This window comes from Cetorhinus maximus, chromosome 9 (genome assembly GCF_964194155.1).
Source record: "Cetorhinus maximus chromosome 9, sCetMax3.hap1.1, whole genome shotgun sequence".
NCBI lineage: Eukaryota > Metazoa > Chordata > Chondrichthyes > Lamniformes > Cetorhinidae > Cetorhinus > Cetorhinus maximus.
Window position 1 is genome coordinate 132032492 of NC_135887.1, and position 72089 is coordinate 132104580.

Below are 72089 nucleotides of genomic sequence, written 5' to 3' on the forward strand. Positions count from 1 at the left end.
CTCTCTATATTTATATATATATTATAGGTATTATATATATATGGATGCCTTTAATAAGTTGTCAGCTATTTTGGGAAATTAATGCATGTTAATGCTCACGTGTGTTTTGAACAGGTCCAAAAACACAAAAATTAATGCAGGCATAATTTCTGTAAACACCTGTACTAAATTCCAATGAGACACTTAGTAAAGGCTAAGGTGAAATGTTTTCAAGTTACAATGCCTATTTAAATCTTCACCATATTAAGTGTTAAAAGAACAGCGACATATAAAAAGTAATTATCATATATAGAATTCCTTGGCAGCGGGCTTACTGCTTAACAGTAATGGTGCCTATTCCCTGCACCTCTCCCCCACCCCTCAAGTCTTGAAAGAGGTTCTCCTCCCAATTGTCAGTTTAGCCTCCAACCCCTCTTAGGCCAGCAGCATCAAGGGAACTGTATGATTATATGGATAACTATACACTTAAGAAAATTGTTCTGTTAAACTTTCCTGTTACCAAGAGTAATGTCAGCAGATTTGAAAGATGAAACATGCTGAGCAGCCAATCAGTAGTTTAGTTCTAGATGGACTTTTTCTTATTCTTCAAGGGGTATTAGTGTCACTGGCTAGGCTAGCATTTGCTGCCCATCCCTAATTACCCTTGAGAAGGTAATTGTGAGCCACCTTCTTGAATCTTTTGTGATCCAACTCGTGCACGTACACCCATAGTGCTGTTAGGAAGAGAGTTCCTGGACTCTGATCCAGCCACAGTGAAAGACCGGCAATGTAGTTCCAAGTCACGACAGTGTGTGGCTTGGAGGGGAACTTGCAGTTGGTGGTGTTCCCGTGCATCTGCTGCCCTTGTCCTTCTAGGTGGTAGAGGTCGCAGGTTTGGAAGGTGCTGTCGAAGGAGCCTTGGTGAGTTGCTGTAGTGCATCTTGCAGATGGTACACACTGCTGTCACTGCCTGTTGGTTGTGGAGGGAGTGAATGTCTAGTGTGGTGAATGGAGTGCTGCTCAACTAGGCTGCTTTGTGCTGGATGGTATTGAGCTTCTTGAGTGTTGTTGGAGCTGCACTCATCCAGGCAAGTGTAGAATTTTCCATCAGAATCCTGACTTGAGCCTTGTAGAGCTGGGGAGATGATGGCATAGTAGTGTTATTGCTGTACTAGTAATCCAGAGACCCAGGGGAATGCCCTGGGGAACCGGGTTCGAATCCCATCACGGCAGATGGTGGAAAATCTGAAATTAAAAGTCTAATGATGACCATGAAACCATTGTTGTAAAAACCCATCTGGTGCACTAATCCCCTTGAGGGAAGAAAATCTGTTGTCATTGTCTGGTCTGGTCTGGCCTACACATGACTCTTAAATACCCACTGAAATGGCCCAGCAAGCCACTCAGTTGTTATGAAGTCGCAAAAAAGGAATGAAACTGGATGGACCACCTGGCATCGACCTGGGCACCGGAAGCGACAACTACAATCTTGGCCCTGTTGACCCTGCAAAGTCTTAGTAACACCTGGAGTCTTGTGCCAAAACTGGGAGAGCTGTCTCACAGACTAGTCAAGCAACAGCCTGATGTAGTCATCCTCATGGAATCAGACCTTACAGATAATGACTAGACACCACTATCACTTGTCCTGTCCCACCGGCAGCAGAGATGGCAGCACAGTGGCATACAGTCAGGGGGATGTTGCTCTGGGAGTCCTCCGCATCGATTCCAGACCCCATGAAGTCTCATGGCAACAGGACAAACATGGGCAAGGAAATCTCCTGCTGATTACCACGTACTGCCCTCCCTCAGCTGATGGATCAGTGCTCCTCCATGCTGAACATCACTTGGAGGAAGCACTAAGGGTGGAAAGGGCACAGAATGTACTCTGGGTGAGGGACTTCAAAGTCCATCACCAAGAGTAGCTCGGTAGCACCACCGCTGGCCGAGTCCTAAAGGACACAGCTGCTAGACTGGGTCTGCGGGTGGTGAGGGAACCAACAATACTTGACCACACTAACCTGCCTGCTGCAGATGCATCTGCCCAGGGCAGTACCAGTAGGAGTGACCGCCACACAGTCACTGTGGAGATGAAGACTGGCCTTCACATTGAGGATACCCTCTATCATGCTGCCAGGAGCAGCACCAGGCACACATAAAAATGAGGTGTCAACCTGGTGAAGCTATAACACAGGACTTCTTGCATGCCAAACAGCAAGTGATGGACAGGGCCAAGCGATCTCACAACCAATGGATCACATCTAAGCTCTGCAGTCCTGCCACATCCAGTCATGAATGGTTGTGGGCAATCAAATAACTCACTGGAGGAGGAGGCTCCACAAATATCCCCATCCTCAATGATGGAGGAACCCAAAACATCAGTGCAAAACATAAGCATTCGCAACTATCTTCAGCCAGAAGTGCCGAAAGGATGATCCATCTCGGCCTCCTCCGGAGGTCCCCAGCATCACAGATGCCAGTCTTCATCCAATTAGGTTCACTCCACGTGATATCAAGAAACAACTGAAGGCACTGAATACTGCAAAGGCTATGGGTCCTGATAATATTCCGGCAATAGTACTGAAGAATTGTGCTCCAGAACTTGCCGCGCCCTAGCCAAGCTGTTCCAGTACAGCTACAACACTGGCATCTACCCGGCTATGTGGAAAATTGCCCAGGTATGTCCCGCACACAAAAAGCCGGACAAATCCAACCAGGCCAATTACCGCCACATCAGTCTACTCTATATCATCAGTAAAGTGATGGAAGGGGTGATCAATAGTGCTATCAATTGGAATTTGCTTAGCAATAACCTGCTCACTGATGCCCAGTTTCTCAGGGTGGTGTCCTAGGCCCAACCATCTTCAGCTGCTTCATCAATTATCTTTCTTCAATCATAAGGTCAGGAGTGAGGATGTTCACTGATGATTGCACAATGTTCAGCACCATCCTCAACTTCTCAGATGCTGAAGCAGTCCATGTCCAAATGCAGCAAGACATGGACAATATCCAGGCTTGGGCTGAGAAGTGGCAAGTAACATTCGCGCCACACAAGTGCCAGGCAATGACCATCCCCAACAGGAGAGAATCTAACCATCATTCCTTGATGTTCAATGGCATTACCGTCACCTGGGGGTTACCATTGACCAGAAACTGAACTGGACTAGCTATGTAAATGCTGTGGCTACAAGAGCAGGTCAGAGGCCAGGGGTCATTTGACAAGTTACTCACCTCCTGGCTCTCCAAAGCCTGTCCACCATCTACAAGGCACAAGTGAGATGGAATACTCCCCACTTTCCTGGATGTGTGCTGTTCCCACAACACTTAAGGAGCTTGACACCGTCCAGGACAAAGCAGTCCACTTGATTGGCACCAGATCCACAAACATTCACTCCCTCCACCACTGACGCACTGTAGCAGCAGTGTGTACCATGTACAAGATGCACTACACGAATTCACCAAGGCTCCTTATACAGCGCCTTTCAAACCCACGATCACTACCGTCTAGAAGGACAAGGGCTGTAGATAGATGGGAACACCACCACCTGGAAGTTCTCCTCCAAGTCATTTGCCATCCTGACTTGGAAATATATCGCCGTTCCTTCACTGTCGCTGGGTCAAAATGCTGGGACTCCCTTCCGAACAGCACTGTGGGTGTACCTACAGCACAAGGTCTGCAGTGGTTCAAGAAGGCAGCTCACCACCACCTTCTCAAGGGCAACTAGGGATGGGCAATAAATGCTGGCCCAGCCAGCGAAGCCCACACCCTGTGAATGGATCAAAAAAAAGATGGTGGACAGGGTTTGGGCAGTCAGGATGTGAGTAATTCAGTGCAGAATTCTTATCTCCTGAACTGCTCATGTAGGTTTCGTATTTATATGGCTGGGCAAATTCAGTTTCTGGTCAATGGTAACCCCCAGAGTGTTGATAGTGGGGGATTCAGTGATGATAAATGCTGTTAAATATCCATGGAAGATGTTTAAATTCTCTCTTGTTGGAGATGGCTATTGGCAGTAGTGAAGTTATGGTATAGTGGCATTGTCACTGGACTGGTAATCCAGATACCCAGGGTAATGCTCGGGGGACTTGGGGTTGAATCCCACCATGGCAGATGGTGGAATTTGTATTCAACCCAAACCTGGAATGAAAAGTCTGATGATAACCATGAAACTGCTGCTGATTGTCCTGAAAACCCATCCGGTTCACAAATGCCTTTTAGGGAAGAAAATCTGCCACCCTTACCTGGCCTGGCTCACTTGTGACTCCAGACCCACAGGAAGGTGGTAGACTCTCAAATGCCCTCTGAACAAGGGAAATAAATACTGGCTCATCCAGCAACGTCCACATCCCATGAATGAATTTTTTAAAAACTGATTGAACCAACAGTTTGATAGGACATCAAACATGGTCAACTTTAACTGTTTTTAATAATAGCTTCATGGCTGATGCTGCATTTTACAACAAGACTCATTGCTACAATGACCCTTAAATCGAATATGGAAGTAATGCTATGACTTGGCAGATGATGTGTGCCAGGCAGGCCAAATCCACAAGGGAAATTTGACTGCACTAGCACAACGGTTTTGCAATTTGATTTTATTATAAGAGGTATGCACTGAATTGAGAAGTAATGAGCCCACCAAGACCTTTCGAGATCTTTAAAAAATTTAATTAAAATATTTATTAACAAAATGAAAGATTTCAAGCACATAAGTAAGACTACAATTACTACCATAATAATTCCTAAAATTCCGAATTAACCTGACCCCCAGTTACAGTCCCTTTAAGGCAACGGTCCAAAATAGATTTTGGATTTAAAACAGAAACAGCAAGTTAACACAGCACCCAGTGATAGTGGAATTCCAAATGGATTGCCCCCAACTTCATTTTCATTACATAGCAGACTCATGCACACATGGCTGGAGGCTTCATAAAGGCTATTTCACACACTCCTGTTAAATCTTACATGGCCTTCTTTCACATTTGTCTTTCATTATCCTTTATATATGTTTCTTTCTTTTTAATATGTAAATTCTACTGTTCCATACTTTGAAACTGTATCTTTCTCATAATGTAAAAACTTTCATGTTGCCAATATTGTTAGTAACCTTTGGGAGAAAAATAAACACACTCCTTAGCCTTGCTTATCTGAATATTTGTAAACAAACTAATATCCCTTTGAAATCCAAATCTCGTCATTTACATAGCAATGCAAATTCCCTCCACATCCATGTTCATCCATTAGCATGTCAAGTACCTGACTTCTTTTGATGATTTCAAGCGTGCAGTCCACTTGACTCCAAATATAATTAAATCACACAGACAGACACAACTATAACCCCATCCATAAACCTACTCCACAAGAAACCAGAAAAATATTACGAAAATTATTATACTTTTGTCACACTAACAAGTTTGGAAATCTTGAGCATCATTCTGAATGGGCCCATAATCAATCCCTTGCGAGAATAAAACAACATCAGTTTGCCATGTAAATTAGTCGTGCTCATTGTCCATTATTGACAGTAAGATCTTTAATATGCTACTTTTGTGAGCTATAACACACTATTTTTTGAAGGTGCATAGCTTCTGAGAGATCAGAGAAGAGTTGCGGTTGTATTAGTCACATAGGGGATAATTCTGACTTCAAACAAATAGTGTAATGGTCAATATCAGATCAGCCGCCCATTGTACATCTCTTCTATTTCTCATATCCATTTTACATTATCATTTGAAGTCAAAATTACACCCACTGATGAGGTTACTGCCTCTCTATCTCAGGAGATTTTTTTCAGGTTCAGATCCATTTTCCAGAGCTGGTATAAAATAGATAGCGAATGACCAGAGAAACAATCATTCAGCTGCATTCCAAGCTGGTTCGATTACTCAAAGATATACTTCAACTATTATTTGTCAGAATCCATCTGTAATTCGGGTATCAGCACTAAGCCGATTAAAAAATCACTCTTGTTTTCTGCTTTCCTTTGGAGCCTGTGCTTCAATGTAGGAAACATTGTGGATTTTTATTTCTGACTCTCCGGGAGTTGTTACTGCGAAGGTTTGAGAGGTTGTTGGCAGTGTTACACGTGAGACCAGAGCAAATTCCCAAATTAATTTTTGTTCCTTGCAGGCAAATTGTGACTGCATACAGAAATGCAAATAGTTTGTTTGCAGGTGATCATTGTTGCAATGATTTCCATTTCTGAGTGATGTTCCTTCTGCATTAATTTGCTTAATCGTATGCAGGTGGTGGGCATTAACCAGTCAACCACTTGAGTCCATATAAATAGCCAAAGACAAAGCCTGTGATAGTTGGGTTAGGAGCTGTACACATGTAATATGTTACACTGTTATGTAAATATGTGTCTAATTGGATGCAGTTCTATCCTTCACCAACTGGCTTTCTAGAATTGAACACAAGATTTATTTTTTAAATACATTAGTACCTTCAGCTGTGAATCATTTTCATAAATTTCTCATTACAATGTGTAATCATTATTAGTGCATCCTCTTTTCTATTCCACATCGTTGTTAGGTCTCGCTTTATAACTCTGGTCTCTTGAGTATCCCCAATTATAATCGCCCCACCACGGGTGACTGTATCTTCACTGCCTATCTCTGGAATTGCCTCCCTCAGCCTCTCTGCCTCGCTCTCCTTTGAGACACCATTTGAAGCCTACCTCTTTGACCAGGTTTCTGATCAACTCTCTTAATAGCTCCTTCTGCGGATTGGTGTTAAATTTTGTTTGATAATGTGGCTATGAAGCACTTTTAGACATGTAATTATGTCAAAGATACTATATAAATGCAAGTTTTTGCTGTTGTTATGTACACAGCTGCTTTGATTCGTCTTGCCTCAGCTTTCAATGGATTGTGATGCCATTTATGGCCAAACATAAATACATACAACTTTGAGAAGTGGGCAGACCTTGATAAGTTTGTTGACTATGAAAGCTAATCGATGTGAGGAACAGCAAATGTACTGAACGATCCTGAATTCCGGCAGCAACAAAGATTTCAGACCCTTGAACTTTGCTTGCATGTTTCCTTCACCATCCAGGTTCTGTCCAACAATTCTATTCAGGTTGAGTGCTGGCTGCATCACCTTCCTGACTTCTATCTTTATATTTTCTTCACTTGTGCCACAACATGTAAGTGCCTCAATTAAGCATTTCACTGGCAGAACAGCATGTTGATCTGATCTATCAACAGAACAAATGAGGCAAAGTCATTAACTCTTTCTTACTGCAAGCTTAGAATCTAAGATCTTTGAAAATCTGCTCATTGTTTTTTTCTCTTGACAATGGTTTTAGACTGCACAAATTCTGTCATACTTTTGGTCAACATAGAAATGTCCCTGGTGCTTAAAAAGTCCGAAGTTTGCCCTTCTCCAGGTTCCCGATCGGCGTCCCTGGTTGGGGGCGCGCCGCCATTTTACGTGGACGGGCTAATTAAGGCCTGCCCAGTGTGATGTCCACTCGGAAGCGCTGTGCGCTCCTGAAAGAGCGCGCGGATCTCCCTGAGGCTAAGTGCCGCCTCAGGGAGATCATTGGAATTTTTAAAAATTCGTGGAAGTGTGGGAAAAAAAATTCCCTGACATGTCCCCTCATGTGGCACTGTCACATGAGCTGGGACATGTCAATTTCTTCTATTTCAACATTTCATAAACATTTTAAAGCCCTCATGAAACCTCATCCCGCCCGTGGATGAGGTTTCATGTTTTTTTCTAAAGGTCGCCTGGCCTCCTCGCCTGCCCGCCAACCTTAAAGTTGGACGGGCAGGTCCTTTAATTAGCTTAATTACTTTTTTAAAGGCTTTAAGTGGCCATTGACAGTTCGGCGGGCGTGCAGCCGATTCGGCCGTGCGCCCGCTGAACTGAAAATCTAAATGACACGGGGTGACATCAGGACACACGCCCAACATCACCCCTTATCATTTTACGCATCGGCGAGAGGGCCCCGACCCCCACTCGCTGACCGGAAGATGCAGCCCCCCTGATGTCAGGAAGCACTTCTTCAAACAAAGGGCAATAGGGGTCTAGAATTCAAAAAAAACTGTTGAGGCTGGGTCAATTGAAATGTTCAAAGCTGAGAATGATAGAGTTTTGTTAGCTAAGGTTATTAGGAAAGGTGGAACTAAGGAAGGGTAAATGAAGTTGCGATACAGATCAGCCAAGATCTAACCGATAGGTAGCACAGGATCAAAGGAGCATATTCCATATATTCTTACCTCTACTTGAATTTGTGCTGACATGTATCGCCATTCCTTCAGTATCACTCTGTCAAAATCCTGGAACTTCCAGACTAGTAGTATTGTGGGGGTATCTTCATGATATGGAAGCAGCAGTTTACAAAGAAGGTCCATTGCCACCTTCACAGGATAAGCAGGGATAGGCAAGAAATGCTGCCATTGATGGCAATACATCCTGAGAATGAATATCTCTAAAATAATTACCAAACTGTAGCTTGAGTTGTCAAGGTTAACACCCTACATGGTGAGAAAAGGAGAATGCTCTTACCTTCACTGTAGGATAACAACCTCCTTCCGTTCTGAATTCCAAGTTCAGGGGTCTTATAAAAACAATACTCGCTACCAGGTTTACACTGAAAAATTTTTTTTTTAGCCAAATTGCTCTGTTGAATTTTTGAGGGTAGGTTGATTTCACCAGCTTCTTCTTAGCATTTTTAGTCGTATATAGGATGTGGGCGTCACTGGTAAGGCTAGCATTTATTGACCACCCATATTGGTCTTGAGAAGGCAGTGGTGAGCCACCTTTCCAAATATAACTGAGTGCCTTGCTAAAGAGCCATTTCAGAGGGCACTTAAAATTCAGCCACATCTCTGTGGGCCTGAAGGCCCATGTAGGCCAGGCTGGGTAAGAACAGCAGATTTCCTTCTGTGAAAGACGTTAGTGAGCTAGGTGATTTTTTATGACAATCCTGGACAGTAAAGTTCGCGGGGGTTCCGTTGCCGTGAAATCTCGTGAAGCGTGAAACCGCGATGCGCAGAGACGGCACACGCTCAGTGCGCGCTTTCTACATGGGAAAGGCGAGAAGCTTAACATCCTAAATCGTGGGATGAGCAAAGTTTTGGGGCTGCGAACTGCGATTGGGCGTACAACACATTTGCACGGGTAAACAAATTTGCGATAGAGGGGGTTTCAAACGGCAGGAGTTGACTGCAGTTTCATGGTTGCCATTGGGGGAGGGGGGCGGGGTTGGCTTTTTATTCCAAGTTTCTTCAGTTAACTGAACTGGAATTTTCCAGCTGCTATAGTAGAATTTAAATTCACGCCTCTGGGGCATGAGCCCAGGTCTCTAGATTACTAGTCCAGTAACATCACTACTAATCTACCAAACCAATCTAATACAAACTGTTTCATAGACTTGTGATGTAATGTATCTTATCGACAGTAGCCTGACTCAGGTAGTTGCTTCAAACTGGTTTATTTACACTACGCACAATATATACAAGGTGGGCCACTGAGTAGGCACATCTCTCCTGAGTGCTGTCTGCTTGGTCTACTGTACAGAGTCTCTAGCACATGGCTGCTGATGTCACTGATACATCATAGTCTACATCAATCATTAGCATATCTATTCTATTAACCCATTGCGCTACACAGACAACCAGGGAACTGTTTCCATCAGAAAACTAAAGGAAAGAGAAATTAGATTTACATATTTGTAAAATAAATAACATGCACATTCAAAAAATTGCTTGAACTGAAATTCGAATTGTTAATTTCTATATACAGAAGTTAGACTCTCTTAGTGATAATAGTTTCACCGTTTACCAGGAACATTCTTAACTCTATCTATTAATAAATAACAAGAGGATACCCTGGAGTTTAATGGCTGCAGACAGCTTGCTCCCATCAGGTAGTCCTCTGGTATTCATTAGCAATATCCAAGTATCGTACAAAAATAGAGGGCGTGGCAGGGTAATGAGATGGGTGGCAGGGCATGGGGAGGTGAGAGTCACCCACAATACAGCACCATGGAACCATTCATGGGAGAATTCCTGATTTGCCATTTCGCCATTCTGTGCTGTCACAAATGACGGTCAATAAAACAAAAAACATCATCCCCCCTCCTCCCAAGAATTCAGTGAGAAACCTCTCTCCCTTCTCACTCCTCATGAGCAATGCTGATGCTTGCAATGTGACACTGATCATTCAGAAAACTCCTCCTTGCGGAGAACATCAGTGAACCACAGCTGAATCCCTCTAGCTAGTATATACACCAGCCAGCCAGATAACTTATTAGTTTTGCAGTGATAGCGACACTCAACAAGGGTTGATTTAAAAAGAAGCAGGAAGATCCCAAATGCCATGAACATAAAACGAATGCAGAACTCAATGGAAAGTTGCAGACTGGCTTCGGGAAAATTCTCCGGCCTGGCATCGGTTGAGCATGGCCACTTAAATGGGACAGTAAACGGAACAGCTGTAGCGTCCTTAAGTGGATTATTTCAGAGAGTAGGAATGGGTTTTTAAACTAACACTGTGGAATATCAAAAGTGGATAAGTATCTTAACAATCAGTGTACTTTAGCCTACAAGTTGGGTTGCTTGCTCCCTGATTAGACACTCTAAACAATAAAGCACCTGTCCTCTCGTTCCACCTTGGCCTTTTCGCTGCTAGAAATGAAAACGTGTCGGGCAGAAATTTTCGCTCGGCGGGCGGGAGTGCGCCTAGCCCGCTCGGGAGTGCGCCTAGCCCGCTCGAGGGTGTGTCGACATCGGCCGAGCATGCTGACGTCAACGCACGGTCATGTAATCGTTCAGTCGGTGGGCACACACCAGAGTCAGCAGCCCGCCCGCCAACAATGAGAAGGCCTGTTAAGACCGTTAAATAATCAATTAACCTAAATTTTTCGCTGCCTGTCCAACCTAACGATTGGGGGGCAGGCGAAAAGGCCAAGCGGCCTTTGTTGTTTCTTTTTTTTGGAAACCTCATCCACGGGCGGGATGAGTTTTCCCAAAAGAAAATAAAACTAAAATGAAAGTTTTACAATTGAATTCGTAACACGTCCCAGCTCATGTGACAGAGGCACACGAGGGGACATGTTTTGTTGCATTTTTATTTTTATTTTTAACGAGGCTTCATCTCCCCGAGGCAGCTCTGTGCCTCAGGGATATTAGGAAGCGCTCACTCGCGCGCATGTGCAAGGTTCACGCTCAGCCTGCTTGCCCTCCTCCCCACCCCGCCCGCAGAGGTGGCGCTGAGCGCTGCTGCTCGCGTTTCACACCGGGCGGGCTTTAATTGGCCAGCCAGCGTGAAATCACGGTCCGATGTCAATCGCGGGCAGCGGGCAGCTTCCCGACTGCCCCCGCCAAGCCTGCCTGCCAAGGGCAAAATTCTGCCCATAGATACATCAAGGTCGAGTGAGAACAGCACAAAAATAAAATAGCTTTCTTGCCATTAAATTAGCCTAACCTGTTGATTGTCTATTTTCAATATGTTCTATACGTAGAGAAATTTAAGTTCATAAACATTTTTCACGGGTTTTTGTGCATGGGCAGGATCAGCAATTTAGAAATGCTTGAAAGAAGGAACTTGCTTTTATAGAGCACCTTCCGTGACCTCAAGACATCCGAAAACACTTCACAGCCAATGAGGTACTTTTGAATTGTCTTCACAGTTGGAATATAAGAAAGGCGGTAGCCAATTTGATCACAGGAAGTTCTTACAGACAGCAATGTGGCAATGATCAGGTAATCTGTTTTCGTCATGTTGGCTGAGGGGGTAAATACTAGGCCAGGATGCCGGGGAGACTTCCCCTGCTCTTCTTCACAATAGTGGCATGGGATATTTTATGTCCACCTGAGAGGATAAATAAGCCTTGGCTGAATGCGTCATCTGAAAAACGCCATTCCTGATAGTGCAAGTACTCCCTTATAGTGCTGCACTGGGGATTTAAGTCTCGATTACATCCTGAAGCCTATGGAGAGAGAATTGAATCCATGGCATTTTAAATCAGTGACAAGCATGTTCCCATTGAGCCAAGGCTGACAATTAACTTAATTTTTGGCTCTGGTGCTGACGTAAGGCATCTAACAACCTGTATGTCAACCAAGCTCTTATTTCCTTACAGCAGACAAAAGCATTAAGGTATCTAGTTGAAAAAAAAAAGATCTTGATGCTGAAAAGAATTCTGTGCGGGTTTCAGTCAGGGGTAGGCAAGACCGTGTGGTTGAAGTTATAATCAGATCGGCTGTGATCTTATTGAATGCCGGAGCAGGCTCGAGGGGCCGAGTGGCCTACTCCTGCTCCTAATTCATACGTTCATATGTTTGGTAATCTCTCCAGCCGCCTTGACCAGCCATATATGGGGATATGGCCAGTTTCATGCCTGCACAGCGCTACATGCCAATTTGAATAATTTTTACATTACTGAGAGTAAATAAATGCAAATTGAACCTTACTGCATCAATATTCCTGAATGAAATTGAATTAATTAGGCTCAGATGTTCTTCCTCCCTTTGCATTTTCTCCCATCAAAGTAGATGCATCTTAAACAGCCAATCTGCGTTTAAAAAAAATCAAGCCGTCATCTATTTTTAACTCAATTTTTAAGATAATCCGGGGGGTTTTTTTTTTATTGTTCTGCAAAAAAGAGGTGGTAAGAAGAGGAAAGGTTGTGAGAAACCAAAGAGCAAACAATCACACTCATTCCTGCACTATGTCTTCTATCTGCCATTCTACCTCGTAATTATTATTTTTTTTTGCGCTTAATTTAATTTCCAAAGTTTTTTTTTTGCTGTAAAAATGACTGGTGAAGTAATTGGAGTAGGTTTTCTAATGATTAATGGGAACTGTTAGAAAAAAGCAATTAATGTGTGTAATTTTCTAATTTGCAGGTGATAACTGTCAGCCCAGACTGTCGCTGCTAATTTAAGCATCAGCTGCAATGCATTCGCACATTCACTTCCATCCTCATACGTAATAGTCTTTAACTTAATTCCAAAACTTTCCCTATATAAACAGAGGAAAGACAATTTTAGAAACTTAATTAGTACAGCCACCTACACCGCTGATTTGATTTTGACTTTTATCATGCTCATTTTCATAAGTTCTACCTCAGTGTATTTTTTTTAAATGGCATGAGCTAAGTGGATGATTTAATATGCTGAATCCTGGCTCCTTAATCTCACCTCACCTCCTTGTGGTGCCTTGCATGTCATTCTGCTGGCTAATTAATTAGACATTGACAGCCATTTAATAAAAGAATGAAGACCTCCCTCTATGCAGGGCACTTGCATCATCTGATAAACTATGAAAAGTTAACGCAACCTCAAGCCAACCTGAAGTAGCCATTGTCATGCAGATGTTTTCAATTCTAACGCAGGCATTTGTATTTTTTTTTTCACTTCGAAGGAAAGAAACATTTGTTTTTGTCGAAAATTTACATAATTGGGGACTTGCATGACTTCAAATCAAGACTTAACCACAACTTGATAAACAACCAATCGCGTGCCCACAACCATCCATTAATGTTCTCAAACAGTGAATGAGGCATTCGATCAGTAAAATGTCAGAACGTTTGTTAATCCAAAACAAAAACAGAAACAGAAATAGCTGGAAAAACTCAGCAGGTCTGGCTGCATCGGCGGAGAAGAGCACAGTTGACGTTTCGAGTCCTCATGACCCTTCAACAGAACTAAGTAAAAATAGGAAAGGGGTGAAATATCAGTTGTGAAGCACACAATTTTGGGGGTGAAAATAGGTGAATTCCAATAATAAAAAAAACTGCTGGCCATCTTAAAACAAAATATGGAGATTTGGCATAAATATCATTGCATGTGTACTTGAGCCTCAAGAACTCCTACATCTGAGCAGTGTTTACGTTTCTAACCCTCCCTGGTTATGTTAAATTACCAAGCCGTCAGTTGTGATTCAGTTGATAGCACTACTTGCCTCAGTAGGTTGTAAGTTCAAGTCCCACTCCACGAAGTACAGAACCATGAGATGCATCGTCTTCTAGGTGAAGAATTAAAATCTGATCCCATCTAACTTCTCAGGTAGATATAACACATCTCCCGTTACACTAGTTTGAAGAAGAGCAGGGGATTTGTTCCCGGTATCCTCAACAATATTTGCCCCTCAACCAACATCATTGCCTGATCATTAATGCATTGTTTTTGTCTGCTCAAAATTGGTTATCACGGGGAGAATTTTCTCTCCGTCGGACGGGCCAGTTGGGAGCGGGCGCAGGCTGGCGGAGGGGGCCAATCACCGCCTGCAATAGGCTGTGTGCCGCCATTTAATGTGGGCGGGCCAATTAAGGCCCGCCCAGCATGACGCACGCCCGGTAGCGCTCAGCGCTCCCTGTGCGGGCGGGGGGAAGAGGGAGACTCAGACCCTGCGCTCTTTCACGCGCAAGCGCTCGAAAGAGCGCAGAAATCTTTCTGAGGCACAGAGCTGCCTCAGGGAGATTAACTTAAGTTTTAAACGTGGAAAGAATAAAAAAATTAAATTATTCAGACATGTCCCCTCATGTGACAGTGGCACATGAGTTGGGACATGTTTACGAATTTTCATAAAAATTTATATTTAGTTAATGAAGCCTTCATGAAACCTCATCCCGCCCGTGGATGAGGTTTCATGAAAAATGCGAAGGCCGCCTGGCCTCTTCGCCTGCCCCCCCCCCGGCCAACCAAAATGGGCTTAATTAGTTCATTAATGGCCTTAACAGGCCTTTGACAGTTCAGCAGGCGCACAGCTGACTCCGCTGCGGACCTGCCGAACAGAAGATCAGGATGACGCATTGTGACACCAGGACGCACGCCTGACGTCACCGCGCATCATTTTACACGTCAGCGTGCCGGGCCCGCCCCCACACGCTGAACAGAAAATTCTTCCCCACGTTTCCGACATCACATTAACAACTACACTCCCGAAGTATTTCATCGATTGCGAAGCATGTTGACACATCCTGTGAACACACAGGTCTTTGGTTTTGTTTTTTCTTTCTCGATTGATAATTCAATGGCAATTTGTGCTGTATTTAAAAATCATAAATAATTTTGTTCCTTTGTACGATATAGACTTTCCACGTTCACTACTGCCGTCACCGTTTACAATCGGTACAAACAGTTCTGAACAGAATTATCTTTAAAGCTGAAATAAAAACTGAACATGCTTGAAAAATTCAGAAGGTCTGACAATGTTCGAGGAGAGAGAAACAGGGGCAGGAATTTTCCGGCCCCTACACAGGTGGGAATTGTCATGGGTGGGGTGGGAAAATCTGGAGAGCCTTTGACTTTTGATGGCTCTCCAGATTTTCACATTCCGTACGTGACAAGGTCTGCCAATGTCGGGGGCTGGAAAATCCCACCCAGAGTTTTACAAGAGCCAATATGACTCGTCTTCGGAACTGGTGCCGGGTCCAAAGAAGAGTTGGACTCAAAACATTAACTTTGTTTCCCTCTCCACAGATGGTTTTTTTTCTTTGTTGAGTTTTTACAGCATTTTCTATTTTTATTCCAGATTTCAAGCATCTGCAGTGTTTTACTTTTATCTTGAAAGCCCACTTGGATGGTGAAAGACCCAAGTTCATGTTTATGGTATACAATGAAAAACCCATTCAAATATCTTATTGATGGGCATATATTTGCACCAGACTCCTTAATATTTATGCGAAGAGAGATTTTAATATGCTATGCTGTGAGGAAGTAATCTGAGCTAATTATCCATTGTAAAATACGTCAATAAGGGAAAACAATGAGTGGCCTAAATGTATTAGTGCCCCAGAACAGCACAATTCTGATGTCAAGCAGTAACAAGGGGTTCCAGGAACTAAACTAAATTTGCCTTTGGTTCTCTTCCTCATAATGAACATGAATCATGGGCATCAATTAGGTGCCCGACGCAACTTACCATTTGGAGCTTGACCAATTTTGGCCAACTTGCATGCCAGCATTGGCCTACAGATGTAATTGGAAGAAGGGGCGGAGAGGTGCTGAGGTGGGCTAGCAGCTGTTTTGACAAGTCAAAAGAATCAGCCCACACGACTGTTGATAGCAAGCGTACAGCAAGGGGAGAAACACTGAACATTTGCGCCAAAGCAAATGTGTTCCAAAAAAGGTGATGAGCAGGAGGACAAGGACAGGTTGCCAGAACAAGCACAAAGGTGGCAGGCGCAGTCTAATGCAGAGAATTGTGACTTAATACATTTTGGGAAGAGAAACAGGGAATGGGAGTATACACTCAATGGAATGATGGTGAAGGGTGTGGAGGAACAGAAGGACCTAGGAGTGCAAAACATAGGGCAGAATTTTCTGCCTGTCGGGCGGGCTGGCCTGACCCAATCTCCGGCGGGCGGGGAGCCGATCCCCGCCAGCGAAGCGGGCCGCACCGCCATTTTACGTGGGCGAGCCAGTTAAGGCCTGCCCAGTGTGACATCCGCCGGGAAGTGCTATGCACTCCCTGTGCGGGCGGGGGGGAAATCCCTAAAAGCGAGAGTCCGCTCTTTCGCGCATGCGCATGAAAGAGCGCACATCTCCCTGAGGCTAAGTGCTGCCTCAGGGAGATCGCTTCGACTTTTAAAACTATTAAAAATAGAGAAAATAAAAATCCTTTACATGTCCCCTCAAGTGACAATGTCACATGAGTTGGGACATGTTCATAATTTACAGAACAACTTTATTACAATTTTTAAAACCCTGCATGAAACCTCATCCCGCCGCTGGACGAGGTTTCATGTTTTCTCTATTTGCCACCGGGGCTCCTGGCCGACCCACCAACCTTAAGGTTGGACGGGCAGGTCCTTTAATTGGTTAAATGATCCTGTCAATGGCCTCAATTGGCCATTGACAGGTCGGCAGGCCCGCAGCTGATTTTCCTGCGCCCCCGCCTTCCTGAAAATTTAAATAGGGTGGGATGACGTCGGGGGTTTCACCCGATATCATCCCGCATCATTTTATGCATCAGCGAGCAGGCCCCACCCCCTGCTCGCCGACGGCAAAATTCTGCCCATAATTTCAAATAGATAAATCCATTAAAATGTCAGCTAGTTTCCAGTATTATGGATATAATAAAGATGTAAGAGTAAAAAGGTATTGATAAATTTGGGCAAACAATTCTTAGGCCATAGTTGCAGTACTACATAGAGGTTTGATCAGCCAATTATAGAATGGGTATTAAAGTCATTGAGGCTTTACATCATAGAATGATGCCAGAAGTGAGGAACTATAGCTGTGTGGAAGGAATAGATACTGGGGCTATTTCCACTGAAGCAGAAAAGACCAAGAGAAGAACTAATAAAGCTATTGTTAGAATGCGTAAGATTTTGTCTCTCTCTATGTATTGTCCTTATTATCCAAGGGCTGCTAATCATTGCTCTTGCCCTGATATCACTATGGGCTATGGGCTATGGGACAAGGTGAGAAGATGGGCCCCAAGAACTACCTCAGCCTCTACAGGGATTGAACTTTCACTGTCGAAGCCAAAGAGATCTTCCGTAACCCAAGATTGCCATTTCTTACATAATTTGCAATGTCACTCTGACTAACCTTCCTCTCTAACCAATATCAACAAAAACAGATAAATGGAACCAGTGCTAAATGACATTCGTGCCACACAAGTGCCAAACAATGACCATCTCCAACAAGAGAAAATCTAGCCAACTTCCCCTGAAATTCAAGTGTATTACCATTGCTGAATCCCCCACTGTCAGCATCCTAGGGGTTTCCATTGACCAGAAACTGAACTGGACCAGCCATATAAATACTGTGGCTACAAGAGCAGGACAGAGGCTGGGAATTCTGAGGTGAGTAACCCACCTCCTGACTCCCCAAAACCTGTCCATCATCTATAAGGCACAAGGCAGGAGTGTGATGGAATACTCTCTCTGAATGAGTGCAGCTCCAACAACACTCAAGAAGCTCAACACCATCCAGGACAAAGCATTCCAATTGATTGGCCAACTTACACATTCACTCCCTCAACCAATGCTGCACAGTGGCAGCAGCGTATACCATACACAAGATATAATACAGCAACTCACCAATTCCTTTGACAGCAACTTCCAAATCTGTGATCTCAACCGCCTAGAAAGACAATGGTAGCAGATGTATGGGGACACCACCACCTGCAATTGCCCCTCCAAACCACTCACCATCCTGACTTGGAACCATATCTCCATTCCTCCACTGTCGGAGGGTCAAAATCCTGGAACTGCCTTCCTAACAGCACAGTGTGTGCACCTACACCATATGGTCTATGGTGGTTCAAGAAGGCAGCTCACCAGCATCTTTTTAAGGGAATTTAGGACAACAAATGCTGGCCTTGCCAGCGATGACCACATACCATGGAGTATTTTTTTTTAAAAAGCCTTTGGCTGGAATTTTCCAGCCCGCCCCCTTTGGTGGGCTCCCCTGCGGTGGACGAGGTGGATCATTCAAACTTCCGTTCACTTTGGCGGGACCGGAAGACCCCACTGGTGGGAGGGGCTGCAAAATCCCGCCCTTTGAGCTCATTGTCTGCTAATCCTGCTATGCCACACAGCCAAATGGCCTAGAGAACTGCTACTCAAGGTTATAGAAGATCAACAAGTCGAGCAGCTATCTTCCTATGCCGTTTTTTCTTTTCCCCTGGCAAAAAGAGGTGAGAAGTTCAAAGTTGCAGGGCGATGTGTACAATAATACGAAGTGTCATTGCACCATCCATTCTGGATAGTATTACATGCTCATCCATCATACATCTCCATCCAGCTGGAATGATTTGAGTGCAAAATTGTGTCACATTATTTTAAAGGAAGCTTCATTAAACCCTGAAACTCAATTTGCAACAAAGTTAAGCGCCAGCCTACAGCTGAAGTTTGACCTGTTCTGATTTTTGGGTCGACACTGATTCAGGTAATCCCTGTCCCCGTCAGCTCTTTCCTTTAATTATGCTCAAGGTGAAAGCTATGGTTGTGGGTTGACCTCATCGGTTACAGCATCACCTGCTCCTCTCTTCAGATGCTGCACCTTATGCGCTGCTGGGACTGAAAGAGAACTAGAGACGAAAGGGCATCATGATATTATCTAAGTTTTTGTGTTACTGCAAAGGAACATAATATACACAAGTTATCAGACCACATTATAAAAAAATGAGTCGCAGGCCTTGTGGTTGGAGCTCGTGCTGGAGAAGCTGGCAGATGTCAGCAACCACATCCCGGGACACTTGAAGGCACCTCTGGCATTGCCTTTCCTCACTTCTAGATAAGGACATCACCTGCGATACACCCATGGTGGACCAATGCTTGATCACCATGGCAGCGGACCCTATTCATCCGCTGCCTCTTGCTGCTCAGGCTCTTGCTCCTCCTGGCCCTGTGCCAACCCGTGATGGACCCTCCTTCTCCTCATGTGGATGAGAGCCATTACCAAGGCAGAGCTGACTTCAGCCTACATCATCAACATCCCACTGGATCTGTGAACAAATTAAAGTGATACATTCAGTGAGCATGGCTTTTACAGGTTTCTCTCCATCTCAAAGCCAGCAAGCCAGTGTAGAGCCCTTTGCCTGGCCTCTATCTAGGCATGGCACCCCCGCCCCTTCCATATGAAGGAGATCCTGGAGGAACAGAGATGGGTGCGTGGAAACATTGCTTTTGACTAGGGTGGAGAGTACCGTGTGCAAGGAGCCTCCCTCGGACATAAATCTGTTTGTCTCCACTATCCTTGAGACTCTACAGAGAGACCATTGCCTTGGCAGCATAGTAAGACTAACCACATGTCATGGAGTTGTGAGTTGGCTAGCCCACTAGCTGGAGCTGTTTTTCCCTCCACAGATACTGCCTGACCTGCCATTTTCTGTTTTTCACTGAGCATTCAGGGCAGAATTAGCCTTTTGTGTGCAGCCATTTAACTCCACTGTGGGATGCACGCTGTGCATTGGTGCAGTCCTACGCCTTTCTCAAATAAAGATGCCACCTGAAGAGTGCTCTGGGGATTGGGTGCTGCTCCATTAATAACATGTAGCTGATCTGATGGGCTCTCCACTTCTGTGGGCCTTGAGCTGCTGCGGAAGCCAGTTACACAACCCCTACAGTATATCCCACACATAAACTGTGCCCTTGTTGGTTCCTGTTGGTGTTTGGTGCACCCAGCACAACCCTTCCATATCTGGTTCATTTTGCTGCAAAAGCATTTTGTCTCCTTTCTCTTCCTCTTCACAGCCCTGGGATCCTTCTCCTTCTCCTCTCTCTTTTCTCATTCTATCTTCCTTTCCAAGGTACTTCAACCCCCATCTTAACTTCTTAGTGGCTTTCAGTATTCTGTTGTTTACTTTCTGTACAACTTTTTTATTTCTTGTGTGCTGACTGTGTTTTTATTTGCATTGTGGTTTTTTTACCATTGCTGCTTTGATGTTGCCTCCATTGCCCATGCTCAGCTCAACCATCTACAGTTGGCATCTTACCATTTTTTGCCCAACTGGCAAATCTATTGATCATTCCCACCACTTTTAGCCCACTCAGATCCCAGGAGGTATCCTCCCCCTACGTCTGTCCCAGCTTAAAATCACCTCAAGCAGCACTTATCATTCACTCCCATGAATAAAATTGCTTAAGAGGTCATCATGAAGATTAGAAAAGATTACTTCAACGCCTCCTTGTTGTCAGGCTGCTTGTCTGATATCCAGCCCTGAATCCAGTCAAGTATCGTGAAGACTTAAGCTAATGTATTCAGCCTCTGCCAAATTCCATCCTTGTCCCTAGGCAATCCCTCAGGCTAAACCAGGCAGGTAACCTCAGAATCCTCTTTGCTCACCTGAAGGCGTAACTTCTCCAACACAACAACTGTTATTTTTTTAATCCTTTTGTGGGATGTGAGTGTCGCTGGCAGGGCCAGCATTCATTGCCCATCCCTAATTACCACTGAGAAGGTGATGGTGAGCTACTATCTTGAACTGCTGCAGTCCAGCTGGTGTACTTTGGCACAAGCCTCCAGATGTTAGTGAGGGGGGCATTGGAAAGTTTCCTAGGTCAATGCCAGGTGCTTCGGTTTTATCCTGCAGCTGTTTGGTACAACTGAGTTGGCTTTCTAGGCTATTTAAGGGTCACCAAACATTCTGTAGTTCTGGAGTCACATATGGGTCAGATAGTCCTTAAAGAGCATTAATGAACCAGATGAGTTTTTAGGACAGTCCAATAGTTTCATAGTCAGCCATTACTAAGACTAGCTTTTCATTCAGATTTATTTATTAATTGAATTTTAATTTCACCAGTGGCCAATTTGAATTCATGACCCCAGAGCATTAGCCTGGGCCTCTGGATTACTTGTCCAGTAACACCACCGTTCATTTTACCTGCATCACATTGCCAATGTCCATCCTTGCTTGGGGCCAAACAGTTGCTGAAGTTCTCTTCTATACTTTTATTACCCCCAGACTCAGCAATTCCAATGCTGCCATGGCCAGATTCCCATCTTCCATCTCCCATAAATTTTAGCTCATCCAAATCTCTCCTGCCTAAATCCTAACTCATATCAAAGTCCTGTTTACCTGTCACCCCTGTTCTTGCTAACCAACATTGGTTCCAGGTCTGATTTTAAAATTCTTAAATTCCTGCAGGGCTTTTCCCCTTTCTATCTTTACAACCTCCTCAATGCCACAACTCTCCAAGGCCTCTCGGTAGCTCCAATCCTGCCACTCATGCTTGCCTGGTTTCTTCAACTCTAGACTTTTGTACATCCATCATTTAACCAGAGACAGTGAAGCTGGAGATAACGCAACAGAGTGAGCGATGAAGGAGTGGCCTGGGAACTTCAGACCAGTTAGTCTAACATCAATGGCATGTAAGGCTTTGGAATGATTAATCAGGGAAAAAGTCAACGGGCACTTGGAGAGGTTTGAGTTAATTAAGGAGAGTCAGCATGGATTTATTAAAGACAGAGCATGCTTGACTAATCTAACTGATGAAGTGACAGAAAAGATTGATGAAGGGAATGCTGTAGATGTTGTTTATATGGATTTTAAGAAAGTGTTTGACAAAGTGCTAGATAAAAGGCTGGTTAACAAAACTGAGGTTTATGGAATAGGAGGGCCAGTATGCAATTGGATAAAAATAATTAGCTTAAAGACAGAAGGCAGCTGGTCATGGTAGATGGTTATATTTTGGACTGGAGGATGGTGGATAGTGGTATTCCCAAAGGGTCAGTGCTAGGACCACTGTTTTTTTTTTCAGTTGGATATTGGAATACAGATTAAAGTTTCAAAATTTGACAATGGGGGAGTGGCAAACAGTGAGGATAATGCAAGATTTCTGCAGCAGGCCAGAGATGGGCTGGCAGAATGGGCAGACAAGAGGCAGATGGAATTTCAATACAGGGAAGTGTGAGGTGATGCATTTTGGCAGAAGGGATAGGGAGGGGCCATATAGACTTAAGGCACAATCCTTAAACAGTGTGCAGAAACAGAGGGGCCAGGGGGTGCATGTGCATCAACCCTTTAAGGTGGCTAGGCACATTGAGAGAGTGGTTAGCAAAGCATATGGGATCTTGGGCTTCATAAATAGAGACATTGGGTACAAATCGGGGAAGAAAGTTACGCTGAACCAATCTGAAGCTCTTGTTAGGCCCCAACTAGAGTATTGCATCCACTTCCGGTCACCAAATTTTATGAAAGATGTAAGGATCCATAAGAGGGTGCAGAGGAGATTTACCAGAATAGTTCCATGGATGGGGAATTTTAGTTGCAAGGTTAGATTGGAAAGGCTGGCATTGTTCCCCTTAGAGTAAAGGGGATTGAGGAGAGATTTGATAGAGGTGTACTGGATGACAGGTTTTGATAAGGTTGACAAAGAAAAACTATTCCCATTAGCTGATGGTACAAGGACTGGGAGACACAGATTTACGATTTGGGACAAGAGATGCAAGGTGGGGGGGGAATGTAAGGATGAACATTTTTACACAGCAAGTGGCAATTACCTGGAACTCGTTGCCCATGAAGATGATGAGAGAGGAAACAATCAATGATTTCAAAAGGAAATTGGATAGGCACTTGCAGGAAAGGACCACGAGGAGAGAGCAGGGGAGTGGGACTGATTGGATTGCTCCACAGAGAGCCAGCATGGTCTCGATGGGCTGAGTAGCCTCCTTCTGTGCCATAAATGACTCCATGATGATGACTCTATATCCTGCCCTTCAAGATTGGCGACCGCGCCTTAAGCGGTCTAGGTCCTAAACTCAATTCTATATTAAGCATCTCCACTGCACTCTCCTCCTACTTTAAGACACTCTTTAACACCTACCTCTTCAGCCAAGCTTTTGATCATTGTTCTAAAATCTCAGTCTTTGATGCGGCGTCAATTTTTGCCTGGTTATGTTCCATTCCAAGTATTTTATAGGCACAATATAATTGCAAATCATTACTTTTTATACAACTCTAAGTTAGCTGCAGCACTGTTGACCTATTAATTATGGCATATTTTAGCCTTCACCTTCTGAAAGATAACAGTCAGCATTTTTCTTCTTTTTCTCCAGGTAACATCCTCGATTATTTAAGGATTGCCAGGCCATGATTTTCGCTACGGGGCAGGCTGAGAAGGCAGGCCCATGTCTACCTCAGCTGGAAGAGGGATTGAACACCGTGCTGTTGGTGTTATTATCAACCACATGGTCGCTGTCCAGCTAATTGAGGTGACTAGTGCAACCCACCCCTCCCCCGTCCCATTAAGCCAGGCACAAGAGAGACAAAGGAATGATCCTGTATTTCCACATAGGCTTGTGGCCTGTGATTTTTTCAAACTATTCATGTGCATGATGCTGATGATATCACTCCACAATGGGAGAGCAGGATTGATCCTGAAGTTTCTGCTCTGATATCTGATCCAGCCTTTAATGGGGTGATCCCATATGAGACCTTGTCAAAAACATGACTGCTCAAATTACAGTAAAGACTTGCTAGCTTGACATGATTTGCCATAAAGGACACCAAAATCATGACTTTAGTAATGAACTAAGTTGTGGACCAATAATTATACAAAAAGCAACTTTATCACATTGATTCAGAGTGTAGTAATTCATTTGTATTTTCCCATACTGTACAATTAAATGTAACTCAATGTCCTTTAGGGGAGGAAATCCTTACCTGGTCTGGCCTACATAAGACTCCAGATACACAGTCATGTGGTTGATGCTTAACTGCCCCCCCGAAATGACCTAGCAAGCCATTCAGTTCAAGAGCAATTAGGGATGGGCAACAAATGTTGGCCTTGGCAGCAAAGTCCACTTCCCATGAAAGAATGAATGAAATTAACAGAGCAGCATTAAACCTGATCCCCATAATCAATATAAGTAGAGCTTTGAAGAAATCATTGTCCTGTTGTGATAGTTATACATCCTCCAACTTTTAACAACTGTAGCTAAAGTCAGAGCAGGTCCAAAATGAGATTTGCATTTTCAGTAAGGTTATCAACAAGAACAATTTCACCTTCTAAGTGATGTCACTATTTAATACTGATATGTAGTCAGCCATCTACTCTAATCTTCTCACTTATGCAAACACCAGATGTCATGACAATGAAGTGTCAGGAGATAATAACAAGAGAGGTCAATAAAAATGGAAATTTTTCTAAAGTTTCTAAATGTTACAAAATAGAAGTGACTCACTTGCAAACATGATCCAATACTACACTCACTCTGATAGCAATAAGTAAAACATGTGAAAACTTTAGCTGTGATAATTATTCAGAGTTAACAAGTATTTACAATGTTACTCCATTCAGAATCCAATATATATCTGTATATGCTATTGTAACAGCTTCACATATGTAGGCAATTCATATCGATGACACTTTCCCCAGTCACCTCTGGAGGCAACAACACCAGAGCAGCCATGCGAATGTTTGCCTCTGACAGTGTGGACGCTATTTGGTGGCTAAGGGTGAAGTCAGTGGTCAGCCCATTTTACGGAACACAAATGCAGTTTCTCAATTAACCCTCTTTCAAGCCTTCCACAAAAATGCAAATGAATATTGCTGGCCGCAAATTAAAACCTCTATTCACGACTGATCAATAGCTGCATGCCTATGTCTGCTAAGCACAAGTGATACCACTCTGTCAACTAATCAGCTGAAGGAAAGGTGGGGCTCACAATGAACAGCCTATTTTAGGGAGGTGGTGGCACTGTAGTATTGTCACTAGACTAGTATTCTCAGAGACACAGGTTAATGCTCTGGGGACTCGGGGTCGAATCCCACCACAGCAGATTGTGAAATATGAATTCAATTTTAAAAATCTGGAATTAAATGTCTGATGATGACAACGAAACCGTTGCCGATTGTCGTAAAAGCGCATCTGGCTCATTAATGCCCTATAGGGAAGGAGATCTGCTGGCCTGACCTGCATGTGACCCTGGACCCACAACAATTTGGAACAAGGGAAATTAGGGATGGGTAATAAATGCTGGCCAAGCCAGTGATGCCCACATCCCATGAATGAAAAAAAATGGATAACAAAGAAAGTCTATTTGTGCAACAAGAAGGAACAATGCACAGTGGAAAACAATCTATGGAGTCTATTTAAAAGAAACCTCTACAACATGATGAACTAAAACAAACAGAAGTTATGATCAAAACTACAATGGTGGCTCCTGATAAAAGCAGGGTGATTTCTGTGACAAAATACAGTCAGTGGAGGATAGTTCCTAATGCAGATTAGTCATTTCTACAGCAAAATTCAGTGAATGGGGAAGGGCAGTTATGTAAAATTGCGTGCCTGAAATCAACCCCAGTCACTTATGTCAGTGCAGACTCCAAGCATGTTTGATGCAGAAATTACCCAATCACCTCCATCCCAGCCATGATTAATGGTGTTGCGATAAGAAGCCCTAAATCTTATACATGTGCAGCTATTTGTCTGAAGTGGCTGCTTCTAAAGAACCTGCCTTGCTGCGTAAACAGTTAATACTATCGTAGAAACCCTCCAAATGAAAAGCATTTTGCATTGGAAACATTACAATTTTCATTTGCTTCATCCATGGAATCCATTGAAAAAGTCTTATGTTTAGTTGCAGTGATTTAATGAACTGCATATGTAGGTAAAATACATTACCAGATCAGGTATAAGAAACAAAAAAAAACATTTCTATAACAGTGATTATTATATGGATCACTCAGATGCAGAATGCAGTAATTTTCCTACATATAACATGAATGCTTCTCTCGATCTCTGTTAATAAAAATGTTATTTTTTGCATGCTTACTTATCCACTTTTTTGTACCATTTCCAAAGCTAAATGACATGTTTTACATTTAAAAGAGTTTAGGAAAAAGGAAACAATAATGCAATGAAAATTGAATATACAGGGTGAGTGAGGCATTAACTCCACAACTGTAAATTTAATCTTTCTTCATGCTAATGCATGTCAGAAGAATAGCAATGGAAGAGATCTAAAGAGAAAGTCACAGCTGGGCAAAGCATTCATCTTTGGACTCTTATTGATTTCTGGGTGGAACTGATTTACAGTATAATCTGATTATAATATTTTCTTTCCTTCAGATGTGAAATTGTACTAAATGCTGCCTCTCTTCTGTGACCAGCCCACGGCAATCCTAACGTTTTGTCACTGAAATAGGCTTGAGCCTCCATAAGGAACCCACCTATCTATAAAGACCACCAAGTCAATGCCAGTAGTGATCAGTGTAGATAGGTTTGACTGTAATTGTTTTGCCCTTCCGACTATCACAACCCCTCCTGGCAACAAGTGAATTTTAAAGACCTGTGAATGATATACCACAACAATGCACTGTACAACAGCAGAGCCAATGAAGGGCAACTCCAGCTCAGACAACAAGCAAAAACAGAATTACTTGGAAAAACTCAGCAGGTCTGGCAGCATCGGCGGAGAAGAAAAGAGTTGACGTTTCGAGTCCTGAGGACTCGAAACGTCAACTCTTTTCTTCTCCGCCAATGCTGCCAGACCTGCTGAGTTTTTCCAGGTAATTCTGTTTTTGTTTTGGATTTCCAGCATCTGCAGTAGTTTTTTTTGTTTTTATCAGACAACAAGCATCTGGTTTTACAGACAGCAGAAATTAAATAGCTTTGGCTTCCCCCTCCTACTCTGCACAGGGGATTAAGTGAAACTGCAGGTCTTTGTCTCAGTGCTTGGTCTGTCACCGAGGCAATGGACAAAACACCTGTAAAGGAAATAGAAAGTCTCTCAGGTTTGAATTAAATGCAAATAAAAAGGGCAATTGGAATTTTTCTCTGTCCATTTGTTAAGAAAACTTGAGAATTTCTGGAAGAACCAGGAGATGTTGACAGGTTGAATTTCGTGAACTCTCAGTGAGCGATGAAAATGTTCATTGTGCTTCAGGTCATAACGTTTTAATGCTTATTCCATACCTAGGCATAGAATTAGGAGCAAACTCACAACCTGCCACATGTGAGCTCATAATAGCAGCACTCAAGGGTCAGAAACAGAACAGTTTCATTTGGCTGAGCACTGAATGCAACATTGTCTGTGGTTTATAAAAAATACTGCCCTAAGACTTTAAAAATGAAACATTTGTGCTTAGAAAGGTGAATATGACTTATTACCCATAAAGGTTTCATGGATTAGATACTTTAATCAAACAATATACTTCTTATAAGAGATGCTCGAGAGGTAATTTTAACTTGTAGGCCAGAATTTAATGACCTTCCCGTGGTGAGTTTGATAGGGGAGGGGTCAGCTTCCTGCCTCTGCCCTGGTTAGAGTCTGGGGGGGCGGTGCGGGAAGGATGTCCACGAGCCTTCCCACCCCGCTGCTAAGTAAGGCCCTTACAATACCCAATTAATGGTCTCAATCCACCATCGCTAGTATTTACCCAGCAGCGGGCAGGAGGTTCACCATGTGGAGAGCCCAAAAAAAGCAAGCTGTCTGGGTGCCTGATCATTGGAAAGAGGAGGAGGGGGGGGGAGGGGGAGGGGTGAGCCCCTCTGCTGAGCCCCACCCCCCCCAACCTGCCCCTTGCTGCTGAGCTCCCTCCTTTGTGAACCCAATCCTGCAGCCCCCCATCCTGCCACCACTCACCCGTACCTGGGTCTCTTGACAATCCTGGGCCTCGGGCGGGTGGAGAACTGGCAGCAGCCACTGCCTGCCTCGCAGAAGAGGAAGGAAGCAAAAATAAATAAATAAATGGCCCACCTTCGCACTGAGATGGGTGGAAAACAAGGCCTGTGAGAGAGTGGGGATGAACTGGGCAGCCTCATGTTGACGTTGAGCAGGCCAATAATGGGCCAGAGAATTCATAGGGTCCGTAAATGAGTGTATTAAGCAATCGCCTACTTGTCTCAGGTAGTCGAGCTACTTGCCATGTACACACTTACCTGAAAATTGCGACAGGGAGGACAATGGGCTGTAATAGGTTAGTCAAAATGTCCCCCACTTCCTGATTTTCACTTGCTGCCTGTTTCTCAGAAGGGAGAATACAAACGGGCTGTTGAAAATTGTCAATTACTTGGTGAATTTTCTAAACCCTGTCAAAAATCTCTACAAAGAACATTTCAGCAGAAGTGAGTTTGGCTCGAATAATCAAGGAACTGTTTTAAATTTTACATTGTATGCAGGATGCGTTTAGTATTATTAAGGTGTAAAAAATGGCCTATCACCACATGCAAATGTCACACTTTAAGGCCTTCGTATGAAATCCCATTATCTTCCAAGATGAATAGGAGAGGGTTTGGGGGGCTGGGGGTGATGGGTGGGGGCATGTTAAAGATTTAAACCAGAGATTGGAGTAAAACTTGGGCAGAAACATCCCAGAGAAGGTTGTTATATCATGTAATATATTCTAAATGGTTGCATAAGCTACATTTACTTTTATGTATGGCTATTTCAGAATTCAAGAAGAACCAGATTCATATAAACTATGGTTTGGAAGGACTATACCATTCACCAAGTTTGGAGGGAGGTGCTGAATAAAAACCCTGATTTAAAAATGTATGTAGAACCTTCTGATAACACTAAGCACAGCTGCAGAGACATTTGACAAAGAAGAAAAAAGACATATTATTGCAACCTTTTCTTAAGCATAATATATTTCTTAGCGTTTGTTTTAAAAAAACCATAGTAATTGTAAAGCTGTGTTCCTCGGTACGTGCAGAGAACTGTTGGCTTATGTAATTGTTGATACAGGAAGTTGTGTAGTGCAGTGGGTAGTATCACTGCCTCTGAGCCAAAAGCTCCACCTTCAAGTCCCACTCCAGGACTTGATGGCCCAGGAAGGTGCATTCATAACACGGCTAAACAGGTTGGCTGTCAACCTGTGAATCCTACCAACACTCCTATGGCAGGTGGTAAGAACTGGAGAGACTCCTGGTTAGCTCTGCTTAATGCGGCATGGCACCCCTCAAGCTATAGCTTCAGGCTAGCGACCTATTCCAGAAAAAACAAGCCATGGAAAACAGATGTAAACAGGTGCTTTGTCTGCCGTATGCATCTCTAGATGCAGGGAGCCTCCTAAGACTAATTGTCGGTATCTATTCATCTATCTGGAGCGAGTAAGGGAAGTGCAATTTATTTTTCAAGAACCAATAAAAACAAACCTTGAGAAAAGCTCACAAGCTTCTCTTTAAATTTAGTCTAGGTTTTGACCTGCAACCCTCCTCCCCACACAACAGCTATTAAAATGCCAAGGGAGTCCTGCTGGAGGTCAGCCTTGAGATTGGATATGAAAAGTAGCGCTGTCAATAGTCTGGACAATTGAAGTTTTCTCCATATAATGGATATAAATAGACAGATGGGTACAAGCTGTGGATTTGATGTTTGCTTCATAGGCCATTACAGTTCAAATTTCTCAAAGGGAGCTGCTTACAATTCATCTACAGCTAAGAACCATTACAACTATAACAATTATGTTGTTTAGAAGATTTTTTTCCCTCTTCCAAAAGAACAATTTCATTGCCCTTAGACAAAATATTCCATATTATCAGACTTCAGAAGGCCTGTGAAAAAGGATTGTGTCCCCTTGTCCATTTCTAGCTTGAATCCCAGTAGAATAGCACATCAGAAAATCTTGTCACTTACAGGACGCAGAGCTCTGGAGAGAGGACACCATGAATATCACATGAGAGTTAAAACTCCTTAGCCTTTTTTTTATATAGAGGCTGAGTTTGACCCTTGCACTTGTGAAAAAGAAAATTGGACTTCCGTGTGAACAATAGAATAAATAACTAAGGCAGGATGAACAATTTATGACAGTGCCTTGGGAAATTAGCAAATGCATGAATTATGACCATGGATGCGTCACAAGCTCCTGACACATCAAATGACCACAGACCTCACTGACTGAAAAACTGGGCTTCATTCTCAGGAGATGAAAGTATTTCAACATCTATGGATGGTTGATCTGTCATCATTGCACTGTCATCTGTCATCATTGTATGCAGAATGCATTTATTTTTATTGAAGTGTAAAAAATGGCTTATCACCACATGCAAATGTCACACTTTAAGGCCTTTGTATTAAATCCCACTTCCTTCCAAGAGATTGGGGCACAACTTGGACAGAAAAATCCCAGAGAAGGCTGTTATATCATGTAATATATTCTAAGTGGTTGCATAAGCTACATTTATTTTTATTTATGACTATTTCAGTATTCAAGAAGAACCAGATTCATATAAACTATGACAAAAACAGAATTACCTGGAAAAACTCAGCAGGTCTGGCAGCATCGGTGGAGAAGAAAAGAGTTGACGTTTCGAGTCCAACATGACCCTTCAACAGAAGTTCTGTTGAAGGGTCATGTTGGACTCGAAACGTCAACTCTTTTCTTCTCCACCAATGCTGCCAGACCTGCTGAGTTTTTCCAGGTAATTCTGTTTTTGTTTTGGATTTCCAGCATCCGCAGTAGCTTTTTGTTTTTATCATATTAACTATGGTCTGGAAGGACTATGCCATTCGCTAAGTTTGGGGAGGGAGGTGCTGAATAAAAGCCCTGTTTTAAAAATGTATGTTTAAGTAGAACCTTCTGGTAACACTAAGCACAGCTGCAGAGATAGTTGACAAAGAAGAAAAGAGACATATTACTGCAACCTTTTCCTAAGCATTAGATATTTCTTAGCGTTGCTTTAAAAAACCATAGCAATTGTAAAGCCGTGTTCCTCGGCACATGTGTTGGGAAAGCTAAAATAGTGAACCACTATTGTAAGCAAAGAAGCTGTGGCCTGGCTTAAGCAAAGATGTATAAGTACAGATAGATGTGGCAAATCATCTGAGATCTGCAGTATGTCCAAAAAGGTCTCGGATGTGCCAGTAAATGAACAATGAGCAATTTTCTCATGGGAAAGGTTTCACATGCCTGAATTTAATTGCTTGTAAGTTTCAGAGGATCAGATCCTTAGGTGATTCAAACTCACCAGAGAGGTAGAGCTGTGTAAAAATGCAATGTTTGGTTTTGTAAGCGTCTTTACTGACTCCCAATTGCACTGCTTGCATTTGTAATAGTTAATTCCCTACATTTTGGGGACCTTATAAGGCACCAAGGGGTGATTTGCCAGTACAGAGTATCATGACCAGACAGCTTTATGTCCCTTCTGGCTTTCCAGCTAGACATCATTCCCCTAGATCATGAATAGATTGAGTTAAACACTAACCAGGCAAGCAAAGCAAAACATTTCCTGGTGGATGCCAAAAGCCAAAAGATGACTTTTGCATCTTTATTCATCAAATTACTGGTTAATTATTTAATGGCAGCCTATAAGGGATTGGTTTTATCATAGTTGACATTACCAATGGACTAGCTCCAAATATCAGTGAAGGGTTTATAGTTTGAGGCACACTTACCTATGACCAGCTCAGCTGACTGACCCTGTGAGCTACTGAAAGGAAGCTTTCAGAATATCCTGGGAAATATTTGGCATTACTAACCAGAAACGATGGGCAAGATCAGTGTGATTTGCTGCATAATATGTCCTGTGCCACATACAGCATCGCTGGCAAGGGCTGTTGTTGTCTCCAGCACCCTATGTGGGAATTAATCACTCTGTGTGAAGAACTGTCTACTGATATCCGTGTTGAACCTGTTTTTTTTTCACACCGATTTCTGTTTGTCTCTCCTTGTCATACCATCATTATTTAACTTGAAATGTTGTTCAAGATTAATCTTTCATATTCTGATATGTATCCGGTATCTTAATGATGTTACCTCTCATACATCTGCTTTCAAGGCTGAAGAGGTTTTTTTTTATACCTCTCTTCATAACTCAATTCTCTGACAATGTGGATCTGCTTTATACTGCTTTGATATTTCCATTGCATCTTGGTGACCAGAACTGAACATAATATTCAAGTTGCAGTGTGACCAGAATACCATACAGATTCAAGCTTATTGATTTGGTAATATAGCTCAAAATTATTGCTAACTGCTACTCTGCAATGTTGACATAGTCAGTGTCAAGTTTACTGCTGCTCCCAGTTCTCTTGCAGACTCACCCCAGCTAATTCAATATTGTTCATCAGAATTCCTAATTTTTACTTCTAATGTGTGAGACCTTATTGTACTTAATGCATTAAATTTAATGTTGTCGCGCTCTGTCCTCTTAGAAATACTGTTTTTATTGTCTAAGCCTTTTCGTAATCCCTCATTTACTCCATTGCCCTCCTTTTCCAGATTAGTATCATCAGCAGGTTTGGCCAACTTACAATGAGTAGCTGAATCCAGGACCTTTATGTACATCAAAAACCTAGGAAGCCCAAACACTGAGCCTGAGGGCAGCCAGCTCCTTATATCGGCCAGCCTGAGAACCCACAAATCCAACCCTTTCAGCCAATTTCATTTTCACTTCCCATTTTTACCTAGGTTACCAACATCTTCAAGCTTTTGTAACAGCTTTTTATGTGGAACTTTATCAAAGATTCCTGGAAGTCTCGGTTCAATAATTCATCGGTATTTTCCGTGCCTACTTGGGAGGTCAGGCAATATTTACCCCTTCCGAAACCATGGGCAGGATTTTCCCCCCATTGGGGGTAAAGTTAAAGTGCGGGCGCGCAGAGCCGCGTCTCCGATCGGCACCCCCGATTGGGGGCGCGCCGCCATTTTATGTGGATGGGCCAATTAAGGCCCGCCCAGCATGACGTCCGCATGGAAGCGCTATGCGCTCCCTGTGTGGGTGGGGGGAATCCCTAAACCCGAGAGTGTACTCTTTCACGCATGCACATGAAAGAGTGCACTCATCGCCCTGAGGCTAAGTACTGCCTCAGGGAGATCACCTCTACTGTTAAAAATATTAAAAATAGAAAAAAATTCCCTGACACTGTCACATGAGTTGGGACATCTCCATAATTTTTTTAAAAAACATTAATTAAATCTTTTAAAACCCACATGAAACTTCATCCCGACCGTGGATGAGGTTTCATGCTTTTCCTAATGCCCGCCAAGGCTCCTGGCCTGCCCGCTAACCTGATTGCCAAGCACTAAATTATTTTCACAAACCAATCCTCGACATTGAATTGTTCAGTCTTGATCATGGGCTTCAGTTATCTGTTGGCTATTTTTTTGCCAGGAAAATTATTATCACTATTATTATTCTACCTACAGATGATGGAGAGAATTTTACTAGGCAAGGGATGGCATGTTTGGGTGCATGTGGGAAGTTAAATCCCCGAAAAGTGATGCCAGGTTAGGATTCTAACATCGACTCGCCCTCTTTGGAGTTTCACTGAGGCACAATTGAAGACAACCAGGGAATCTATCGGGTAAGTAATTGAAACATTCAAGTAAGTCATTAAGTACTGCTTTATCCCTCACTTCAGGATTTAACAGCCAGGGCACCTGATTTCCAACATGCAAACACATTTCCGTGTGAATGCTCAGTGGGAAGAGTTTCTTCAGTGAAACCAGCAGGCTGGGAAGGCTTTGATCAGTGCAACTGAAGAGCTGCAGGTTTGGCCAGGTGAGAGCACGCTTTCTTTCTCAGAGAGTACTTTAAGTGCTCGACAGGTGATAGCCAACTTCCTAGAAAGCACTTCACCTGTTTAGCACTTCATCCAGCTTCAGCTGCGCTTCTCTGCTGCCAGCCTTAACCATGGCACAAGAGCAGCTCATCCAGGTCCTCCTTCCATCTGTGTTTTGGGACAAAAGGAGCAGAAACACCACCACCATCTAGTCCAGCAGCAGGAGGAGCAACACCAGCAGCTAGCTCCAGCTGCCTTCTTCTCAACCACATGTTCCTCCACAGAGCAGCGGGGATGGACATCACGATGCACCTGGGTGGAAGGGAGAGCCCTAACGCAGGGCCTACAAGCAGAGGATCAGCTCCCTCGACCTGGCTGAGCACCAGTGCCTCACGAGGCTCTGGTTCCATTTCTGGCATCTGCAGCCATCTGGATCGACCTCCTTCCCCGTGATACCTGGTGCCAATGGCCAATAATGTGCCTGTCACTGGGAGGGTCCCCTCTCAGCCCCTAGATCATTGCCTCTCATTAAGTTGTGCGTTTTCTTCTCCTGCAAGGAGAGAAAGTGGGGAGGCATCAATGCTTCTAATGACTTGAGAAGAGAGGAGGGTGACTGCAAGGCAAGGGTATGGGAGGGACTGAGAATCGGTGTGACTGTAGGCTATTCAGGTAGGGTTGTGAGGAGGCACCTGGAGAAAAATGAGTGCGGCTGCAAGTGTGTTATCCTGAGGAGTGCTGTGCAGGAGAATGCTGGAGAATCAGGGTGTGGGGCTTGTTACCTGAACGTGCTATGCCACTCACTTCCCTGTCCTCCTGAGGTCCTGGACCCTCTTGGTGCATTCCACCCAGAGTGGAGGGAACCAGACAGCTGCTGCTTACCTCCTCAGCCACTTCTACCCACATCGACTTGGTTGGAGAGGCCGACCTCTTCTTCCCATCCTTGGGAGAGGTCATCTTGATGCAGCCCCTCAAAACCCGCAGGTAAAAGAGAGAGAGAGACTTGGGGAGCATCCTTCTCACGTATTCTTTGCATTCCTGTGGTTGCCACAGCATCAAAATTCCAAGTGCCAGGGAGCCCGCGTAACCCATGCTGTGGTCTCTTTAATTGGAAATCCTTCCTTTGCCAGAATGAACGGTCATTCCGCACCCCACCCCCCCCAACACTGACTGGCCAGGAAACCTAGAGGCAGGATGCTAATACCACGGCTCAGTTAGAGAGCCTCGGAAAAACCTGCTCCAGCTGTCAACGGATTTCCAAACTCCAAGCCGCCCCATTTGTTTGGCCATTGTTGGGAAAATTTCAGTTAATGTATCCATCTTGATGGGAGCAATCCGGTGCAGTGAGTTTCCTACAGTTGTTGCTGCAAGTATCACGAATTAAATAACTCAGAAATTCTCTCATATTTGTGAGATTTTAATACACGTCACTCTATCGTCTCCCATCAGGTCCAAATTCAGTACTTGAGAGCAAGTTGTTTGACATGGAATTCAGAATTCAAAAGCAAATAGAAGTGGAATGAAGCTGTTCACAATTAATCTAACTAAGAATTGATGAACAACATGCGTGCCTGCCCTGTGTGATAATTGATCTTGAAGTCGTAAAAGACTGATCTAATGGGTTTTATTCCTGCATTCCTAGTTGTGTTTGGACAGGGAAAGGGACAGCTTGGAAAGTCTTTGCTACATAACAGGGCAAAGAACCAAGATTTCATCCTTTTATTAATTCCAAAGGTAACTAAATATTTTGTAAGGCAGTTTGTTGGTGACTTACTGCATCCTTTTACTTTTGTGTCATTACTCCACTTGCAAATAGACTTGGCTACTAGTGTCACCTTGAACCCAATGATGTGGCAGGTGGGTGCGTTCCAATTTTGAGAGAAAACAGGAGAAAATGTTGGGCAAGATATCGATCTCCAGTGCAAAGTACCAAGATGAGCAAAGAATTGTTGCTTCTCTGTTGTAAGAGAGCAATTTCTGGGCATTGGAGATGAAGCTTCCATTTGCAGTGTCCAGTGGAACTTGCTGGAAAGTGTGGATGTTGGGGATATGAGAATGGACTCAGTACTGATGCTCTCTCCAGATAAGTTGTCTGCCAATACCCACTGCCTAGCCTTGCACAGGAAGAATGGCTATCCAGTCGAGGAGTCCATGGAAACACTCAAGCATGAGTCAGTCCCTTTAGAGGAGAAGGGGGGATTTATTGAAGGAATCAAAAATATCGATCCACTTTCTGTAGCTTTTGGATAACTTTGTTTGATGATATACTCTCCCTGTTCAAATTATAACCAATAAAGTTCTCCCACCTAAAGAATGATGGCAAAACTTGTCAAGCACACATCATCAAAAATCTCTAGCACTGAATAATTTTAGGTTCTAATTTATAAGCTAATTGCTTGACATAAAGTAAAGTGAAAATGAAAGGACATAATGCACATTTAGGCTGTATTGTTATGACCTCAGTAGAGATCAGTAACATGTTTTCTTTTAGAATCTGAAAATGCTGGTATTTGCTAAAAGAATGAAATCACAAGGTCCGGGTTTAAATCAAAAGAATTTTACCAAACAAAAATCAAACAACATGAATATTCAAAACTACACTCTTTCTTAAATGTTCAATGACATTAAAGATATTAAAGGTACAACGAACACAGTTACTTAATTTCTAAACTGAACATCTTAGCTCAAATTTACTTTCACACACAGTTGACTTACAACCAAAAACTCAAGTCAGATACTTATGAAAATTTGGAAGATTACCGACATGGTCTGAATACTGCTTTGAAGATCCATATAGTGGTTGAGATTTCTTGGGTCTACCACTCACTTCTGGCAAGGTTTATCCTTCAGATCCCCTCCAACCAGCCCACAGTTGTAGACTCCCAGTTCACCACGGGAATTGCTCTTAAGCGTACCTCGGGTCAGAACTCCCACTGGTTCTAATATTCTATAATTGTGGTGTCTTGTATCCAGAATTCTCTCTCTCTCTCTCTCTCTCTATCTCTCGCTTCTCAGCTTGGTTATCCCAGAAGGCTAACTCACTTTTAGGAGTCCTTTGGTTAACAAAGGCTTAAACCTTTTTATTCAGCAATCAAGTTGAAAATGAACTCTGCTGGAAAGAGATGTTCCTTGTTCTGCAGCCAAATCGATCTAAAAATTAAAAACCCTGTTTGAGACCAAAGCCACAGTCACAATCAACTCACCTCTATAATTAACTTGTTGCTGACCCTTTGTTATTCTATTGTTTAACTCCTGGGCATCTTGGTCACATGATCATTTACTAGAAGATCGTTGACCAGAAATCAACTCCTAGAGAAACCTAGGCTGGGATTTTCCAGTCCTAACAGCAGTGGGTGTAATGACGGGGGTGGGTGTGTGGCAGTGCGGTGGGAGCTGAACAATTGGTTCCCCGTGGAAATTGGAACATGTGCTCCCACCCATCACGGTGAGTCACCATTCCCGCCAGAGTCCAGTGTGAACTCATTTTGCAGGCCGTTTAATGGGATGCAGATGAAGACCTGACCGGAATTGTCCCCCAGTCCTAGTCCAATTATCTGTGCCACCAACGGGATATCACACTGGTCTGGATCAGGTCCAGGCCAACGTGGTGTGGACATGTAGGGACTCACATGGAAGAAGGCCTGGGGGTTAGGGGGAAGGCACAGCTTACAAGGAGTGGAAAGTGGAGGCCTCCAGTGATCATGGACCCTGGAATACCACGTGTAGCAGCGGGTGTGTGGAACATCAACCATGTGGATCTTCACACTGCAGGAGTTTCCGGGATGCGGATCTTCATGATGCAGGTGGTCGGCTTTGTGTGGTACTGTAGGGTGGCAGTGGTCTATGCTGAGGGCATGGGGTGGTGATTAGATGGAGAGGAGAGCAATAAAGAGGTGGGATGGACATAGGGGGAGGAGTTTGGGGGTGGAAGGGAAAGAGAGAGATGCCCTGAAAGTGTGAAGTGATAAGCAGAGGGAGGGTGGGAAGGGCTATGGTGGAATGTGGTCAGATGGTGGGTGTGTAGGTGTAAACGGTCATGGGGCAGTGTGCAAGCCTGAACGGACATGGTGGGAAGAGGGGCAAGTGGTTCAGAGGGAGGGGTCTGTGGTGTCAACTGATGAGTCCTGGGGGGCATACTGAGGGAATTGTTGATAGGAAGGGATGGTGAGGGTTAAAGGAGGCAGTGGGGGCCTATAAGGTGGGGAGAGTGAGTGTCCTGTGAAGATGAGTGAAGGGACACAGATGATTGTTGGAGGGGACATGGAAGTAAAACGGATTCTGGTGGCTGGACGGGATGAGGGGAGGCATGGTTAATGGGGGTGGGCTCCTCAGGAAGGTAGTGGACGTGGACATTCACCAGCATGGGACGGAGGGTGATGGGGGAGGATTGTAGGGTATCTGTGGTGTGGTCAAAGTTCACACAGGAGGATCAGTGGTTATCCGGGGGAGGGTATGGCCATGGGAGGATGTTGGAAGGTGCTGGACTCTACCTGAAAGCCACACGCACCATTGCCACTTGCAACTACCTAAAGCCTTGAGGTAGAGATCTCGAGACACTGCATGAGATTTGGGTCAGCGGGGGTGGGCGGAGGGACAGGTCAGCTCAACTAGACAACTGAACGGGAACCCCAATAGGCATTTCAACAGATCACTGTGTGAAGGTGAAAGGGCAAAGGCTCAGTGAGCACAGGAGGCCTGTTGCACATGGGCTCACAAGGGCCCTGGCAAAGATCCTTGCCTCCTGCACATGCCTGATTCCAGGGAACACAGACCCAGCCTGTGGTGTCCCCCTGAAGATGGTGGGATGTGGAGGTGGGGAGGGAGGGCACAGGATTAATGGCTATGAATTGCAATAAAACACATCAGACCTCAACACGTGCAAATTTAGTCCATTTTCAGAAGTGTCGTAAAATTAACAATCACAGTGCATCCCGTGCAAGCACACGTGAAATCATAACTTCTTAATCTTTCGTTCCCTACCACCTCTTCTAGGTGCCCCCCCGACACCCGCAGCAGGGGTGGAGGTAGCCCGCTGACCAGTTTGCCCTCTTGTCTTGGGTGACCTTGGCGAGTGTCCTCTGGAGACAAGAGGCCTGGAGGGCCCTGGCTTACTTTGGCTGTCCTGCTGTGGGGCACCCGCTCCCTCTGCGGTCACAGAGGATGAAGCTGAAGGGGTCACAGGCAACAGGGGGGTTCCAAAGGGCCGGGCACCCTCAGGGACTTTTCAGTGGAGGTCCCAGGGGTGTCCATCGCCGCTTATCCTCCTTTTGGGTGGCCGAGGGTCCTTGCCTGACTCTTTGAGAAGAAGGGGCACCTGGAGGAAGATTGAGGTGCCCCATCTTCCTTTCGCGTAGCCACAACAAGATCCCAAACATGGCTACAGCAATGGAATGCAAATCGGCGCATATCTCCAACAGAAACTGGGTGTCCCCCTGGATGAGGTTCTTCATGGCATCTGCCACCCTCCCTGTGGAGACCAGCAAGCACGCACAGGTTGGAACCACTTCGCCAGAGAGCAGGCGGACGGACGGACACCTCCGGCTCACATGTCACTCTGTTGAGGGCTTCCTCCACCTCTGCTTATGTTCCCCTGACTCTCACAGCATCTCCAGCATCTCGGGCAGGGCCCATCCCAGAAGCTCATCATCCGACTTGCAGCTGCCTCTTCCCCAACAGTCCTCCGATCTTGGCTGACCCCGCCTTCTCCTGTCGAAGACATGTGTCCGTGCGGTGACCAGCAGAATGCGAGACTCTGCCCAAACTAGATCAAGTGCTCACCAAGGTGTGTGTCTCTGGGCTGGCAGAGAGTGCAGGTGACTGCTGTGATGGCTCTTCAGGTGCACTTTCTTCCTCATCCCCAATAGCCTCAGCTCTTCATGAGCTGGAGGTACTACTGGGAAGGGCTCCCTCCTCTTGCCTTGCCCTCTTCCTGCTGGCACCTGTAGGTGAGAGAGGAGAGAGCGAACGAGCATGAGCTGCCTCTAACTTGGAGGAATGCATGACCCTTAGGTTTCTATGTGACTACATTTCGCATGGATCCTTACTGGATGGAGGCCGCCCGCTGACTTCTCCATCTCCGCAGGCTCGGTCTGGTTCCTCCCAGCCAGCTGGGCTGCCCTCTCCTTGAAGCCAGTGAGGTTGTTGAAGTCAGGCCGGCCCCCTCCTGTCTTCTCCACGCTCCCCCCTCTCCTATTGTGCTGTAACTTTTCCTGCGCAGGGAGAGAGGATGGGGTTGAGAGCTGTTGGGTTTCAGGTATCTGTCTCGTGCTTACAGTCTTACAAATAACCCACTGGATTGTGTGCCATGGGACTTAGGCCCGGAATGGAAAATCCTGACCCTAGTTCCAAAGGTGCGATCTCTAACATTAAAATATTGGGCAGAATATTACCCTCGACGTGTAGGCCTGCGCTTGACATGCCCGAGCTTAAAATGATGCGCGATGATGTCAGGCGAAACTCCTGACATCGTCGCGCAGTCTCGCAGTATTTCATTCGGCCGGCGTGCGTCGGAGTCGGCTGTGTGCCTGCCAACAATTAAAAGGCTTATTAAGGCCATTAAGAAGCTAATTAAATTCAAATTCACGCTGCCCGTCCAACCTAACGGTTAGCAGACTGGCGATAAGGCCAAGCGGCCTTTACGTTTTTTAGGAAACCTCATCCACAAGCAAATAAACATCAAATAAAAGCTTTACTTTTGAATTAAAAAACATGTCCCACCTCATGTGACAGAATCACATAAGGGGACAAGTTTTACGACATTTTTATTTTCTTTATTGTTTTTTGTAAACAGCGCTTCACCTCCCTGAGGCAGCTCCGTGTCTCAGGGAGATCAAAACGCTCTTGTGTGCGCATGTGTGAAGATCGCGCTAGTCCCGGCTCTCCCTCCTCCCCCCCCCCACCCACTGCCCGCACAGGCAGTGCTGCCAATCGCGTTCCATGCTGGGTGGGCCTTAGCTGGCCCGCTAGCGTGAAATCGCGGTGCAGAGCCAATCGCGGGCAGCAGGCGGCTTCCCAACTGCTCCCGCCTGCCCCCGCCAAGCACCCCCGCCAAGGGCAAGATCCTGCCCATTGTTTCTTTTCCCCCAAAGCACGTGAGTCATCGTAGCATCTCTATCAAGTAAGAGTTGAATTATTGGGACATCGACTTTTCTATTATTGGCAAATCCTTCTTACAAAAGATATTTTTTATTCATTCAGAGGATGTGGAAATCACAGACAAAGCCAACATTTGTTGTCCATCCCAAATGCCCATGAGAAGGTGGTGGTGAACCACATTCTTTACAACCGCATGGCTTGCTAGGCCATTTCAGAGGGTAGTTAAGAGTCAATCACATTGCTGAGGGTCTGGAGGTACATACAGACCTGACCAGGCAAGGATGGCAGGCTTCCTTCACTAAAGGACATTAGTGAACCAATCCCATAGCTGCATGGCCACCATTACCGATACTAGCTTTGACTAACTGGATGTAAATTCCCCATTTGTGATGTGATTTGAACTCATGCCTCCAAATTTTTACTCCAGCCTCTAGATTACTAGTCCAGTGATCTCTGTGATATGTCTTCCCCTTCAGTTAGGTTCTGGCACCAGGTCAAAGGGACCTCCAGGCACCCAGCAACAGTGGTGTCATCAGCAGGGTAAGCAGCCAAAGATATTGCAGCACTCTCAGACAGCGAACCAGGAAGTAAAATACATTTAACTCCACTTTTAATTAGCTTTGCCAGAGGGAGGAATAAATAATTGGGACCGAAGCTCAATTATCTTTTAAATAAAAGTGTTATTTTCAAAATGTGTGATTTGTTTTTTAAAATGAAGAAATTTGACATTCCACAAATATAACAATAGTTTTCAGGACCAGAGAGGTTTGTGAGTGGTAATTATGAACTTACCTCACAGTTTAAAAAGTCAATCAACTTCATTCAACGAGATGTAACTTTTGCAAGGTTCTTTACGGTGAAGCCAAGGCTGGAATTTTCCAGCCCCTCAGGCCGGCGGGATCTTCCGGTCCTGCTGATGTGAATGGAGATTTCAGTGGCTCACCTGCCTCAAAGCTGGGAAAGCCACCTTGGGGGGTGGGAGGGGAGGGGTGGGGCTGGGGAATTCCGACCTAAAAGTTTAAAATGGCAAGTTCTCATTAGTTCATCAGTGATTTCTACTTGATTGGAGTCTGGAGGAGTATGGACAGCAAACTATGGATTTTTGCCTTTACTTGTGCATGTGCAGACTCCAAAAATTGCTGTCAGTTTCAGAGGGGGAGTGAAAGTGAGCGCTGAGAGTTTCGCTGTTGTTACTACCCCAAAATACAGGCCATTGAACGTTACATATTACTGGTTTTGCTTACAAATGCAAAATTAATTAAATTTAAAACACAGTGTAAACAACATAATGGCAACAATTAATAGCAGTTTCATACTGGAAAAACAATATGTGGCAGTGGTGCACTGAATCCGAAATATATTCAGCCCACATTCCAACTGTCACAATCATTAATGATTCTATTATCTATAAAAGCTGTACCATGGAATCATTAACTGAAAACAGTTTTTATAGCATTTGGCATAAATTCATCCCTTTGCAAATTCTGGACTCAGCAGTAAAGACACAAATCTGGTATTGGTTTTTGACATTAGCATCATGATATTGCAATGTCTGATCAGTGAATGGAAGTAATTTAATCTTGCCATTTTAAAACACTTTACAGTAACTGAATGTTACACGTTGAGTTGTTAGATTGTGAAGTGAGGAAGGATGAAGTACAGTAAAGGCTTCAGCTATTTTGTATACAACATGCTTTATATATAATTTTGCCATATATAAATAGAATAAATCACACTAAAGACAGCTAATAGTACATCTTTGTGTTGTATTATAAAGAACTGCAAGCATAAATGCCTTAAGAACGCAGGAATGTACAGGATCGGAAAAAAAACACTGGAGTACTTCTGGCTGCCCGAATGTTCAAAAAACACCACTCAACAGAATAAGCTCCATGGTTCTGACATAGTGTTACTAGCAATCGATCGTGGTGAGTGAAGCAATGATAAATTATGGCAAAGGTCAGCCTATTTTTGGTCAGTTAATTCACATTGAGATACATGGAACTCGCAACGCAGAAGCGGGTTATGTGGCCCATATTGGTTTTTATGTACTGCACGAGCGAGTAGTTCGAATCATATTTGCCCACCCTGATCTCATGTCCATTCCACCACCTTTCCTTCATCCACCTATCTGCACTGTTGACATAAGGCTCGTAAATTCCTTGGGGCTGCTTCTGTTCCGCTATCATAGCTTTGCTGGAAGGGCCGCAGAGATTCCACCGGACTTCCGGCACAGTTCCCTTGGTGAAGTAGGAGCAGCTCCAAGGAAATTCTAGGCCAGTTTCTGCCTCAATCACTAAATCCAGGAGGTGAATTTAAGTGAGCACATAATCTATTTCCTACCTACAGGTAGGTAATTTCTTCAAAGGGCAGTTGATGGGAAAGGTCACAAGGCTGCAGACTTTAATTACTATCACTAAGATATAAAGTTGCAGCTGAGTAAGAAGCCTAGTAGATGCATAGGGGCCAAAGAGCCTGAAAATAGCTTTGATGTGTTTATCAGCTTGCGAATGATATAGGCAGGGAGGGAAACAAAGTGGCAGACAACACCTGATGAAAGCTAAAATAGATTTATGAGAATAAACAGGATCTCTGGCCAAGTCACTATAGCACCCAACCCAATGTTTGATGGCTGCCAAGTGGAGGTTCTCAAGGCACGTGATGTTTGTGAGGAGGATTCGGCTTGATTGACTTTCCACAGTACCCTCCCCAAAAGGACAGTAGTACTGCATGTCCAGCAAATGACGGCAGCCAGGCTTAATGTGGTGTGCACTTCCTGCAAGACCTGGGGACAAATGCAAATGGACCTGAAAGTAATGAACATGGAATATCTATCTAATACACCAACTTACCAGTTGGGGCAGAATCAACAGAAGACCAATTTTTAAAATCATCCATGGAATGTGAGAGGCAAGGCCAGCATTTATTACCCAGCTCTAATTGTTCTTCAGAAGGTGATGGTGAGCTGCCTCCTTGAACCGCTGCAGACCCTGTGGTGTAGGTACACCCACAGTGCTGTTAGGGAGGGAGTTCCAGAATTTCGACCCAGCGACAGGGAAGGAACAGCGATATATTTCCAAGTCAGGATGGTGAGTAGCTTGGAGGGGAACTTCAGTTGGTGGTCTTCCCATGTACCTGCTGCCCTCGTCCTAGATGGTAGTGGTCATGGGTTTGGAAGGTGCTGTCGAAGGAGTCTTGGTGAATTCCTGCGGTGCATCTTGTAGATGGTATACACTGCTGCGACTGTGCGTCAGTGGCAGAGGGAGTGAATGTTTGTGGGTGCGGTGCCAATCAAGCTGCTGCTTTGTCCTGGACGGTGTCAAGCTTCTTGTGTGTTGTGGGAGCTGCACTCATCCAGGCAAGTGGGGAATATTCTATCACACTCCTGACTTGTGCCTTTTAGATGGTGGACAGGCTTTGGGGAGTCGGAAGGTGAGTTACTTGCTGCAGAATTCCTAGCCTCTGACCTGTTGTAGCCACAGCATTTATATTGATAGAATCATAATCTCAAGACTGAATTTTTCTTTTACAAAATGGAAGGACATGGCATGATCTGGACATTTGAATGTTCAACCTGGGGATTTTTTTTAAAAGGTCATAAATTCACCTTGGAACTGTAAACAAGCAGGCCTCTTCCAATAAATCACCTGACCTATACGGTACTCGAGGAAGATCTGGTTGTTTGCTTTAAGCCGCAATCATTTTAATTGATGGGGGGGAAAAAAACTGAAAAGGAAGATTGTTAACTTGCTGGAAACCACATGGGAGAGAGGGATAAAGTCTTGGGCAGGATTTTTAGGTCGGTGTGTGGACACAATCAGCGCCCGGGAGGGGCCAGGGAACAGACCCGCCACCCGCGATCAGCCCCCGACCACGAAATGCGCACTGACATGCTCAGCGCTGACGGGGTGGGGGGCAGGAGGAGGGCAGGTACTGGCGTAAGTGCGGGTGCGTTGTGGGGCGCGGAATGAAAGCTCCCTGAAGGCAAAGAACTGCCTCAGGGAGCTGAAGAATTTAAAACCGATAAAGAAAAGATTTTAAAATCTTTAAAAAAAAATATCCGTGCGTCAGAATCAGTCACCTGAAAATTTACATGAGGAAAATTTTATCCATACATTTTTTTCATATTTAATAATGGAAATCTCATCCCGCCCTTGGATGAGATTTTATCAAAAATGCAAAGTTCGCCTGGCAGATTCGCCCGTCCGCCCACCGTCAGGTTGGATGGATCATGAAGAATCAGGGACAATTGGAACTTTCATGGGCTCAACTGCCCTCTTAATTGTCGGGGGGGGGGCGCGAGGTTCCAACTTTTGCGCATGTCCGCCAACCGAAATATGGCGCACGCATGGGATGATGTCGGGGCGTTCACCCGATGTCAACATGTGTTACTTTACACACGAGCTGGTCGGGCATGTGCCCGCATAAAAATTCTGCCCCTTAAGTTGCGAACCTGCTTGTTTTGAAGGCAGTGTTGTTGGAGAACAAGCTGAGGAAAGAGACTCCCTCTCTCTACCTTACTTGAAATTGTGTGTTGCTATCAAACTGCAGCCAGAGATCCCTCATCTAAGTGTAACTGGTCTGCATCTGGACCTGCAAAGCTGAGAGTTTGTGAGAGCTTCCTCCGGGTCCGGTGACCTGTCTCCACACGAGAGAACTCCAGGTCGACAGCATTGAGACTCTGTGGACTTTATCCTTTATTTTATAACACCCATCCTCCAAAATCCATCTCTGTGGAGAGATTATATCTCTTTGTCCTTTGTTTGTCTGTGTATGCATCTGTGTGTGTGCTGGGGGAGTTCTTTAGGAAGAGATAGATAGTTAGACTTCCCGATTACAATTGTGTGTTAATCAGCATTTGCAACTTGTTAAAAGAAGTTTTGTTTAAAATAAATTAATCATCCAGAGTTTTTGAAATAAGCCTGGTCAGAGTCTCTTTTCTTCTGGGTACTAGAAGATTGGTTCACAATTGGCCATTTTGGTGGGAAAATTAAACATTTAAATTAATGGTAGGGCCTGTGGAGTGGTGGGGCTTGATAATTTGCACACTCCTCCCATCCCAGTTGGAACAATATGGATAGTCCAGTTCCATTTCTGGTCAATGGTAACACCCAGGAAGTCGATAGTTGGGGATTCAGCGATGGTAATGCCATTGAATATCATGGGGTGATGGTTAGATTCTCTCTTGTTGGAGATGGTCATTGCCTGGCACTTGTGTGACACACATGTTACTTGCCACTTAACAGGTCAAGCCTGGATATTGTCCAAGTCTTGCTGTATTGGACTGCTCCAGTATCTGAGGAATCACGAACGGTGCTGAACATTATACAATCATCAGTGAACGTCCCCATTTCTGACCTTATGATGGAAGGAAGGTCATTGATGAAGCAGCTGAAGCTGGTTGGGCTGAGGACACTACCCTGAGGAACTCCTGCAGTGATGTCCTGGAACTGAGATGACTGACCTCTAACAACCACAACCATCTTCCTTTGTGCTAGGTATGACTCCAAATAGCAGAGAGTTTTCCCCCTGATTCCCATTGACTCCAGTTTTGCTAGGGCTCCTTGATGCAACACTCAGCCAATCTGGCATTCAGCTCCTTAGTCCATGTTTGAACCAAAGCTGTAGTGAGGTCAGGAGCCAAAAGGTCCTGGCAGAACCCAAACTGAGCGTCGGTGAGCAAGTTATTGCTAAGCAAGTGCCGCTTAATAGCACGATGACCCCTCCCATCATTTAACTAATGATTGAAAGTGGACTGATGGGGCGGTAATTGGCTGGGTTGGATTTGTCCTGCTTTTTGTGCACAAGACATACCTGGGCAATTTTACACATTGCCGGGTAGATGCCAGTGTTGGAGCTGTACTGGAACAGCTTGGCTAGGGGCACAGCAAGTTCTGGAGCACAAGTCTTCAGTACTATTACCGGAATATTGTCAGGGCCCATAACCTTTGCAGTACCCAGTGCCTTCAGCCATTTCTTAATACCACGTGGAGTGAATCGAATTGGTTGAAGACTGGCGTCTGTGATACTGGGGACCTCCGGATGGGGCCGAAATGGATCATCCACTCGGCACTTCTGGCTAAAGATAGTTGCAAATGCTTCAGCCTTATCTTATGCACTGATGTGCTGGGCTCCTCCATCTTTGAGGATGGGGACATTTGTGGAGCCTCCTTCTCCAGTGAGTTGTTTAATCACCCACCACCATTCATGACTGAATGTGATAGGACTTCAGAGCTTAGATTTGATCCGTTAGTTGTGGGATCACTTAGCTCTGTCTATCATTTGCTGCTTATGCTGTTTGGCATGCAAGTAGTCCTGTGTTGTAGCTTCACCAGGTTCACACCTCATTTTTAGGTATGCCTGGTGCTGTCCTGGCATGTGCTCCTGCACTCTTCATTGAACCAGGATTGATCCCCTGGCTTGATGATAATGGTAGAGTGGGGGATATGCGGGGCTATGAGGTTATAGATTGTGTTCGAGTACAATTCTGTTGCTGCTGCTGATGGCCCACAGCGCCTCATGGATGCCCAGTCTTGAGTTGCTAGATCTATTTGAAATCTATCCCATTTAGCACAGTGGTAGTGCCACACAACACGATGGAGGGTATCCTCAATGTGAAGGTGGGACTTTGTCTCCACAATGAATGAGGGGTGGTCACTCCTACTGATACTGTCATGGACAGATGCATCCACGGCAGGCAAGTCAATGAGGATGAGGGCAAGTTTTTCCCTCTTGATGGTTCCCTCACCTCCTGCTGCAGACCCAGTCAGCAGCTCGGTCTGTGGCGATGCTACCGAGCTGCTGATGGACATTGAAGTCCCCCCACCCAGGGTACGTTCTGCGTCTCTGCCTCCCTTAGTGCTTCCTCCAAGTGATGTTCAACATGGAGGAGCACTGATTCATCAGCTGAGGGAGGGCAGTACGTGGTAATCAGCTAGAGGTTTGCTTGCCCTTGTTTGACTTGATGCTATGAGACTTCATGCAGTCCGGAGTCAATGTTAAGGCCTCCCAGGGCAACTCCCTCCTGACTGTATACCACTGTGCTTCCAATACCTCTGCTGAGTCTGTCCTGCCTGTGGGACAGGACATTTCCAGGGATGGTGATGGTGGTTTCTGGGACATTGTCTGTAAGGTATGATTCCATGAGAATGATTAGGCCAAGCTATTGCTTGACTAACCTGTGAGACAACTCTCCCCATTTTGGCACTCGCTGACAGGGCTGAGTTTGCCGTTGCCATTTCTGGTGCCAATGTCGATGCCGTTTGATCCACCCAGTTTCATTCCTTTTAGAATTTCTAGCGGTTTGATATAACTGAGTGGCTTGCGTGGTCAGTTCAGAGTCAACCACATTGTGGTAGGTCTGGAGTGACATGTAGCCAGACCAGGTGAGGATGGCAGATTTTCCCTCCCCCAAAGGGCATTAGTGAACTGGATGGGTTTTTACAACAATCAACAATGGCTTTGTGGTCAGCATCAGGTTTTTAATTCCATAATGTATTGAATTCAAATTCCACCATTTGCAGAGCATTACTCTGGGTCCCTGTGTTACTAGTCCAGCGACAGTAGCACTACACCATCGCCTCCCGAATCGGTAGTGGTAGAGTTGGAGTAACAACATACTAGGCAGCTGACCAAATGGCTGCCATCAGTAATGCCATTCCAGTTGTGGTGAAGTCTCCAGTGTGGTGAAATTGAGCAACTTTGGCATACCCCTGCTGATCTTCGATGGGCGAGCAGTTGAAAGTTTTGTCTGTGTTGATCAATGGATCAATCAGTTGTTTCACACGTCTGCGGACAGCACCTTAACCATTGCCAGCATGAGTTAAATGCATAAAAATTAACAAAAGTCAGTGATAACAATGAATGCCAGCAATGATGCCTTCCCTAAATCGTAGGGTGCCTTCAGAAGGCCTTGCAATAGATAACTAAGTTATGCAAAAACCAATAGGCCGCTATGCTGGAAATCTGAAATAAAAACAGAAAATGCTGGGCATACTCAGCAGTTTAGGTAGCATGCTTTTTGTATTTGAATATTGCTGAAAAAAGAGATATGTCAAAGTTTTTATCTTGCACTCATCAGGACACTTTGCAAGAATACCAAAAGAAGTGTCCTGATGAGTGCAAGATGAAAAGTTTCTACACGTCTCTTTTTTCAGCAATCCTCAAGTTCTGTACTACCAAACGACTATTTTTGCATTTACATTTTCATGGAATATGGAGGTCGCTGGCTAAGCCAGCATTTGTTGCCCACCCCTAATTTCCCTTGAGCACCTGTGGGGAGAGAAACAGAGTTAACATTTCAGGTCAATGACATTTTGCCTGAAGATAAAGGAAGATTCACGTTCATGATGCAATGATGGGAGTCACACGCTAACCGTATTTTGAGACAGCAGGCACGATGAAACAAGTTGAAAAGGCTTATAAGGTTAAAAAAAAAATGTTATATGGTTTAGTAAGAAGCTTGTGGAAAGAAAAACTATACTCACTCATTTTGTAGTTTGGCAGTGCTTTCAATTTGACTGCCACACCCTAGCAATGGGGAACACCTGTTCTGTAACACTGCACCCTATATTAGATCTAACACATTATGATGAGAAAATATGATGCATGTTGTCAAAGCATGATTATGCCTTCATTTAAAATGTGACACCAGCAAGTGAGAGCTTGACTTCACTTCCTTTAGAAACTTACACCGACTCAAAATCTGAGCAGGGACCAGAGTGAAAAATATAGGAGTTAATGCCTCGATTCACAAATAATGAATGACTTGTGGAAAAAGTACCAGAGGACTATTGGTATTCTTGTCGTCAGTCATTTATTTTTTTAGAAAAGGGAGAAGAGAGTAAAAAAGACCAAACTGGATAAGAAGTTTCCATTCATTATATATATGACTACACTTTGCAAGTACATCATTAGCAGTGACGCACTTTGAAACATCCTGAGTTGCAGGAGACACTATATAAATGTAAGCTCTATATTTCTTTTATAAGATTCATTTCTTTCAGTCCACTGAAAATCAATACAATAACTATTCTGCTGTGTAACCGCATAGAGTCTCCCAGACATAACAGCTTCATCGAAGAGGAAATCCTTTAAGCAGACTGTCTCCAACATAGCTTGAATCACGTTCCTGCTGGTTGCACTGCGACAGTGCCTAATGGTATCTTTCAGTGCTGACTTCATGGGATCGGTAGGAAGGCATCTCCTCAGCGTATAGTGCCTGTCTGCAACACCCCCATGGAAGTACGCCTGGTTGTTTTGACTTTTCGGTTATTGCCCAGCCATCCCTCCATTCCCCGACTGCACCAGCATTCTCCTCGCGCCATTGGGCGGATGGGGGGATGGGGGAATAGTGCAATCTGGAAAATAAACATTTCAATGGTGAAATCTTTGGCGGTCCAGGATGTTTGACCGTGGAGCCCATATGCGCTCTTGTGGTTGTCAGTGCATCTTCACTCACTCAGCGTACATTTAGGGGAGGGCTCTGATTTAGAGGCATTCAGTCAAAGTCCCACAGATGGCAGCTTCGCACCATTGGATTCTCAGACAATCACATATACCGTATGCCTGAATATGCAGCTCCTCTCTTTCTGAGCAGTATTACTATTGTGACAGCACAATCATTCATCAGGTAAAACTAACCTGGCCCAAGCTGGCCTAACTCCTGCTCACATTCTCTATTTGAGGATGTAACTTTTAGGGTAGATAAAGGGGAACCAGTAGATGTAGTATACTTGGACTTCCAGAAGGAAAGGTGCAACACAAAAGGTTAATATACACGATAAGGTTTCATGGGGTTTGGGGATGATTGATTAATAAGCAGGAAGCAGAGGTTAGGGATAAATGGGGAATTTTCAAGTTGGCAGGCTGTGACTAGTGGTGTGCCATAAGGATCAGGGCTAGGGCCTCAGCATGTTGACCTTTACTGTAAGAGGACTGAAGTACAAGAATAAGGAAGCGTTGCTACAATTGTACAGGGCTTTGGTGAGACCACACTTTGAATACTGTGTGCAGTTTTGGTCTCTATATCTAAGGAAGGATCCACTTCTATTGGAGGCGGTACAGCCAATACCTGGGATGAAAGGGTTATCCTATGAATGGGAGGTGATCTTACTGAAACTTATAAGATCCTTTGTGGACTTAACAGGGTGGGTCATGACGGGATGATTCCTCTTCTGAAGGAGACTAGAACTGGGAGACACAGTTTAAAAATAAGGGGCCTCCTATTTAAGACGGAAATGAGGAGAAGATTTTTTCTCTCAGAGGCTCATAAGTCTGTAGAATTCTCTTACGCAGAGAGTGCTGAAGACATGGTCATTGAATATATTTAAGGCTGAGTTAGATAGCTTCTTGGTTGACAAAGGAGCCAAAGGGTAGGCAGGAAAGTGGAGTTGAGGCCATAATCAGATCAGCCATGATCTAATCAAATGATGAAGCAGACTGGAAGGGCCAAATGGCCTACTCCTGCACTTAATTTGTATGTTCGTACATATGCATGTTTAAGTAAATTGGGCCTCTTTGGGGTTTAGAAAAATGAGAAGTGATTTCATTGAAACATTTAAGATTCTGAAGGGGCTTGACAGGGTAGACATTGAGAGATTGTTTCCAAGGGTAGGATTTTCTCCCCAGGGGGGGGCGAAGTTGAAGGGCGGGTGCGCACAGGCGCGCTTCCGATTGACGCCCCCGATCAGGGGCCCGGCGCCATTTTATGTGGGCGGGCCAATTAAGGCCCGCCCAGCGTGACGTCCGCACAGAAGAGCTATGCACTCCCTGTGTAGGTGGAGGGGGAAGGTGGTATCCCAAAATCGAGAGTGCGCTCTTTCGTGCATGCGCACAGAAGAGCGCATGCATCTCCCTGAGGCTAAGTGCAGCCTCAGGGAGATCGGCTGTAAATGTCAAAAAGCTAAAAATAGAAAAATAAAATTTCCCTAATATGTCCATAATTTTTACAAAAACTTTATTAAAATTTTTAAAAACCTACATGAAACCTCATCCCGCCCGCGGATGAGGTTTCATGCTTTTTCTAATTCGCGTTGGGGCTCCTCGATGGGCAGGTCCTTTAATTACTTAATTGGCCATTGACAGGTCGGCGGGCCCGCAGCTGATTTTGCTGCACCCCTGCCTACCTGAAAATTTAAATGAGGCGTGGTGAAACAGGTGTTCCGCCCAATGTCACCGCGCGTCATTTTACGCGCCGGCGAGCGGGCCCAGTCCTAAATGCCTACCCCATATCCTGAGATTGTGACCCCCCCAGCCAGAGGAAACATCATCCCTGCATCCAGTCTGTCCAGCCCTGTCAGAATTTTATACTTTTCAATGAGATCCCTTCTCATTCTTCTAAACTCCAGTGAACAGAGGCCTAATCAGCCCAATCTCTCCTCAGACGACAATCCTGCCATCCCAGGAATCAGTCTGACGATGCAGACCCTTCGGTGCACTCCCTCTATCTTAGCTGTATCCTTTCTTAGGTAAGGAGACCAAAACTGCACACATTCCCCCAGGTGTGGCCTCACCAAGGCCCTGTATAGCTGCAGTAAGACACACTTGCTCCTGTACTGAAGTCCTCTCACAATGAAGGCCAGGATACCATTTGCCTTCTTAACTGTTTGCTGCACCTACATGCTTGCTTTCAGTGATTGGTGTTCGACGACACCCAGGTACATTTGTACGTCAATATTTCCCAATCTTTCACCATTTAAATAATACTCTGCTATTCTGTTTTTCCTACCAAAGTGGATAACTTCACACTTATCCACATTATACTGCATTTGCCATGTATCTGCCCACTCACTCAACTTGTCTAAATCACCTTGAAGCCTCTTAACATTCTCTTCACCATTCATATCCCCACCTAGTTTTGTGTCATCAGCAAACTTAGAAATCTTAATTTAGGTTTCCTCATCCAAATCATTGACGTATATTGTGAGTAGCTGGAGCCCAAGCACTGATCCTTGTGGTACCCCACTAGTCACCGCCTGCCATTCTGAAAAAGACCCATTTATTGCTATTCATTGTTTCCTGTCTGTTAACCAATTCTCAATCCATGCCAATATATTACCCATAATCCCATGTGCTTTAATGTTACACATTAACCTCTAATGTGGAACTTTATCAAAAGCTTTATGAACATCCAAATACACCACCTCCGCTGGTTCTCTCTTATCTATTTTGCTACTTACATCCTCAAAAAACACCAGTAGATTTGTCAAGCATGATTTCCCTTTCATAAATTCATGTTGACTTTATCTAATCCTGTTGATATTTCCTAAGTGTCCGGTTATCACCTTTATAATAGACTCTAGCATTTTCCCTACCACTGATGTTAGGTTAACTGGTCCTGTTTTTTCCCTCCCTCCTTTTTTAAATAGTGGGGTTACATTTGCAACCCTCCAATCAGCTGGGACTGTTCCAGAATTTACAGAATTTTGGAAGATGACAACCAATGCATCCACTATTTCCATGACCACCTCCTTCAGTACCCTGGGATGTAGATTATCAGACCCTGGGGATTTATTGGCTTTCAGTCCCATTAATTTTTCCAGCACTATTTTTTTTAGTAATACTAACTTCCTTCAGTTCCTCCTTCTCACTAGGCCTTTGGTTCACTAGTATTTCTGGGAAGCTATTTGTGTCTTCCTCTGTGAAGACAGAATTAAAACAGTTGTTTAATTGCTCTACCATTTCCTTGTTCTCTATTATAAATTCTCCTGTTTCGGACTGCATTTGTCTTCACTACATACTGATAGAAGCTGTTACAATCCTCTTTTAGGTTCCTTGCAAGTTTACTCTCATACTCTATTTTTCTCCTCTTAATCAAACTCTTGGTCCTCCTTTGCTGAATTTTAAACTGCTCCCAATTCTCAGGCTAGCTACTTTTTGTAGCAGCTTTATATGACTCCTCCTTCGATCTAATACTATCCTTAATTTCTTTTGTTGGGCTGCTCTTCCTGTTGTGTTTGTACACCAGAAAGGAATATATAACTGTTGCAATATGTACATTCATTTCTTAAGTATTAGCCATTGCCTATCCACCATCGTGCCTTTTAATGAAGTTCCCCAATCTATCTTAGCTAACTCATGCCTCATATCTTCGTAGCTTCCTTTGTTTAGATTTAGGACCCTGGTTTCAGATTGGATTATTTCACTTTCCTACCTAAGGAAGAATTCTATCATGTTAAGGTCACATTGAGGGATATGGAGAGCGGGCAGGAAAGTGGAGTTCAGGCCGTTGATCAGACAGGACTGTTTTGAATGCCAGGGCATGCTCAAGGGGCTTTACGGACAGCACCTACTCCTATTTCTTACGTGACATGATCGTCAGTACAATGTTATATCTCTTTACGGGCTCAGAAGAGGGGAATCCCAGCTTAAGGACTCCTGACCCATGGCTTTCGTTAGTTTTGAAAGGAGCAGAAGGCAGTTTTGGCCTGGAAATGGTAGACACTTTGTTCTCACAGAGTTTCCAATGTTTTCCTGAGGGTTCTGTCGGCCTTCTACTAGAGTTACAGTTTGAGACCAATCAAAATCCCTGAGAAATTTCTGCTGTTTATTTTCATTGAAAACAGTCATATTGTTTTAAGGCATAAGGGAGGGAGGGAGGCTATGGCGTAGTAGTATTGTCACTGGACTAATTTGTCCTTGCTAAGTCCTGTACTTTATTTCCTTATACTTTGAATGTTTTACAATGGCATCAGAATCTATTACATTAAAAAGAGGTACATTTCCAAAGCTACACTTTCTTAGTCCTGCTGAGCTTAAAAATGAAAAGATGATGTGATGACTTTCGTATTAATACATAAAAGGAACAGGAGTAGGCCATTCAGCCCCTCAAATCTGCTCCGCCATTCAATAAGATTATGCCTGATCTGATTGTGGCCTCAATTCCACATTCCCGCCTACCATCGAGAACCTTTGACTCCATTGATAATCAAGAATATATCTACCTCTGCCTTAAAATATTCAATGGCCCTGCCTCCACCAGTCTCTGGGGAAGAGAGTTCCAAAGATTTCAAACTTTAATTCTCATGACAACAATTAGAGCAAAAAAGGAGGATAACTTAAGTTCAGCACTTTCCTTGGGACCAGATTGTTTATGTTGATTTCCGCCTGGTTTACACTGGAATTTAGGTGTAAGTTTCCACTGGCAAGATCAGTGTTAAAACCAACATAATTTCTGCTCCAGTGCAATTCAGGAAATTCCAGGCCAATTACAATTAATAATCGGAATGTTGCGAGACCTCAAATTACTTTGTCCATGAGAACAATCTTCACCCCTGTTGAGTGAGGCTCAGAGCCAGGAACGCTCATTAAATCTACCCCTGTCTATCCAGATTCAATTTTCACTTCATAGGAATATAAAGTGTACAGCAGATGTTGCTAGTTGCGCAACTGTTGTGGTAACCATTAGAATGAAACCACTTTTTCACGGGGCTATTTTCCGTTCGTCCCCATTTAAAATGACCAAAAAGGCTTGTGGTCACCAGGAACCAGGACACTGACTGCACCTAAATACATGTCACAATGGATACGACAAAACTTTCAAAACTGCCACCTGCAACTTCACAACAAGTTGCAATAGATGTGCTTGCTTAAAATGTTAAACCATCACCAGAAGGTGAATAGAAACAAAAACCTTGTATAGCAGATGATTCCATATAACAGGGAGCATTGTGGTACTGTTTATATCCTCTTACTTATCATCTAACGCTAGAGGTAGGCTAATGACTGTAGCTTCAATGCATTTACAAAATAACTAACCCACAACTGCACTTTTATGAATGACATTGTTTATCTTAAATGATTAGTCAGAGGGATTATTTCACATATGATGAAAACACTTCCATTACATTCTGTCTAGTGTAATAATTGTGTGTTAAATTAGGCATACTGTATGATATTTTTTGGTGGGCTTTTAAGTTCTTAGCAGGTTGGTAAGAGAAAGAGTTACATAAAATCTGCATTAGCCTTGGATGATGTGTGGTATACTGAGAGGGTAGATCAGTTTTCTGCTGAATATTATATAAAACCTCATGAAATGTGTCACACTGCCTCCCACACAAAGCTGCTTTGCGAAAAAATGGTAAAAATTAAGTTAGTTCCAGATTCAAAGTAAGTGTAATGTTGTAAAATAGAAGAACCTGCAGTGGGTGACACGGTTTATCGAGTTTTCTTTGTTTTATTAAGTTCTATATTTCTACTACTATCCAGTGCATATTTTTCCCCTATTTTAAAGCAATGCTTATAGCTGCGTGGTGGTTTGTGTGATGACGCACAAAGGTAGCTCGAATTGGAAGTAAAAGTAAAAATAAATGTTGAAAAATCCAACTAAATGTAAAGAAACTTCATGGAATTAACAAGCAAATTTTGCTTGAATCATTTGTTGAGCTTTAATTAAATCCATCTTGTCTCTTGATTTATATTTGTAGTTAAGAGGTGTTTTAGAACCCATTTGCTAGGCATGTGGATTTGCTTTCACGTCCGGAGGGACTAGCCTAGCCTTCTTGAATACAAATGCCTAGATTTCCAATCACAATACCAATGGTAAGACATCCATTTGAATGCACCGTGGTAGGTAGTCTGATTTGGAAACCTTGGCCAAGGTACTGCTGTACTACAGAGGCAAGACCTCATAATAAGACATAGGAGCAGAAATTAAGCCATTCGGCCCATCGAGTCTGCTCCGCCATTCATTCATGGCTGATAAGTTTCTCAACCCCATTCCCCCGCCTTCTCCCCGTAACCTTTGACCCTCTTACCAATCAAGAACCTATCGATCTTGGTCTTAAATACACTCAATGACCTGGCCTCCACAGCCTTCTGTGGCCATGAATTCCATAGATTCACCACTCTCTGGCTAAAGAAGTTTCTCCTCATCTCTGTTCTAAAAGGTTTTCCCTTTACTCTGAGGCTGTGCCCTCGGGTCCTAGTCTCTCCTATTATTGGAAACATCTTCCCCACGTCCACTCTGTCAAGGCCTTTCAATATTCTGTAAGTTTCAATCAGATCCCCCCTCATCCTTCTAAACTCCATCGAGTATAGACCCAGAGCCCTCAAACGTTCCTCATATGAATCAAGCATTATATGTGTAAAATGTAGAAATTGGTGAGACATCAATATACCACTTTGGCATACCTTGTTACTTGAAGAGGAATGGCTATGTTTGCAGTGTATCCTACAAGTTTGAGTGATAACTTTTTATGTTGGGTGTGATTGCTCGAGAACATTATGTTCATCCTCGAGCTGAATTGCTGAGTCACTCCAATGTTGCCATGTAAACATATGACTAAACAATTGACAACAGAACTTTATCTTTAAGCCTCTGGCTCAAGTGAGGAAAACATTCTGATCCCCTCCAGTCATTCCTTCAGTTTTCTTTCTTCGGTAAGTGTGTTCATTTTAAAAACTCAAATTCCAGTAGAATAGCCCTGTATACACATCTTTCAATATGAAAAGAGAATGCAAATATTACCATCCCCAGTGGAACATCAGGCATTAAGTGCATAATTATTTGCAATGCATAATTGTTAACCTAACATTACCTCTCCCCCCCTCTCTAGACTACCATGAGAGCACTGATACACATGAACCGGGGAGGGAATGGCAAATTCTCCCTTTAGGCTACCAGACATTGGATCACTATGTGGAAATATAATGGTGAGTTTTCCCTTTCCTAAAGTGGAGGAACCTTAGGACAGTAAGTGTGCTTGCCAAAGTCACCCTGAGCTATTCTTGCAGAATTTCCCAAGATTGACCTCATTAGATATTCATAGTAAGCCCTGGGCCTAGACTGGGGCTGCCCCTGCAATCTTGCTTTCGGGATAGGGTAAAAACTGCTACATGGCTGCAGCTCTTACATGTTGCAACTGCTAGTTAAAGGGCTTTCTTCATTGCTGTTGGCTACAAAAGAAGAAATGGCTGGCAAAAGTTGCAGATTGTCGTGTACAGAGGCAGGTTTGGAAGGCACTTATCAATGGAGTAGGGAAGGCGGTTGTCCTCTTCAGCAGTCCGGTGCTTCGTACTCACAGCAGAGATATACAGCTTGTTTGGCAGCAGGCTACCCAGTCAATGTCGTCTCAGGCATAGGGGCAGATGAAGGAATGGGGCAACGCCTTCGGAAGCCTGCCATGTTAAGTCAAGCCGGCAGTGTACAGCGCCGAGTGGATGGCTGAAGCAGTAACAGCTTGATCTCACTCTGTGAAACCCTGCCTGAGCTTGCCAGGATGAGCCCTTGGCAAACAGTTCTTTCCAAGTTTGCATGCCTGCCATATTACGGGACACATTTGATTACGGTGAGTTGAACTGGAACTGTTTGGCCTGTGACCAGATACAAAACAAGTTTACACGTTCAACACTTTCAGCAGGGCTACAAGCCTGTCAGCCTGACAAACATCATTGGGAAGATGCTAGAAGTCACCATAGGAGACGTGCTTTATGATCACTGCGAAATAAATTCACTCCATGGCTTCGTAAGATACCTTCCACTAGATTAGTTCACAAGGTTGAAGTGATGGTTTAGGATTCGGCTCGAATCCAAAAAGTCTGATTTATGGATGTGCGTCAGCCTGGAGGTACATTTTTAGTGGTGTCGGCCAGGGATCAGTTCAAGACCTACTACAGCTCAACGCTTCTATCAATGACCTGGAAAGTGATGCTGGGAGTACGTTTGCAGACAAAACCAAAATTTGCGCTGGGTTAACATGGTAGAGGAGTGCCATTCAATGCAAAATTATTTAGCTGTGTTACGGGAATGGGTCACAGAACAGTAAATAGCTCATGGTAGGGCCAGTGCAGAATATGCTTATCATTTGCAGGGCACAATATCGAAAGGTATTGAGTGAGTACTAAGGTTTCAACAGGGACTCTTTGACACCTCCACTCTGTCACTTTTCCTTGATTAGTGTTTGGTTCTTCTTTCACTAAATGCTGCTTTCACTCATTAACATTGTTTGTGGAATTAGATTGTGAAGGCAAGGGTGATGATAGATGCCTTTTCTGCAAAGGTTACTTGCGGTTTGCTAACTCAATTGCTTTAGCTTAACTTCGAAGGAGAGCAGATAGAACTTCATCGTAAAGTTAACTACATTTACTTCTCCATAATGACAAGCCGGTACATGCTTACTCTTCAACAGTTAAACACTATCGTTATACTCTGATTATTTGCTACAGGTATCATCTAAGTCAGTACAGATTATGTTGTACATAATGCACAGACACATGTGCTGACAAATCTCCAATCTCAGCAACATCAATGCCCATAGTGTTTCACAACTAATTAGAGGGACCATGCAGTCTTCCCATGGCACAAGTCATCTGTTTCAAGTTAGCTCCTCTAACCACTCTTGCATTTGCTACTGAATGCCAACATTTTCTATACCACATTAATATATGTGACATGCTGCCTTCTTGGGCTCATTGAACTTTGATCAACACTTCAGACACTCCTTGCATTTGATGTAATTAATTGCTGTGTAACCCACATTTATTTATTTATCTAATTAACAAGTAATTAATTATGCTATATTTTGAATGTCTGTGCATTTGGTACAAATAAAAATCCAGGCTGACATTCTAGTGCAGCACTGAGGGAGTGCTGTACTGTTGGAGGTGCCATCTTTCAGGTGAGATATAAAATCAAAGCCCTGTCGGCTCTCTCAGGTGGATGCATAAGATCCTATGGCATGGTTTCTAAAAACAACAGGGAAGTTTTCCCTTGTATCCTGGCCAATAGTTATCCCTCAACCAAAATCACTGTAACAGATTATCTGGTCATTATCACAATGCTGTTTGTGGGAGCTTGTTGTGCACAAACTGACTTCCACATTTCCTACATTGACGGCACTTCAAAAGTACTTAATTGGCTGTAAAGCACTTTGGGATGTCCTGTGGTCATGAAAAGTCCGTCTTCCCAGTCCCAACCTATGACCAGCTCCGCTATGAAAACACATCCCTCTCTGTCTCAAGGAGTTTCATTTGCAATGTCAATCAAATCGACTGCTCTGAATCAAAAACCTTCTCCCCATGATACCTGCCTGACCTGTTCAACTGAGAACCTGCTGCTGTCCTTGGTGAAAGGAAGCCATTATCAGAGACAGGAATGGCTCTAAAATGTATTAACAAGCAAGATGACCTTAAACTGATAGAGGCGAGATGTACAATTCTTTATGGCATTTCAGGGTATATTTTGACTGTGATAGTGTAAAACAGCTTTTAGAAAATCAGTAGCCAGTTTTGCATAAAGTCAATGGAAGCAAAATCTAGAGAGATTTTAAAAAGTACCTTTAAAAAGTACCTGGATGAGCACTTGGCACGTCATAACATTCAAGACTAAATGGGATTAGGTAGGTAGGTCAGGTGTTTCTCACATGTCGGTGCAGACTCGATGGGCCGAAGGGCCTCGTCTGCACTGTGATTCTGTGATTCTGTGATTCTGAGATGTAATGTGGCTGCAGACTCACTATCGCCTGTTTAACAATATTGCACGAAGGCTAAACGATCCCCTTCATCCGATCCCAGATAACACTGATGCCAGGCCTACTGAACAATATGCCAAAAGAGTAAAAGCATTACACTAGATTAGTAGGTCAACAAGGACTCGGGTGATGAGAAACGACAGCAGGAAAGGATATGGGCAGCAATATTTTGGAGGGACTGGAGTTTATAGGGGATAGAAAGCAGGCCAAAGAAACATTAGGTTATTTGCTCTGTGGACCATGAAAAAAAAAGTACTTCCTGTCATCATGGATGTTATAAATTTCAGAAGCCAATAACTGAGTGCATTAACTGGGCCAACACTTGCGCCATTAAAGCTGCTCATCAACCATTTGAGTGGTATGAACCTGGTGGATTTGCATCTAGTTTGGTCCTTTCTCTGCATGAAATGATGACAAAATGAGAAACAGAACTGAGTCATTTGTTTAATTCCTGATTATTAAAAAAAATTGAAGATTTGTTCCATTACTTCTAGCAGTGAAAACAGCGCAGCTTGATAATTTATCTTCTTGTGAGTCCAAAAGCTATACAGTGCCAAAATAAATTTATCTCATTCGAGGCTTTACTGTACAATGCTACTGTTTTTGGTTTGTAAACTTACTCCCTGACGTAAGCCTCACGAATAATCAAAGAAACGTGGTTGCTCCTGACTGAAAATTCCTACGTTTTTAAGAGTTGGTGTATGATGCAAGTCGACATGGGATGATAATTAATTTAAGGTGAGTGATTTGGCAATTCTTTTGCACGGCATTTTTATTTATTTATCAAGAATATGCACTTACCAGGAATGTGTCCTTCTCCTTCTCCAGGTAGCATCCTCGATTATTTGAGAGTTGCCAAACCACAGCTCATGCTCTGGTTTTGCTGTGGGGCAGGGTGAGGAGGGAGGCCCCAGGTCTACCTCAGCTGGACCGGAGATCAAACCCTGCATTGTCGGTGTTTTTCTGAGCTACACACTAGCTGCCTAGCCAACTGAGCTAACCACCCCCAGAAAAATGCTTTATATAAATCATTAATAGAATATATTGTGCTGGTAATTGAATGTACCCTATTAATGGTCATGAAATATTGGCTGAAGTATAAATTTTCCATATAGCTAACTTGCTGTGATTTTAAAGGTTGTTGAGATTATGTTAAATGATTAAACATCTGATGCAAAATTGGTAAAAGTGACAGCATTTGCAATGAATTGATATAAAATATTAAACCAAGAATGAATACAAACGAGCCAATTTTAACTCTCAGTGGGAGTTATGCAGCCGGGTGGATGGTGGGATGGGTGCACCATACTCACATATCTTATCTGCATACGCTCTGTCAGTAGGATTCTACACCCTACAGGATCCTAATGGACTCTTCAGAAACAAAAGGTTAATCTCCTGAACAGCTCTGTGAGCAACCCAAGAGAATATTGTGTTGTGATATGGTAGGTGGTATTTGCCAGGCTGACCAAATCCCAAAAGAAAACTTGGCCAAGTTACCACAGCGATTTGCAATTTGTTTTTTTATTACAAGAAGGTAGGTGTAGTGAAGTCAGAAGTAAAGATGCCACTGTCACTTCTGGAGATTTTAAATATTAAATTAAAACATTTATTAACAAAAGAAAAGAAGCTTAACAGCCAAGATTACAGTTACACAGTTAAATTTAGTCTTACAACATTCCCTAAAAGATTTCTATTCAGCTAGGTTCACAATTAAATACCCTTTTCCAGGCAACAGTCCCTATAGATTCTTAATTTATAAAACATCCAGTATTATTACCGCAAAGCACCCACTGTTGTTATAAGGGCGGTAATTCAGAAGCTTTCCTCTACCTCTCACTCAACAATGGAAATCCAAAACAAAAACAGAATTACCTGGAAAAACTCAGCAGGTCTGGCAGCATCGGTGGAGAAGAAATCAGTTGATGTTTCGAGTCCTCACGACCCTTCGGCAGAACTGAGTATAATGGAAATCCAAGGCTTGTAGCAAAACCTCGTTTCCTGAAACAACCAGAAACTTATCTGGGGTGACTAGAAACTGATTCTTTCACAGGACTGTACTCACACAGCACTCTCTTCAAGACCACATGACCACATCCACTCAGAGAGCATTCAATCTTTCCTTAAATATATGTCTTCCCTTTCATCTTTACCCATAGTTCTTAACTGCCTTTCAAAAGTTACCTTTCCCAGAATCCCAAAATTTTTCATATTGTCTTTATGGTCACTACTTTCAGGAAAAATAAACGTAATGACTTTGCTTTATTTATTTATGATCATTGCCATTTGTAAAACTCCAGTTTTTCTCTCTTTTTGAAATTCAAGAGCTAAACATTCACTCCTCATTTATCTCCTAATGCAAATTCCGATTCATGCTGTATCTACTGGTACCCAATCTTAGCTTACTCATTTCCACTTCAAAATGCCTGCCTTACATCTAACCCTTTGATGATTTAAACTTTGCAGTCTGACTGTCTTCACTCTAATTAAATTATTCACTCACACACACACACACACACATACACAACATACACATAGCCTCCACTGCTTCAGAGTATCCCACAGTAATATTGGGAAAAATTATATTCTCTTTACACCTGACCAGTTCATTGATATCCTCCTGCAGTTTATGGCTATCCTGCTCACTGTTTACCTCGAATTGGAAGTAAAAGTAAAAACAAATGTTGAAAAATCCAACTAAATGTAAAGATACTTCATGAAATTAACAAGCAAATTTTGCTTGAATCATTTGCTGAGCTTTAATTAAATCCATCTAGTCTCTTGATTTTTATTTGTAGTCAAGAGGTGTTTTAGAACCCACTTGCTAGGCATGTGGATTTGCTTTCACGTCCGGAGGGACTAGCCTAGCCTTCTTGAATACAAAGGCCTAGATTTCCAATCACAATACCAATGGTAAGACATCCATTTGAATGCACCGTGGTAGGTAGTCTGATTTAGAAACCTTGGTCAAGGTACTGCTGTACTACAGAGGCAAGACCTCATAATAAGACATAGGAGCAGAAATTAGGCCATTCGGCCCATCGCGTCTGCTCCGCCATTCAATCATGGCTGATAAGTTTCTCAACCCCATTCTCCTGCCTTCTCCCCGTAACCTTTGATCCCCTTACCAATCAAGAACCTATCGATCTTGGTCATTAAACACTCGATGACATGGCCTCCACAGCTTTCTGTGGCAATGAATTCCATAGATTCACCACTCTCTGGCTAAAGAAGTTTCTCCTCATCTCTGTTCTAAAAGGTCTTCCCTTTACTCTGAGGCTGTGCCCTCGGGTCCTAGTCTTTCCTACTAATGGAAACATCTTCCCCACGTCCACTCTGTCAAGGCCTTTCAGTATTCTGTAAGTTTCAATCAGATCCCCCCTCATCCTTCTAAACTCCATCGAGTATAGACCCAGAGTCCTCAAACGTTCCTCATATGTTAAGCCTTTCATTCCTGGGATCATTCTCGTGAACCTCCTCTGGACCCTCTCCAAGGCCAGCACATCCTTCCTGAGATACGGGGCCCAAAGTTGCTCACAATATTCTAAATGTGGTCTGACCAGAGCCTTATAAAGCCTCAGCAGCACATCCCTGCTTTTATATTCTAGTCCTCTCAAAATAAATGCCAACATTGTATTTGCCTTCCTAACTACCGACTCAACCTGCAAGTTAACCTTATGAGAATCCTGGACTAGGACTTCCAAGTCCCTTTGCACTCCAGATTTCTGAATTCTCGCCCCATTTAGAAAATAGTCCATGCCTCTATTCTTCCTACCAAAGTGCATGACCTCACACTTCCCCACGTTGTATTCCATCTGCCACTTCTTTGCCCATTCTCTTAACCTGTCCAAATCCTTCTGCAGCCTCCCCGCCTCCTCAATACGACCTGTCCCTCCACCTATCTTTGTATCATCCGCAAAATTAGCCAGGATGCCCTCAGTTCCTTCATCTAGATCATTAATGTATAAAGTGAAAAGTTGTGGTCCCAACACTGACCCCTGCGGAACTCCACTAGTCACCAGCCGCCATCCTGAGAAGGACCTCCTTATCCCCACTCTCTGCCTCCTGCCAGACAGCCAATCTTCTATCCATGCTAGTACCTTGCCTCTAAAACCATGGGCTCTTATCTTACTGAGCAGCCTCCTGTGCGGCACCTTGTCAAAAGCCTTCTGGAAGTCCAAGTAGACAACATCCATTGGCTCTCCTTTGTCTAACCTACTCGTTACCTCCTCAAAGAATTCTAACAGATTTGTCAGGCATGACCTCACCTTGCTGAAATCATGCTGACTTTTCCCTCCCTTCCTTGTACACTAAAATGATCCCAGTTAATATTTGGATAGTTAAGATCCCCTACTATTACTGCCTTATTATTCTTATACTTCTCTGGAATGTGATTACACATTTGATCCTCTATCTCTCCCTGACTGTTTGAGGGCCTTTAGTACACACCCAGCAGCATGTTTACCCTTTTTGTGTTTTTTACTTCTACCCATATGACTTCATTTGATGATCCATCCAAGATATCATCCTTCCTCACTGCTATGATTGATTCCTTGATCAATATTATGACCCTGCCTCCTCTTCTATCCCCCTCTCTATATTGTCTGAATACTCTATAACCAGGAATGTTGAGCTGCCAATCCTGCCCTTCTTTTAGCCAAGTCTCGGCCATAGCTATGACATCATAATCCCACATGCCTATCTGTGCCCTCAGCTCGTCTGTCTTATTCTTCAGGCTCCTTGCATTAAAATATATTCCATTTAGCCTTGCTAAACTCACTTCTTTCTCATCTAGCCTATGTTTTCCCTGCCTTTCAGACTCACTTACTAGCGTTTTAACTTTTAATTCCATCTCAGCTTCTCTCCCCTCTGAACTACTTTTCAGGATCCCATCCCCCTGCCAATTTAGTTTAAATCCACCCCAACAGCATTGGCAAACCTCCCCACGAGGATGTTGGTCCCATTCCTATTCAGATGTAACCTGTCTAGTTTGTACACATCCCACCTCCCCCAAAATGGTCCCAATGCCCCAGGAATCTAAAGCCCTCCCTCCTGCACCTTCTCTCCAGCCACGCATTCAGCTCTATCTTTCTGTTCCTATACTCACTGGTGCGTGGCACTAGGATTAATCCGGAGATTACTACCTTTGAAGTCCTGCTTTTCAATTTCCTACCTAACTCTCTAAAGTCTGCTTGGAGGGCCTCATTTCTCTTTCTTCCTATGTCATTGGTCCCAACATGGACCACGACCTCTGGCTGTTCACCCTCCCCCTTCAGAATGCCCTGCAACAATTCCGTAACATCCTTGACCCTGGCACCAGGGCGACAACATACCATCCTGGAGTCACATCCATGGCCGCAGGAGCGCCTGTCTACTCCCCTCACTAACAAATCTCTTACCACTATTGCCCTTCCACACTTCTTCCCCCCCACCACCCGAGCAGCTGGACCACCCACAGTGCCATGGCCTTGGCTCTGGTTGGCCTCCACAGAGGAACCGTCACTCTCACCATTTTCCAAAGTCAAAAAACGGTTTGTGAGTGAGACGCACTTGGGGGATTCCCTCACTACCTGCCTGATCCTCTTCTTCTGTGTGGCAGTTATACATTCCCTCTCTGCTTGCACTTCCTTACGTTGTGGGTGACCATGTCCTGAGATGTGCTATCCACAAACCTCTCAGCCTCATGAATGCACCATAGTGCCCCCAGCTGCTGCTCAAGCTCCAAAACACGGAGCTCAAGTTTCTCCAGTCAGAGGCACCTCCTGCACACATGGTCATCCAGACCACCAGGAGCATCTAGGATTTCCCACATAGAGCAGGATGTGCAAATCATGGGGTTGAGCTCCCCAGGCATATCTTAACTAAATAGAATTTATTTTATTTTACCCTTACTACTACTTGAGCATAGACTAGATAGACTAGATCCTCTAGGTGCTGCTGACTGTCTGTCCCAGGGTCCTCCTCTTGCACTCTCTGCCAGGTGCTATAGGCTGCCTATTCCAGGGTCCTCCTCTCACACTCTACTCTAGTTGCTGCTGACTGCCTGTCCCAGGGTCCTCCTCTTGCACTCTCCTCTCGTCATGGAGATGGGTGGAACCTAGGAAGACTCCCTGGTTTCAATTTATCTGGGAGTTTGCTGGGAGAGATTTTTACTTGCAGTTTAGACCTCATGTGGTTTGCAGCTATCTGAGAGAAGTCAGCCAAAGTAAATGACAGTTAGACAGACCTGCACTGTAAGCTTTCCTTATGTAAGTCTGTGTTCTGATGTTGTTTGATAACGCTCTGCTGAAGTAACTTGGGGGTGTTTAACGGTTCAAAAGGTGCTATATAAATTCAAATTGCTTTTGTTGACAGGCCAGCAAGGATCTAGTTCATCAATTCTAGGAGCGTCCTGACTGCCTTGTAGCTTGTAGCTCAGCACTTATCAGCTTCAATGTCTGAATCTGAATTGCTTTTGATAATTCTATACCATCCCTGTAACATGGAGAAGAAAAGGACAATGCAGTTCCACTAGGCCAGATACAATTTTCAAATCACCTCTGATGAAAGATGTATCCTTAAAACATCATCGACTACCTGTGGCTCCAGTATCTTCAGTTTGTATCCAGTATCAGATTTCCAGTTATGGCTTTGGATTTTTTTAATTATTTTTCATTCTCAGGGTGTGGGGTTCGATGGCCGGGCCATCATTTACTGCCCATCCCTAGTTGCCCTTGAGGAGGTGGTGGTGGTGAGCAGCCTTCTTCAACCACTGTTCCTTTTTGGGGACTTTGTTGTGGTTTGGTAGGCCATTTTAGAGCCAATCACATTGTTGTGGTTCAGGAGTCACATATAGGATGATTTCCTTCCCTAAAGGGGGACAATCAACAATGGTTTAATGGTCATCTTTAGACTTTTAATTTGAGATCTATTTATTGAATTCAAATTCCACCATCTGCCACGATAGGGTTTGAACCCAGGTCCCCAGAGCATTACCCTGGGTCTCCAGCAACAATATCACTATACCATCGCCTTCTATCTAGCTCCCTGCAATTTTATTTGCTTTCTTTTCTACTGCAAACGCTGAAAGAACTCTTCGTAACTTCGCCATCAAAACCTCCAGAACTCTTTCTACTCTATTACCTCAGGAACATTACCATTTAATATCTAATCCATTTGGTTGAATTTATAAAATGGGTGGGTTTGAGTCAGATGGGCGGCCGAGCTGGGGGTTGGTGGGGTGGGGGGAATAAAATCTCACAAATCTGTTTCTTCACCCAAACTCCCCCAATTCCAACTTGAACTGAGGTGGGAAGGTGGGTGGGATAAGCAACCCGATTCAAGGTGTCAGGTTACAGCTTTAAATTTAATAATGAAGGTTGTCAACCTTAATGTCATCCAGCTTTTAGAATGTGGCTGTTGTCGGCCTGTTTCCCCAAGTCTCGCAGGACCCGGTAGCTACATCCAGGAGAATAGTTGGTGGAGGCCGTGGGTTTGGAAGGTGCTGTTGAAGGCAGTCTTGGTGAGTTGTGGCAGTGCATCTGTAGATGGTACACACTGCTGCCACTGTGCGTTGGTGGAGTGCATTGGTGGTCTACTGCCAGAAGAAGGGTCATACGGACTCGAAACGTCAACTCTGTTTCTCTCTCCACAGATGCTGTCAGAGCTGCTGAGTTTTTCCAGCATTTTCTGTTTTTGTTGAGGATTTGCAGATCTGGGAGACCCAACCTTCTGGATCGAGGTGACTGGCTCGTGAGCCTTCACGATTGGGCACTGCCACCAATCCCCCCCGCCATGACCTTCTCCACAAGGCTTCCGAACTCATGCCCCCAACAATGCCTGATCCCAAGCCATGAAACCCCCTCACCAGGTTTCAATCCCACCCCCACCATAAACCGCTCCCAGGACCAGGCGCCTATTTCCACCACCCCAGAAGCATCACCAAGCCTCGATCCTCCCCTCCTCCCTCCCCCCCAATCCAACTGCCACCATCAGGCCCCAATTTCCAATCCCCCCCTCACCAATTCCCGCTCCCCACCCCACCACCAGATCCTTATTTACTCCCTGCCCCATGAGACCTACGATCACCTCCTATCACACAGCCTTCGATGTTGACCCCACCCTGATCCCTGCTCTCCAAACACCAGCCCCCCCCACCTCGCCAGGATCATAACCCCGCATGCTTGCACCCCTGATCAACCCCTATATCACCCAATTGAAGCCCAACCTCCGGTTAGCTCCTATCTGGTTACCTCCCGCCCACTCCTCCGATCGCTCTGCCTTCCTCAATCAAACCCCCAGTTGACATCCCACCTACCCTGGTTTGTAGTGTGGACCTGCCTGCTGTTGTGGTTGTCAGGGGACTGGCCCCCTGTCTCACCGGAGGCCTTGCTATCAATTAGCTGACCTCCGTCCGGAGAACCAATTACTGACACAAGAGTGCACTGTGGTATTAAAACTCCACACCATTCGCGGGAATCCCAAGTTACAAGTCTCTCCCTCTTCTCTGACAGACCCAATCCCTGCAGGCCAGTTCAGTAAAATCTCAGCCCATTGTCTCACCTCTTCCTCTCAATCGCATGTCGACACTTAACCAGATTGCATCTATCTACCAATTGAACGAACCTGGATTCTCACACCATGGTTCATGACCATGGCAATCAGTTTGGTGTCACCCAAAAACCCTGGAAAATATTCTGTTCTGTAAGCACCCTGGGGGTTAATATTGACCAGAAACTGAACTGGGCCATCCATATAAATACTGTGGCTACAAGAGCAGGTCAGAGGCTAGGAATCCTGCAGCGAGTTACTCACCTCCTGACTCCCCAAAGCCTGTCCACCATCTACAAGGCACAAGTCAGGAGTGTGATGGAATACTCCCTACTTGCCTGGATGAGTGCAGCTCCCACAACACTCAAGAAGCTCAATATCATCTAGGACAAAGCAGTCCGCTTGATTGGCAACCTTTCCACCAGATTAAACATTCACTCCCACCACCACCAACGCACACTGACAGCTGCATGTACCATATACAGTATGCACTGCAACAACTCACCAAGGCTTCTTCGACAGCACCTTCCAAACCCACAACCTCTACCATCCCCAAAGGACAAGGGCAGTTGTTGCATAATAACACCACCACCTACAAATAGCCCTCCAAGCCACACACACCAAATCACAGAATCACAGAATTTTAATGGCACAATAGGAGGCCATTCGGCCTATCGTGTCTGCATCTGCTCTCCAAATGAACATCATGACCTAGTGCCACTGCCCTGCCTTTTCCCCATTCACACCATTCTGACCTGGAAATATATCGCCGTTCCTTCACTGTCGTCGGGTCAAAATCCTGGAACTCCCTCCCTAACAGCACTGTGGGTGTACCTACAGCACATGGACTGCAGCGGTTCAAGAAGAAGGCTCACCACCACCTTCTCAAGGGCAGTTAGGGATGGGCAATAAATGCTGGCTCAATTGGTGATGCCCTCACCCTGTGAAAGAATTAAAAAATACGTTCTTATAAACTCAAAACAATCTGAGGGATTCCACTACTATAGTTTGCCGCCTGACATCTCCCAGGCAACATTGCAACTTGATGTTTACCTTTAATCTACACATGAGTCCAGCCTCTCATTTTCACATCTATCCCATGCACAGCAACCTTGCGCATCAAATTTCTCTTCTCCCTTAGGAATATTAAGATTCTCTTCCAAGCAGCCACCACACCACAACACCATCCCCCCACCAATTAGCATCAACAGCGCTATCCTGGAAAATGTGGACCAATTTCCATACCTTGGGGTCCTCCTCTCAGGAAAGCAGACATGGATGACATCACCATTCGTCTCCAATGTGCCAGCTCAGCCTTCGGCTGACTGAGGAAAACAGTATCTGAGGACCAGGATCTCAAACTCAAGATCTGGAGGCAGTGATTCCCACACTCCTATATGCTTGGAGACTTGGACAACCTACAGCAGGCACCTCAAAGCACTGGAGAAGTACCCCCAGTGCTGCCTTCGCAAGATCCTCCAAAGCTGATGGCAAGAAATGTGGCCCAACAGCTGTGTCCTCTCCCAAGCCAACATGCATCAACACCTTATATGGGACATTGCCGAATCCCTGCTTGAAATTCAGCTATGAAACATCCACTTATTCACTCATTTTCTGACATCTTCAAATAATGCTGTTAAGTTGGTCAGGCAAGCTGTCCTTCTAACATGCTAACTCTCTGTAACCAGGCCTGTCCTTCCAGATGATCCATTGCACTCAGGTCTCAATTACTATTCCCCCCAATCGAGGTAAAGGCTAACAAGGCTGCAATTGGGCAGCTTTTGTCCCTTTATAAAATGGAAATCAGGTGAACTTTAAAGGCTATCAGCGAGGATTTTTTGAAATCTCTTCGCCAAATCCACTAGTAATCTTGAACGACAATTGTCAAAGTCTCTCTTGGCTTAAGATGTGTCCGAACTGTCACTGATTTATCATACGTATATTCATGGCATGGTGGTGTAGGGGGTACTCAGCGAGGGGTGGTATGTCTGACGGGGAGACTTGTCATGCGCTGAGTGGTTTGCCCACTTTGCTCCCCACCTGACACCCAGCTCTTACCTGTGGCTCCTAGAAGTTCCTCGCATGCCACAATGGCCACAAAATGGGCAACCGCTTTGACAGGCAGGCTAAACCAGGTGAGGGTAGCTGACACCTCTCTAACCTTCTATGAGTTCGGGATTTGCCTGTCTCTAGCAAGTGAGGACTATTCCAGTGGATTGGGCAGAAGAAATCACTTGGTTGATTCAATGGTCAAGAAGGCGGACCAGCCTTCTTCATGCTGTGGGGCGTGAAGAGCACAGCAAAGCGCAAAAGACATCACGGTGAACCACTGCGGCTAAAGAAGTCTCCAGTCATAACGGCTCTCTGTGCCACTGAACTCAGGCTTCTGCGGCTGAGAGTGGGATCGCTCCTGTGCCGACGGCTCTCCCACTTTAAAATCATCCCCGCACAGGGTTTTGTGCAAACTCAACTTTGTTTCTTTCTTCCAAAGTCCTGCGGTGATGGAGGTGTGGCAAAGCGAAGGGTGGAGCAGACCACTAGCAGTGGTAGTCACAAACCTGCACATAGGTGACCCTTGTACCAGTGGCTGCTCCGCTCTGTGCCCGGGGCAGCAGGGGAATTCGGCAGCATCCAGGCCGACTGGGCGGTCCTCTTTAGGACGGCACTGCCCACCCTTTGTGAGGGAGGGGTTTAGGAAAGGTTCCCCAAACATTGCCTGGCCTACTAACACCTGGCTAGCTTACTGCAGTTAGCAGATCATTCATTAAGCGGTCGAATAACATCGAAATCAAAGAAACAAAAATGACTTATCATTGGAGCTTGGGATGTCCTGACTATACTGAACAGAAATGACACAACAACACCTGAAAGGAGGACAGCTCTTATACCCAAAGGACGAGCACGTTACTGCACCCACATTGCAGCACTGTGCGAGACAAGGCTCATTGATGAGGCCCCACTAAAGGAAGATGGAGGTGGCTACACTTCTTTCCAGAAGGAGAAAATGGAGACATAGAGTAGGATCCATGGAGAGTGAGGACAGGATACATGGTGTAGGATTCATGATCAAATCATCTTTGATGAAAGACAGTATTACACTTCCTGTCCGGATCAAAGAGAGCCTCATGAAGTTGAGTTTTCCACTCGACCAAACG